Source organism: Antechinus flavipes, chromosome 3, assembly GCF_016432865.1.
Source record: "Antechinus flavipes isolate AdamAnt ecotype Samford, QLD, Australia chromosome 3, AdamAnt_v2, whole genome shotgun sequence".
Taxonomy (NCBI): Eukaryota; Metazoa; Chordata; class Mammalia; order Dasyuromorphia; family Dasyuridae; genus Antechinus; species Antechinus flavipes.
This window is the reverse complement of record NC_067400.1, coordinates 133,416,260-133,488,348: the sequence shown is the minus strand read 5'-3', so window position 1 is coordinate 133,488,348 and position 72,089 is coordinate 133,416,260.

The following is a 72,089-nucleotide window of genomic DNA, read 5'->3' as shown; positions in this document are numbered from 1 at the left end:
GCTATTAAATGATTAAGAGAGGATTCTAACTCAAGTCTTGAGTCCAGTCAGGTCCAGGGCTATATTCATTTCAGTCTTTGTTTTTCCTTTTTTTGCTTCCGTTACTAAATTCAGCAAAAGAAGCAACAAAATAGTAAGAAATGAAACATTTTTGGACCATTTTTAAATTTTAACTTAATTGTAGGTCCTGTGAAATCCTTGTCCAATGACCAGTGATTTTCTTAAGTTATTAGAAGAATAGATTCACAGCATACACACACAAATAAATATAGAAGGCAAAAAGAAGTAATAGCTAAATGGAAAGATTGCTCACAATAAGTAGGCTAGGTGATTTAAATACAAAATATGAAAAGGAATGATAATAGAATTGTAAAATAGATATAGGCTATGAAGAGTTTTAAAAGCCAAGTAGAAGAGATTTGTTTGTTCCCCTTGTCTCCAAGACAACTGAGTTTAATTGACTTGCCCCTGTCACAGAGCTAACAAGTATCAAGTGTTTGTGGCCAGATTTGATTCTAGCTCTCCTAATTCCAGGTCTGGTGCTCTATCCATTGTACTGCCTAGCTGGCCACCAAGTAGAAGAATTTATATAAATTCTAGTTGAAAGATATGGAAGCAATAGGGAACTTTGGCTATGGACAGGGGGTGAAATAGACAGACCAATACTTTAGGATAATTACATTTTACTTTAATCTGTATAGACTTTTAGGATCCTCTAGCTTTATCGGTTTGGTTTAATTTTTTCTTAAAAGTGTTCTCTGAACTAAAATGAATGTTTTCTATCCTTCCTCATATTCCTCTGAAGAACTCTTTAATTTTTTTTTATTCCTATCACATTTTAACCTATATCTCCCTGTTTATATCTTTTTTTAAATATCTTTTTACCCATGGTATAGCTCCCAAGTAGAATCCAAACTCCTTGAAGGTGGGTACTTTATTTGTTATCTGTTGTCCAAATGCCTCACATGATAAATAATATGCAGTAAATATTTAATAAATATCCGTTGAATTGAATTGAAATATAGAATATGATAAAATTGAAGATGACATGGTAGAAAATAAATAATAAAGAATGACCATGGAACCTACAGATTGAGTTTTGTGAAATTTATTAAAAATATAGAATTGAAGATAAGGAGAGAGTAAGAGCTGAATAAGAGTGTGGGAAATAATTTCCATAGAAAATGCCATTAATTCAATGAGGGATTATATATTTACCAAGAAAAAAAGACTTTGAAGAAAGGAGAGACTGTGACAGAGAGACAGAGAGATTATTTAGGAAAAAAAAATCATGTTGAATAATATTTTGTGAAATTAAAATAGCAGTAGAAGATTTTCAGGAAATTGGGAACACCTGGCTAATGTTGCTCCTCTAATAGTGATCACAAACAACTTTCTTTTGTATGTTTCCCAAGAAGTAGGTGCCTGGGTACCTACAAATAACTTCCCTAAAAGAAAAAAAAACAACATACCAGGCAACCAACTTCTATCTAGCTTCTAGGAAATAGAGAATTCAAGCAACTTTAGAGACTTATTAAAGAGAACTAAATGTCACCTTATTGTTATAAATGTGTTGAATAATATTTTTTATTGAAAATAGTGTATTTTGCAAAAGAACATTGTTTAAAATGCACTGTTGTACATTTAACATCATTGATGGTTTTAAGCCCCTCTCTCCATTAACCATCATCAAAGAAATGGAGATCTTCTTGAAAAGTTGCCGTTGCACTTTGGCACAACTGTAATCTAACCACTTAAGGTTCAATTCTACTGCAGGTTATTGAAAAAGAATTCTCAGAGGCTTTGTTCCATGCCCCTCATATGCTTCTTAAGGCAAGATCTGGCAAGTCTTACTCTATGGTATGTTGCATTTTGTATGTGTTTATTCATTGCCAAGGACGAAAAATGGAAAAGATGTGTTCCATCCGCTTTGGATGTCTGAAAGAACAAAGCCAGTTTGTCTCATCTTGTTAGGGCTGGCTAAGGAAGCCTGACTTTGTTGATTCTTTAAGCTTATGTCAGCTAATCTTTTGTGATTAAAGTGATTGTTTGGAGGAAAATTGCAGGGAAAGCAGAAGTCAAGGCATGTTTGAAACACTCTTAGAAGAAAATGCTTGTAAGCATAGGGGAAAAAAAAGTAAATTGAAACAGTGTCAGAATAGCTATGAAAAGCTTAGCAATTTTAAACAAGTTTTTAAAAGAAACACATTCCTCTCTTAGAAATTTATGAATTGGAATGAAGACTTGGCAATTTTGTGATCATTGTAATTTGATCAGTGCAAACAGTCAACCTGATAATTCAGACCAAAAAATAGAAGAATCATTTTTAGATGTGACTCCTCAGACTTTTTCCATTATCAAATAGATTAGAAAAGTTGTTAAGTCTATCCTGTAAGTCATTGATTTTTATGTAACCCTAGAAAAGCCCCTTTATACTTTTAGGTCTCAATAAAATGGAATAGAAATACCTGTTTTATCTAACTCACAGGGTTGTTGAAGAAGAAGCACTTTAAAAAACATTTTGAATCCTAAAATAACAAACCAAAAAAACCCTAGACCTTAGTTTATATATGTAAAGAACAAAAAACTTCTTCTGTTAGTGAAGATGGGAAACTTTTCTGCAGCTTAAAGAATTATCTTAGAGAAGTAGCTGGAGAATTCAGTTGGGTATACAAATTTATCTAACCCTATAAAGAAATGGGAAGAGGAAGAGGGAAGAGAATTACTTGAGGACAAAGAGAGATTAAGTGGCTGGCTATAGTCTCACAACATTTTAAAACTAAAGCATTATGTAAAATTTAAGGTACTAAGTAAATGTGAAATAGTGGGAAAAGGAGGAGGAAGACAAAGGGGAGGAAGTAGAAGAAAATGTGGAGAAAAGGGGAAAGAGAAAGAGAAGTGCTAATAGTATTGGTACTAGTAGTGGTAATTATAAAGCAACAAGTAGTAGTTAGCAGAACTGTAGGTATAAATACATATTTTTAAATTCTGTAATTGATCTTGTGGTGTAGTAGTTCAGAAGACCTTCTGGTTTTTTTGGTCTAATATTTCTCCTTAGGATAGATTACCACTTCTATAGCCATCTCTCTTACTTTTGTCAGATATACTCTCCTTTTTGCCCTTACCTATTTTTTAAAGAATTCCTATATATCTGGCATATTTGCTATGCCTGAAATCTTTTAAGGTACAAACTTTGATCCTCTGCTTATGGCCTCAGAGGCTGTTAATTAACTAGATGTGAATTAGTAGAACCTTATCCCTCCTTATAAAACACTTGAAACTCTCCATAAACTTCCCTAATCTGCCTTGAGTTTAGATTTAAAATTGAGGAAGGGAATAAGAATTTATTAAGCATTTACTATGTGCCAGATGCTATACTGGATGTTTTATTAAACAAAACAAAGCAAAACCCTAATCTGAATTTCACAACTCTGGGAGTTAGGTAATATTAATGTTTTTATTTTATAGTTGAGGAAACTCAGATAATCAGAGGATAAATGACTTGTCCAGATTCACAACAGAATGTTATCTAAAATTAAGTGCCTATGGTCAAATTTGAACTTGGGTTTTTCTGAATGCAGGCCCAGGATTCTGACTATTGCTATCTAGCTTTCACTGATAGGCAGACCTGACAATCATACTTATCAACTTGGTGAGATTTTCATGACCTAAAGATCATTGTGCCTAAGGCTTTCCGGTAAGGTTTCTTCTTGTTTCTCTTCCCTGCCCTTTCTTTTTTCCATTGTAGGGATCAGTCCCAGCAGTAAGATAAGACACTTTGTGGACTACAGTTTTGGAGATGTTAATTATGAAAATGATTTGGGGTGAAGGATATTCCCCTTTAAATATCCTCCTTTTTTTGTTCCTGCTTCTACCTCTGTGATCTTTTCAGCTCTCTCCAGTTAAGCCAACCCTTATTTAGGCTAAAAGAATTATTTTTGTCTGGTTCATCTGCTTCTTCAGTAAAGCTCCTTTAAGTCTTAGCAACAGATCTCAAACTGTGGTTTAATTATATGAATAATTGATCTCAGAGATAACAAAATAAAGAGAATTAAACTTTAACATGTTAGAAACTCATTTACTAAAAATCAAATCAAGTCAAGCTTTTTTATGAATTCTATATATTTTTCCTACCCATAGAATAGAAACTCCTTGAGGCTGAATATTGTTTACTTTTTTTTCTTTGCTTACAGGGTGCATGACACACATCAGGTACTTAATAAAGGTTTGCTGATTGTTCAGTATAGTATGATTCATGTCACTCCTCAAGAGGATCTGGGTGTTGAATTATGCCTAGTGTAAAGGTGGTAGATTAGGCAGTGCAAGACAGTAGTGGGTAAATATCAGGATGATTTAAGTTTAAGTAATGCTTCTGACATATAAGAGATACGACCTTATTTAACTGTTCAGTGGTTCAAATAACTTTAAGGTTGCAAAATGGAGGAAAGTTGTTTATCAGCATCTGATAACATCTTATACTTTTGTTACTCAAAATGTTTAAAAATATTGTGTTTGTATTCATGTAATATTAAAACAGTGTGCATGCATGCATGTGGCACACACATTTACATGCATACAAACATATTTATTTTGACTGAATTTACCCAAACATTTGAATATTAATAAGAATAAGGGAAAGTCTGAATTTTTTAAACGAATCTTACTATTACTATGAGTTTAAAAAAATAAGATGATTAAAGTAATATATTTTTATACAATTATTAGAATAAATTGAATGGTTCATTAAATCTATTAAGAATGAATTGAAAAAGAGTTGAAAGTTTTACACATTGCCACAGTCTACAAGATTATACAGTCAATCAATATTTGGGGACCAAAAAGATAATTACATTTCTTTAAGCCATAAACAGATTTTTGCTATTAAATAAACTTTATTGTATAGCCTTCAATCAATAAACCAAAATGATCATGCCAACATTTATTACACTTCTTTCTTCTTCTAACTGACATGATTGGATATGCCATTTTAATAACTAGTTGCAAATCAATTAAAATTGAACCCCGGGGTAAAAAAGAGTTCTGAACATGAATTTGAGTCTGACTAATACTTCTTATGCTTACTACCTGTCTGACCTGCACTAGTCTGTAACATCTAAAGATCTGTGTATCCTCAGGACCTAGTTCAACACCCTTTTCCTTTATAAAGCCTTCTTTATCCCCCTACAAAAGTAATACTTTTTTTCTTTAGAAATTTAATAGCCCCTTTTTTATGCCTGTCTTAGGCATTTGTATTTTTTATATGTCTTACTAGATTTCTTTGTTCTGCAAGAACTGTTTTATCTATTTTTTTTCTTTATCAGTTTCTAACTGTGATTTATATTTCTTAGCTGCTTATAAATGCTAGATGCATTTGGAGAGTTTACTTTAAAATAGCAATTCAATTAACAGCAATATTATCTTAAATCTCTTGGTTTAGGCTTTCCCCATATCCTAACCATAAATCTCAGAATTGTCAATCCAAAAAATAAAGTTGAAAGATCTTCTAGTTTGTGAAAAATGTCAGAGAGATGAGGAAATTAGGAACTCAAACTCTAAGATTATGTTGCTTTCAATTAATGATTATTTTTTTTAATAAAGGTGGGGAACTTCCAATGTGGAAACTTCCAGCAAGCAGCTCTACTATTTGTCCTGAACTGATGTCTTTTTGGAGTTGCCTAGGGCACTGAGTGGTTAAATGATTATCTTTTTTAATGCCTGCCAAAGGCCAGAGTTAAACCCAAGTCTTCCTAATTATAATGACAACCCTCCATCTGCCATACAATTTAATCTCTTATCTCAGGTAAATAATAACTCATAATAACTGATATGATACAGTGTCCAGCAGAAGGTAGTCAAAGATTGTCAGAAAAGCAAATGTTAAGTACACCTGGAATGTAAAAATATAAAATAACAAAATATCAATTTAGCAAAGTTTTATTTTTTTCTTTTTAGCTGATTGGTTGGTGTTTTTTTGGCAAGGTGGCAGAGGGAGGACAAAAAGAAGAATTGTTGGCTTTCTTGGCCAGAAATATGTTTATCAAAACTTAACTAAGAAAATGGGAAATATTTTCAGATTAAATAAGAGGAGCAAGGTCAAGGAGACTATCATTAAATAATAATAATAATAATGAATGCTTAATGTTTTTTACAAGGTATGAAAATTAAAATGTCAACAAACATTACTGATATAGTACTCAGGAGGATAACAGCATCAGTAGGAAAAAAGTACAAAGAGCCTGGGAGCCAGCAAACCTCTTGAGAAAAGCTTGATTTATTTGTGACATGTTTGCAAAGTAGCCAAATCAAAACAGATCAAGGGAAATCTTTTATGGAACATCCTGAATCCAGATAAGTTTTTAATTAACCAAATGAATGTGCCAATGGCACTAATTCCTTAACAATGAGGATAGGAGTGGATTAACCCTAAAACTTACTGTAGCTACATATTTAATTAAACATCTGTAACCTACATAGAGTGAAACTAATGCATAGGAAGTGGTTTGATTTTTTTTTTTTTTAATAGCAATAAATTAATAAGACAAAGCAGATATAAAGGTAAAAGAAAAACTGTCAACTTCATCTCTTGTGATAATTCAGGTTGACAAAGATATGACAAAAATGGAACTTTGAAGGATTTCACTTGACTTGGCAGTGGAATTTTGATAACATTATGTGTGACACAACATTACTGAAATGTACTTTGAAAGCAAAAGTGAATATAGAGTATGGCAGTGGTAGCGGAGAATTCTCTATCATAAAACATTTCAGATCCATTCATACATTTTTCACATATTTCTGTTAATCATTAATGAGATCTTGGTTAAAGCAAAGTTCCTACCTCAGCTCATCCTTCTATAGTTCGTTGCACAGAACTATGTGATTCATGTTATATAAAGACTAATTTAAATTTAAGGTTATGTTTAAGGTTGGTTGGAAATAAAAGCCTTCAAGAAATTATAACTTCGGGATTCCAAGGTCTCCAAGAAACATCACAGTAAGACTTTAGTGGAAGAAAATATCATATAAAGGTGGATATGTAGCACACCTGAAAAATGTCAGACAATTAATGTATAGGTTTTTTCCCCCTTCATTTAATTCAAAAGAAATAAGAGAAAGAAGATTGACATCATTTCATGTTACTAATTTATGATAGGGGATAAACATTAGCTGGATAACTGAGAAGTTTGAATGAAGTAAATTTTCATGGAGGAGTGATTAGGTTGAGATAGGAAGAATAATAATCTGGAAATTCATTTGAAAATATGAGAATAGGATAATTTCAAATGAAATGATCCCTTAAGAGCTGGAAGGTTTCTCCTCATTTTAAGTCCTCAAGAAAAGTCAGGTATGTTAACTGTAGAAGGTAGATAGAAGTAGAACTAAATGGTCCCTGAGTTACCTTACAACTAACTTTAAGGTTATATAACCATTTATAGAATGAAAATTATTATATATATAAAAGCTGTATTACATAACATTACTTGATTAATAATACAAAAATCTCTTTTTATTTTTTTAAATAGACCTGTGACTTAATTAGTGTCCCAGTTTTTCCACATCCCCTTCAATGTTTGTCATATGTTTTCCTGCCATCTTTGGCTAATTTTTTTAATGCTATGTACTTCAATTTATTATTATCATGCCTTATATTAAAAAAAAAGATTATAACTGGATGGCAGCTTTAGGAAATGCTATAATAATGCTTTAATCAAATTTTCAATATTGAAGAATTCATTTTCATACCAATTGTGAGATAGAATTTGTGTTTATGAAAAATACTCATATATACACACAGATAGAAAAACAGATAATTCTACATATATCTATGATGTTGTATATCACATATACATAATAACATGTGGTGATAGCTAATATTTATATAGTGCTTTAAGATATACAAAATATTTTACATACTTTAAATAAATAAATACTTTTTGCCAAAGAGAATGATCATTGTGAATTCTTCACGTGACCAAATACCAAGGTGTCTGTCATCATCTGGGTCTACACCATCCACATCAATAACACAAAAATCATTTTATCAGAAGGTTGGCCACATAGTAATTATATATTTTGACCAAAAAAATCTCACAAGGCCTGTGTAGAAAGCCATGGAGTTATTGATTCTGTTAAATATTAATTGCTATAGTTCCTCCACATTAAAATATGTGAAAAATATTACATCTCAAATTGGGCAAACAAAAACTAATTAAGATAAAGATTTTTCCCTCATACATATAAAAGTACATAAATAAGTATGACAAGAGGCAAATTTATGACATATATAAAGTAGAGGGGAAGATAAACTGCTATGAAACTGTAGAGAACTGCAGATATTGGGGAACTCTGAGAAAAGCCTACTTGAAGAAAAGATACTTACAGCAGGGTGTTAATCACTCAGTGTGATTGATGACATAATGGTTCTCTAGTCTGCATATACTTAGTACTTAGTATGGTGATGTAATGGTTCTACAGTTGGCATATACTCAGTATGCTGTAATAATGTAATAGGGTATTTAAGGGCTGAGAGAACTGGGGACATGGCCCGTCAAAGTGAATAGACTGTGAAGGAGACAGACTGTGGCAGACACAGACTGTGAAAGAGACTTTAGACTCTATTCCTGACTATCCTCGTGATGACAATTCTGCTGAGACAAAGGCCCGTTGGGAGGACTTCCAGAAAGCTAGCCTGGACATTACATTTAGTCTATCTATCTATCTATCTATCTATCTATGTATATTGCCTATATATTATGAATATAAAAGTAAAGCACATGTTTTGTGAGGAAAATCCCTGTATCAATGTAAATCATTAAAGATAAGTAACAATTCTGCATTTTATAGGCATAGAAAATTTCCTTGACACTTAGAAGTTAAGTACCTTGTTTATGTGTCAGAGATGGAAACTGAAAACAATCTTTTCTGTGCAGAAGGGATTTTTTCTATATTAAATGCCTCACTGGCTTTTGCAACATAAGTGTGACATACACGGGGATTATAAAGTTTTTTCAACCTTTCTGTTATCACAAACTCTTTTCTTTGGACTATCCAGAATAATCACATTGAAATGACCATTGAGGAAGAACTTATTCTCATTATATGTGGCAGCAGTTGTCTTTAAATCAGATGACAATAAGACTGCATCTCCCTGCAGCTGTCAACCAGTGTAGAATTAATCAGTAATATAAGGAACCCATGAGAGTTTTTTATCCTTATTGTCAAAAAATCCTTTAATAAAACTGACACTGACCTGATATTTACCATAATATGAGAACATTTCTTGTGGTTTAAATTGACTATTAAGAATAATGATCTCAAAAAAAAATTAAAAAAATAAAACAAATAAAGAATAATGATCTCATTTATCAGTGCAGAATAATTATTTTGATTATATATATGTATATATATATACCAGAATAACTGAAATATTATTTAAGAAAAATGAGTTTCTAAAGTCATCCAAAACAAATTAATACCTAAAGCCATCCATTACAGATTGTTTTATATCACTTCATTTTCAATTAAATCTTCTTTACTAATGTTATATATTATATCTGTATACAAGCTGGAGATACTGTTATGACTTTTTTTTAAAATAGCTTTTTATTTTCAAAATATATGGAAAGATAGATTTCAGCATTTATCATTGCAAAACCTTTCTCTTTCCCTTATCCCCATTTCTTCCTTTAGACAGCAAGTAATCCAATATATGGTGAACAAGTACAATTCCTTTATAAAGATTTCCACATTTATCATGCGACACAAGAAAAATCAAAACAAAAAGAAAAAAATGAGAAAGAAAACAAAAAGCAAACAACAAAAGTGGTGAAAATACTATACTGTGATCCACACTCAGTCCTGGCAATTTTTGGATGCAAATGTTTCTCTCCATCACAAATCTATTGGAATAGGCCTGAATCACCTCATTGTTGAAAAGAGCGAGGTCCATCAGAATTGATCATCATATAATCTTGTTGTTGTATACAGTGTTCTCTTGATTTTGCTCACTTCACTCAGCATCAGTTCATGTAAGTCTCTCTAGATCTTTTGAAATCATCCTGTTGATTTTTCTTATAGAACAAAAACAGTCTATAACATTCATATCCCATAACTTATTCAGCCATTCTCAAACTGATGGGCATCCATTCAGTTTCTAGTTCCTTGAAACTACAAAAAAGATTGCTACAAATAGTTTTGTACATGTAGGTCCTTTTCCCTTTTTTTGTGATCTCTTTGGGATATAGGCCCAGTAGAAACATTGGTGGATCAAAGGGTATGCATAGTTTGATAGTCCTTTGGGCATAATTCCAAATTGCTCTCCAGAATAGTTGGATCAGTTCACAATTCCACCAGAAATATATTAATATTCCAGTTTTCCCACATCCCCTGAAACATTTATCATTATCCTTTCCTATAATCTTAGATAATCTGAGAGACACCTCAGAGTTGTCTTAATTTGTATTTCTCTGATCAATAGTGATTTAGAACTTTTTTTAATATGACTAGAAATGGGTTTTAATTTCTTCATCCGAAAATTGTTCATATCCTTTGACCATTTACAATTGACAAAAGACTTATATTATAAATTTGAGTCAGTTCTCTATTTTTAGAATCAGAAATCTTGGATGTCAATTTCCCCCCCACACACTTTTCTGCTTCCCCTCTAACATTGTCTGCATTGATTTTATTTGTACAAAAATTTTTAAATTAAATATAATCAAAATGATCCATTTTTCATTTTTTTGTTCTTCTTTGGCCAGAAATGCCTTCCTTCTCCACAAATCTGAGAGTTAAACTTTGTTCTTCTAATAGTTTATAGTCTTACTCTTTATGTCTAAATAATGAACCTATTTTGATTTTGTCTTGATATAAGATATCAGGTGTGGGTCAATGCCTAGTTTCTGTCAATTTTTCCAGAAATTTTTATCAAATAGTGAGTTCTTTTCCCAGAAAGTGGGGGGCCTTTAGGTTTGTCAAACACTAAATTACTATAGTTATTGATTATTGTGATTATTAAGACTTTTTGATCAATTAAATGGTTTCTTTCAATTTATATATTTAATATAGAGTTTAAAGAAAACACAATCATCTCAAGTATGTGAATATTAAAAGGTACTATTCTCTGAAACTGAAGGAATTTTCAAACAATATTTTATAAATTATATATATGTATACATGTATTGCTAGTGAGTGTGTGTGTATACCACCCCACCCCCAGAATACCTACTTCCTTGGAGGATTACTTTGTTACAAAGATACTGTTCAGACATAGAATATTAAATATAAAAGTATTTAAGAAATTAATTAATTCACCATGCCATGACATTTCTGGGGGAAATTTGTATTACAATTATGATCCAAGCATGTATAATAGGTAACCCCCCCAAAAAGCATATCCTACTTCAAAAAAAATTACAACTTTCAAATAAAACTGACAACTATTAATAAAAGTTATATTAATAAATGTTTATTTTTTAAAAAAACCTAAAAGAACATAAACATTGTCATATAGGAGTGAGAATACTTGCATTCTAGATGAAGCTTTATAATTGACTATCTTTTTATATCAGGACTAAGGTTTTCTTTGTTTGTTTACTTGTTCATTCACTGGCCGTGTAAGTGTGGGTGTGGGTATGTGTGAATGTTCTCTTTGGATCTTTTGCTGAATTGTAAGGAAAAAAACAGAGTAGAACACAGTAATATGTAATTAACTGATAGACAATGAGGAGGCTTTGGTCTCAAAGTTTTCTTTTTTATGTTAAACCAACTTAATAATAACCCTAATGGAAGAGGATGGAATCAGAAAAAAGACAAAATAAAGAAAGGGATATGTCTATAAAGCAAGAATTAGTATTTGTTGAGACTGTATGATATTTATATAGGTTTTTTGAAATGTCCTAAAGATGCTTTTGTCTAATCTACACTTTCTCCTCTTTTATCTTTCATTTTATTTTTCATTTAACAAGCATTTATTTTCCCTCCCATTTACATAATTTACATAACAATTGTGCATAATCTATCAAAATAAATTCCTATATTGTGCATGTCCCAAAGTTTATGTCTCATTATTATGTCTCATCTATATATACATGCACTTACCCATATATAAATACACATCTAAAATAATATTAGTATGGCTGATATATAATGCCGATTTCTCTCTTGATTAAATTTTTAAGTTTGACTTTGTCTAAGATCAATGATTACTATCCATACTTTTTATTTTCTATATATTTTACTCCTGATCCTTGTTATAGTGTTTGGGTATATCCCTTCTTTCCTACTCTGCTACCTCTTCTGCTTTATTCTGCTCCTTAAGCTACCTTACTATTATTTAACCTCCTCCCACCCATGGATCAATCCCTTATTTTCTTCTGCCACCCTTTGCTTCCCTTTCAGCCCATCCCTACCAGCTTATGTCTTTATAAATTTTGGAGAATGTTTCATTTATTTTTAAAGTTCATTAACCCCACTTTTAGAATTTCTACATCTAAATGCTTTGAAATCTATTCTCTCCAAATCTAGTATACATGTTAAATTATATCCTACTTGCTTACACACACACACACACACACACACACACACACACACACACACTAACTTCCATGAATCCTTCCATCTTTCCTGGGTTTTCTCATTTGGTTACTTCTTAATACAGCACTATTTCCTCCCTTCTCCAACTAAAATGCATGTATATAAAATTGCACAAACACATACCTTTATGTATGCTTTTAATTTTGAAATAAACAAAAACACATGCACATGCTTCGAAAGTCCAGTTATAAGCATACATTATCACCTCAACAAGTCTTACTTACACAATAGAAAAATAGTACTTCACCACTTTACCCCCATAAAATTCACATATAGTCAATGAGAAGTCCAAGTCATGATTTTATTTTTTTATTATTTTGAATGAAACTAAATAATTCTTGTAAATCCTTTAGTTTGGCAGAATCTCTTGGAATCTCTTGGAAACCAGTTCTAAGTTTTTAATTGTATAATCAATGTTCTGCAGGAAATGAGCACTGAACTTTGAGTTAAAATTGGAGTTAAAATTTAACCTGTTCTAACATTTCTTACTTTTTTTCTTATCTTAACTAAAATAAGATACTTAACTTCTCTCAGTTAAATAAAGGCTTTTGTAAAGTATAGAGGTGGAGGCAATGATATGTGTAATCTTGCCAACTTCAAATCCAAATTTTTTATCCTATCAGAGTACTATCTCTCTGTGGTGTAAAAATAATAGCAGCTGAACTAGCCTAGACCCTTCCTCATAAATTATATGTGATCAGCTGAATATCATATGGATGAGAGATAACATTGTACAATATATTTAAAAAATTTTTTTGAGAGAAACTAAGATTTCTGATTAATATCTCTGATACATCTTAACCATGTGGTTTGGGGTAAATCAGTTAAACTTACTATACCTGAGACAAAACTCTTAGACCAAAAGTTGCATAATAATTACAATCTGCATTGGTAAAGTGTATTAGTTTACCACAAGAGACCTATTGCAATTACAATCATCAAGCATTTCAACAATAATAATAACAATTCAGTTACTTTGCAATAGTTCCATTCTAATGACTTATAATGGCATGGAAGAGACTTTGAATTCTGGAAGTCTACTGAAGAAAGAAAGAAAAAATTTAGAGGTTCTACCAATCTGAAATATATTTGTATATTGACCTTATTGATAAGCTATGCCTAGCTTCAAAGTACTAAGTTAGCTAAATATGGTGAACACATTAGAATTTAGCTGATTTAGACAAAGCAATCTGTGAGACATAAAAGAAAGAGCTCCCATATAATGATGATGGCAGAGTTGTGGGAAAGGGATGAGAAGGTATTAAGAATCTTAAAACATTAGACTAGCCCTAAACATTAATTTAGTTATTGATATTCTAAATATTTACCATGTTCTACAATAATCAGTAAGTCAACATACTTCTAAAGAAATTGGAAAATACTCATCCTGACATTCTCTTTTCAAACAAAACCAGAAAATAGTGAAATTAAGGATGTCTCCCAGGAGATTTAAGGAGCAGGAATTGGTGAAAACAGTTTTATCATGAACTTCAAACAAATAAGTGATATGATGTTGTGGGGAAACTTGGTCATCTATTTTATATAATATTTATGCGTATTATATATAATATGCGTGACTTAATTTGCATAAAAGGTCATCATGAAGGTTATTAATACATATGATTCTATATCTATTGCAGAGAATGGTGAAGAAATTCTTTATAACATCCTACAAAATAAAGATACAATTAATACTTACTGACTTCATTTTAAAAACATGCATAGGCAAAACTATTATAAAATATGATTCAGAACTAATAAAAATGTTAAAAGCCAAAAGTTTATACAATACGAAGGAAACTTTCATATACATAATCATAAACATTTTGTTTAAGAAAATAGAAGTTAGCATATATACAAGTTTTACAAAATAACAATAAAAACCAAATTGACTTTTTTTTAATAAGAATCCAAGATAACTCCTATTGACTATCATCTCTAAGAATCCAGCATCCAGGCAGCATCCAGCCACACATGACATATTTATACACAGTAGCTAAACAAAGGCAGGGGAGGTGTAGTCCAAACTCTGGTGAATGGGAATCTCCAGGCAGAAACCATCAACTCAGCTCTGACAGGTCAGGGGGTAGGATGATAAATTCTAACAAAATGGAAGTTTAGAAAATGTCTGACTACAGACACAAAGTCTAGAGTTCCCCTTTCTGAATATGCACATTGACAATTTATAACCTTAGAGCAAATAGCCCTGAGTTATATCAGTCTTCATGAACCTGAGGGGGTGTGCTTTGCAGGTAAGGAGATTGAAGCAGAACAATTAAGGAAACCAAGGCAGGACCAATTAGGGAAACGGAGTCAGGACAATTAAAGAGAACTGTGGCACTACAGAATGTAGCACTCAAAGATGAGTGGCAGAATTTTTTTTTTTCTTTTTACAAAAAATGATTTAATCAGTTCCAGATAAGGAATGGATAAAGGAAATGCACTGACTTTCCCAGTTAGCCATTTGGGATGCATAGTAATTACTACAATAAAGAAATCAAAAAGGGAAATGATTTAAATAAGGTCACATATGCAGTCAGATTCAGAGGCAATATTTGAACACATTTCAGAGACAGTGTTCTTACCATTGTGCCTTACTGACTTGCAACTTCAACTAAATATGAGTATCAGCCATCTAAACACTTGATAAAAGAATGGTTATACACCAAGGAAAAATTATGACAGAATTATTGTATTCCTTTTTATCTCTTTTTTCAGAAACAACATGTAGATAAATACATAAAAAAGACAACAGTTACCTCAGTACAGTTTTTAATATGAAATTCACTTTGAAAATTATGAGGCAGTTTCTGTCAAATAAAACTCATTTTTGATTTGCTTTGTCAGCATTAGGACTCCTAAAAAATTGTCTCTTTTAGAAAATCCTCACCAGCCGAAGAGTCAGGAGAAAAATTCATGATTTTTTACAAGATACAAAATCTTATTAGAATAAATATGCTTCCAATCAATGTCAGTTGATAAGCTGATTCCATTCTGTACTTAAATTATATGTTTCAAATATATTTGGTTCTCTATAAATAAAATCATTGTTCATTAACAGATTGGAAACTTGATCCAAACTAGATCCAAAAATATGCTGAAATACTGTATATACCAAACTCCATAAAGTGAATATTAACAATAAATAAAATGTTGTGTTCAGGCAAAGAGGAAAAGTACAGCTATAGAGTCAGAAAACATGCATATGTCTCCTTCTGTGTTTTTGAACTTAGGTGTATAGTAATTTTGTTGTTAGGCGAGTGACTTTAACTCTCTGAGCCCCATTCTCCGCAAATGATATTTGGTAGACTGTAAATTTCAATGTACTATATAAAATTGAAGTATTATCATTATCATATTTATCATCATGATCAACAGCAACAGAAGTGGTAGTAACAGTAGTGTGATTCTTGAAAAGGCTAATTTAGCTAATCAGTTTCCATTACTAATTAAACATAAAACCAATCTTCTTATTTTGAATACATGACATCAAAATATAAAATTAGTTCCTTAAGATATCAGTAATATTTTTCAAGAAAGTTTTAAGAAAATTAATGGTGCTTGGCATCAAAGGGATATATATATATATATATATATATATATATATATATATATATATATAAACATATCAGTCAAAAGTTTTATTTGTTTTAGAAGCATCCACTATAAGCATAAGGAAGAGCTTAAATTATCTGGACCCTTATTCAATATTCTTCTGGGAAACACCTATCAACTGTCTGGGTGATTCTAAGGTTGTGATACTTCTAGAAAGAATATCCAAATTCACATCCATAGACGTACACACAGAGAGACACACAGACACACACACTTTATTTAGCAAAGATTAAAGATCTCTACTTTGAGTGAATGTTCCAAATAATCAAAGCTTACCTGCTTGAATCACTTCTATTTCTTCCTTTATTTGTTTTTTAATAATTCAGGAAAGAATTTTTTCAAGACCTTTGATTCTCCTTTTATAAAGCTTTATTCCCCCACACACTGGATGATTTTTTTCTCCTTCCTTTTGTTGTGTGAGAAATGAGGGGTGAGAGATCCCCAGGCTAATGTGGCAGGTTTTTTGTGAAAGAATTAACAGTCCCAATCTGTAGGTGAGGATATTGGCAAAAAATGGGTTTATTATACTGAGAAGCAACTTTTCAGTGGGCTTTTCTGATTAGGAATTAGCAATAGAAGGTTTTTAGTAAAGATAGGTTTACTCTGAGAAACAACTTTCTCAGTGGGCCAGATCCTGAAAGAATTAAGAAAGGTTTGGGGTACAGCTTTTGATTATATTAGGTTTCTATGGCCTGGGGTAGGGAGCTAATTTTCAATTTAATAAAGAGTGGTGATTGTTTCCCAGACCAAAGTGATTATAGATCAATTGAGAGTGAGAGATTCTGAAAGGAACCAAATAGTTTTCCCAAGGGAGATTCAGGAGGGGATCATTTTTAGGAATTTCCCCAGGCCAGGTGGCCCATCCCTCACAAAGATCAGGGAGACAGAGTCCTTATTGCATTATTTTGAACATTCTGAATATTTTATTATTTTTCTACCCTGCATTTCCACTTCTCAATTTGGCTCTTAGCACATGTTATCTTGTATAAAACCCTTCTCCCCACCTAAATTTTAAATTCCTCAATGATCAGGATTTTCTCTTATACCTTTTTCTATTTCAAAGCATCTAATATAATGTCTAAATATATTAGGTAGAAAAGAAATGATAGTGTTCAAAGGAACTATACAAATCCTTGGCTTCTTAAACAGAATCCCGTCAATATATTTCCCTCTTACTTTGGAAGCTCAGATTTGTCACTGCAAATATTAATCATTGTACTAAGGCATTATGTATTTATTTTTCCTAAGAGATATTGAAGTGTATGAATCTCTTTTTTCTAGAGTGAATGACCTTATACTTCTATCTCTTCAGAATTTCACTTGCTTTGTTTTAATAATTTACATTGTTAGGTAACAGATTCCATTTCTTTCTACTATCAGAGTTCCTTCAAATGTATTGTCATTTGACCCATCAAATAAATTGTTGGCCTTTGACCAATTATTGTAGTGGAGGATAAAGAAAGAAATATTTTTTGCCATTTTGTATAATATAAAAGTAAATAAAAATATGACCACTGAGCTGAGTTAATCCTATAAGTAAAATACATGAATTGAGTTGAGCTTTAATATATAGTCTTTGCAAACCATTATGTAATGGTTTGCAACCATTAGCAACTCTTTGGTGCTAATTTTCTTATAGATATGGGTATACATATGCATTTCTCTCTCTCTCTCTCTCTCTCTCTCTCTCTCTCTCTCTCTCTCTCTCTGCATATATATATATATATATATATATATATATATATATATAATATATATATATATATATATATGCCATGACATGCAAAGGATTTAAATGAGGGAGGGCTGTGCAAGGTCAGCTGCCTCACTTTCCCTTCAACAATCATCTGGGTCCAATGGCCAGATATAGATCAAGAGGACTGGAGATGGCCCTGAAAGAAATGAGAGACTTTGGCCTTTTCAAACTAAGATCTTCAACAAGTCTCAGTTTGACTGTGGTTGTATCCATTCAGTGACTAAGGCTAGGCAGTAATGGAAGCAAAGAACTTCCTCTTTCAGCTAGTCCAGAAAAACATAAATAATAAATAAGTGAATGAATGAATCTGGTAGGAGAAGACCAAAAGAAGACCTTTTGGATTCTGACCAAAGCAGAAATGACTGGTATTTACATTTAATCTGAGTCAATCAAGACCCAAACAATGACTAAAAGAGGATTGACCTAGGACCTAATGGTGCAAATAGAATTAGAATCAGACTGATTTTGGTTTAAGACCTAGTCCTCAAGAGAGAAATCTACCCAGTAACCCCAAAATATTATAGAAGGGTACAGAGGTGCAAAAGAAAAAAAGTTTTTTTAAGAGCTGTAGTAAGAGTATCTGTAGGTAAGAGTATGATATCCTATGTAGACAGAGGGAGGGAAAGAATTAAAGGATGGAAAAAGGGAGGGAAGGAAGAAAGGAAAGAAGGAATGAAAAAAGGAAGGAAAGAAGGGAGGGTGTGGGACAGTATCATTCACGAAAACAATCAGAGAATTATTGTGCCACAGTTTTCTTTTATTGTTCTGCCTCAGTTTCCCTAAATTGTTGTGCCTCAGTTCCTTGAATTGTTCTGCCTCAATACCTGTGGTGGTGACCCCTTCCTGTTCATTAGGACTGAGATAATTAGGGCTCTGAAGATCTGACCACTTTGGCATTCCAAAAGATAAAACTCCAGATGTCCTATCTCAGACACCTAATTTACATCCTTTACTGTCTCTACTTGAATACCTCCTTCACTCCCAGTTTGTAAGAATTTATGGTCCTCACTCCACAACCTGTCAGAACCATATTTATGGTCTGTTCCTGGAATTCCTACTCACCAGTGCTTACTCTACCCTCCTTCCCCCGTCTTTGTATCTCCTAATCACTAGAGCCCCATAAAAATCATTGGAATCTCACATTTGATGCTGAATTCATTGAGATAAAAGTCCAGTTCAGCCCTGGGGGCAAAATGGATTCTGCTTTGCTCCCAGACAATCTCTCCTTCTCAGAAATTCAAATAAAATATTAAAAACTCTCTGATCTCTATCTTGCCTCAGTTTCTCCAGCATTACAGAATCTCAGAAGAAGAAAAAAGAAAAAATTATAGTCTCGGGGAAAAAGGACATCTTCCATTTGACAAGATGTTTGTTGGTAAAGAAGTGCAAAACATAAACTGCAAGATTAAAGAGGTTCCCCCAATGCAGAAGCCCTCAAAGGTCCAACCCCCAAGTCTGATTTTTTCTCCAATTGTTTGGGGAAGTACAGGTTTACATTCTAATCCAGAAAACAAAAGAATCCAAGTCAATAATAATAAACTCCTCAGAAAAGTGAATTCAAAGTCATCATCATCTTTAAAAGAAATAATCAAATGCTAATTAAGAGGTGATGGGAAAACTGGAGGGGGCAAATACTTGCAACTTTTAGCTATAGCTCTATTTATTATTATAAAGTTTCAAGTCACAATTAAAGTTATTTTCCCATGAGAGTGTCTTCACTCAATTAATTCTTCACAATCCCTCTGCTTTTATTTATTTTTTGAAGATTTCTCATACCATTCTTGATACATTTACTCAACCAGCTTATTCTCAGTCTCCAATCCCTTTGAATTTGGCTTGTCTTCTTACTCTGCTGGGGTCCACACTTGTCTAACTGAACCTTCCTCTCCACGTTCCTCAATCTTTACAAATTAGGGTTCTGTAAACCCAACTTCTATCTGGGACCATCTACTACCCCAACCATTTGTGTCCCCAGGAATTAAAGTAAAAATGTCTATCACTAAAGTCAGCAATAACAAAAATGTAAAACAAAAGACAGATTGCAAACTTCCTACACACATTCTCAAGAACCATGTACCCACCCAGTGGCATGTTACAGGATGGTTTGAATCCACAGTCCCCTCAGTGGGAAAAGTAACTGATCTTTTAGTCTGAGTGTGGTAAGTCCAGCTTTTCTCCTTGGTCCTTTTAGTGATATCTGACTTCAGCAAGATTTGGAAAGGTCCCTTCCAGGAAAGAGGACATTTTTCTTCTTTCCATGTCTGGATTAGTACCCAATCCCCAGGCTGAAATTTTTGTATAGGAAATCCTAATAGTGGAGTCTGAGCAAATCAACTCTTTTTTTTTGGAACACAGTCAAATGTTTTGCCAGAGAACATACATCTAATGCAATTGAGCTATTTCTTGATCTTCTGGTTGATTCTTTCTATTTTTCCAGAGGAAAGAGGGTTCCAAAGAGTATGAAACTCCTAGGTAATATCCAAGGCCTTTGCTAGGGGCTGGAGAACATTAGAGGTAAAATGAATACAATGGTCCAAGTCTATACTCTTCACTATCCCATATCTGGGAATAATTTCTTCCAATAAGATCTTACTAATAGCCCAAGCAATAGTTTGAGTCACTGGGCAGACCTCTATCCATGAAATAAAATGGTCTATTACAACAAGCAGGTGCCTGAGATTGATGCAGTTAGTGGCAGTGCAGAGAGTTGAGGTGTGAGAATCCCCTTTTGGTAGCACAGGTTCAACATGAAGGAATTCACAAACCCAAAATATTAGACCCGGCATAAAGGAAGTTTATTGGCACTGCAGAAATCAGCTTTGCTAGGAGACTGACTTCCTCAGTGGAAAGGCCCTGGCAGAGAAATAAAGGTCCTAGCAGAGAAATGCTGGCAAGAGATAAACAGAGGTGTTAACAGTGAGAAGAGAGTGTCTCTTCACTGTGTAATGCCGAAGAAAGTGAGCAAGACAGATATTAGAGACCAATTCAATAGTTTATTAAATGGAGAGAAATACTGGGACCAATGGATGCATGTTTGATCCCAGGGCTGGACGAGACTATCATCTCATATTGTCTAACCCCGAGTATCGGGACAGCAAGATTTTTATAGAATAACAAGAACAATGACATAGTGGGGGAGGCATCTAGATGGGGATAACCTAATGGTGGGGGAGGCCCCAAGGATGACACAATGGAGGGGGTTACTGATATTCTAATGACATCTAAATAGATAAACCTTTATCTTGTCAAACATTAAGAAGGAATGTCTATAACCTAAAGATATAAAACCTTTATCTCATCAAACATTAAGAAGGAAAGGTTATAACCTGAGGCAGAATAAACTAAATAGGACAATTGGGGAAACTAGGTCAGGACATCAAAATGGAACTTTGGTATAACAACAGTGGACAGGGGTCCTGTAGGCAGTTGTGCCACTTTGGACCTCTGCAAATTATGAGTTTAAAATTTTCCTTTTTTATAAGAGATCAATTGAATGAAATTCCTTCAGTGTTGTCACTGCCCCTAGGCCTAGATTTCTAATTGAATGAGACCATTTAAAATTGAGCTAAGTAGGAGTGGTCCTGGACTCAACTCAATAAAAGGTGCAGCTAATCCCACCAAGATAACAGAATGAAACTACTTTATCTTGATTCTCTAAGGTGGGCCTCTCTCTCCCAGAGAAGAGTTTCTCAAGAGTTCTTCCATGGCTTCCCCCCCAAAATCAGAGGACAGTTTCAGGGTTCTCCCCATCAAGGTGATCTATCAAAGGCAGCTCAGAAAAGTCCGATCTGTATGCTCTGAAAAGTTCTAATTCCAGGAGACTTCCCTCTGCTAGTACCTGATACAGAGCAAACATATTTGTCCTTTAGACAAATAAACCAATCAAACACTAGGTGACATGCAAGGGTATACAGGCCAGAAAATATGAACCAGGTCAAGACTGCATTGGACAGGTTTTGGATGGCCCAATGGTTGTCCTGCTGTAAAATCTGCCTTATTCAGCATTTCTCAGTCTTCAGGGAGATACCATTTACCTTTACAATCCTCCTGGGCTCCTCTCAGGCAAGGCGTTTCTCTTCTTCTGACCAAGGTATAACAGCTAGACTTGGAGGAAAAGAGGGGATCAAGACAAAAATATGGTCAGCCTGTTCAGGCTCCTCATTCCCTGCCCTTCTTGCTTCCTCATCTGCAAGATGGGTTTCCTCTAGCTTCAAAGGACTGAACAGGTTGATGCCCATTCATACGTACAATAGCAATGATCTAAGGCAGTAAAAGGTTTTTCAAGACTTGTACTAGAAATATAGTGTAGTCTAATTCCTTATCCTTACTGTGCAACATCTCCAAGGCATACTTAGAATCAGTATAAATATTCCCTTCCTTCTTTTCCAATAACTTCAGGGCATGATTGAGCACATAAAGTTTACTCCTCTCACTAATTAAGTGCCCCAGTATTTTACTTCTCTTTTCAGAAATTGTAGCTTTCTTTTTGAAATTCTGAGCTTCTTCCTTTTTATGTAGTTTAGCAATTCAATGGAGGCCTCATTGATCTTTCTCTCTTTTTTTTTTTCTCCAGTGATCAATAAATCATCAACATATTGCAAGATCTAGATACCCAGGGAAGTTCTAAATTTCCCCAAAATAGTTTCTAGTACTTATCCAAACAGATTAGGGGATCCTGTATATCCCCCGTGATGGAACATATTACTTATACGGTTGTTTTCTTCTAGTATCTGGATCTTCCCATTCAAAGGCAAAAATATCCTTGCCTTGGGGATCTAGTGGACAAGCCCAGAAGGCATCTTGTAAGTCTACAACACTGAACCACTTATTAGTTTCAAAAATTTTTTCCGTTTATCATATATTCCATTAATATATATATTATATATTATTATATATGGATCTGATACTACTGGATGAAAAGAAAGGAATTTTATTAATTTCTTTCAAATCTTGCATTCCAACATATTCTAATTCTAAAACATCAGAGCTACAATAAAATTCTCTTTTACTCGCCAAAATTAACAGAATTTCTTTGGACAATATGGAATTACAGGATAATTGCTTTAGAGAGGCTCTAGTATCTATCAAGAAAATCAATTCCTCTTTGTCTGATCCCACCCTTAAATTTATCAAGGACTTTGGATTGGTTCTTTCAGTGAGCCCCTGACACTTCTTCTCTTTTTCTATGAGGGAATAAATCTTTTGTTCCCTCTTCCTATGGACAATCCTTCTGCATATGTCCTTGTAGTCGCACAATTGAAACAAGTTAGTGCAGTTCGAGCTAGGTTGCCCACTCCCCTTCCTTTTTCTGACTCTACTGCTGGCTGGGATGCAGGGCAAAAAACTCTCCTTCCCCTGCCTCTACCACATTGCCCTTGATTTTTCATTACAAACTCAGCAATCGTCTGCACCACCTGAAGCATAATTTTAGTCTGCTCTGCCTGTTATGTGTGGGACTGTAACATAATTTCTCTTTCTTCCTCTCAGTCCCTCTGGCTACATATATCTTCTGGGGCATTCCTAATAATTCATTCAAGGGCTTGGTCTGCCACCCCTCTTGCTTCTGGAGCTTTTTGTTCACATCTGGGCATGAACTGGTGACAAAGTAAGCCCTAAGCAGACTTTACATTGTGATATCATTTTCTTCTAACCCTGAATACTTCCTCATACTTTCCTTGAGTCTATTTAAAAAGGCTGAGGGGATCTTTTCCTTTTCTTGCTTAATTTCTGTTACTTGGTTCATTATTTTGACTTTGAGGGATTACATTTTCACTACCCTGAACAATCATCTGTCTTGGGTCCCTCATACTTTCTCTATGAGCTGGATTGTTATGATCTCAATTGGGATCCTGAAGGGAGAATTTTTTTTGTCCCCTGGGGTTTCCTTGTGCAACCAGATAGGCATTATCCCTAGCCCTCATTGCAGCTCTCCTAGTCTGCCCCTGCTCTTCTCCAGTGAAGAGAATCCCTAAAATTGACATAAATTCTGGGGTAGATGTTAGGGCCTAGGAATTGATCAAACTGTTCTGCTAATTTGGATCAATATTTTAAAAGGACTTTTAACTCTCTCTCTCTCCCTTTCTTTCTTTCTTTCTTTTTTTTTTTTTTTAAGTTTCTCACCTCGACACTTCTCAGGGTGCATTTACAAACCCGATTCCTCCCTAGGAGAGTAGGACCTCACTAAGTGGAAAAAAGCTAGTCTAAGCGGAGAATAGAAAGTTTTCGTGATCTTTTAACACTTGCTTAATTTCCCATGAAGAGGGTTAATGGTTTTAAATCAGTTGAGCTTCCCTCTTCCACTCCTTCTAATTGAGGTGGGTGAGGTCCAGGAGCCTTGAGGAGGGTAAGGCCAAAGCCTTAGAAGTGGCAGGCTGGGGGGCATAGGGAGGAAGGCAATGCCAAAAAGGTGTCCCAAGGATAACATTTCTCTGGGTCCTCTCCTTCCTTCCTCAAAACAGATTGTTCCACAGTTGGCAACCATAGGGCTGAATATTCACTCTCCTTAGAATTTATAAGCTCCCTTGAATTTACATACTGATCAATTTTTGGCACATCTAAATCTCAGAAGATCCCTATCTTGGCCAGAAGACATTTCCTCCAAGTGGGCACCTGTTCAAACAAAACAACAATATTTAATCATTTTCTTTTTGTCCTTCCCTGTACATTTTAATACTTTCTCCTCTTCTTAAGCTTATTATCCAGAGGGTGTCTTCTGGAGGTTGTTCCTTTCCCATAGTTCAGTTTTCTTGTCCTCTCTCATGGAGGACTCACCTGATTTTATCAAAGGAAAATAAGAAAATCCTTATGGACTAAATTGCCTGGGATTTATCCATTATCAAAGAAAAAAGGGAGCCTTCAAATTGCCTAAATTCTTTCAATTCCATCCCAGTCACCCTAATACCTCACCAGTTCTTGGCAGAATCTCTCCTCCTTTCACAAGTTCTTGGTTTCTGGGATGTGCAACTGATAATAAACTTTTCTCCACTAGTTGTGCCATAGTTCTCTTTTATTGTCCTGACTCAGTTTACTAATTGTCCTTGATGCGGGAAAGATTCCTTTCTTTCTGATTCCCAATCCCCTCTAGTTAATGTAATTACCCTTTAACTCACAAATCCTGGTCCCTTTGTATTCCAATAGAAGATCTGGGCCTGTCCTAGCTCCCAATAGGATCTGAGCCAACTCAGAGTTACACCCAAAAAGCCCCTCTAGCTAAATCTCCCATTATAAAAGGCCACACTGGGACCCCAATTTTGCAGAGGTCCCAAACATGCTAGCCATGTCTGGACTTTCTGTCTGCTGGACCCTCTGTCCGGTGTCCTTATTTCTACCTTCCCCTACACTTTAACCTTGCTTCCAAACCCAATATATAAACCTCTTTTATCAATCTAGCTGTTCGGGCCCATAAATGCTTGTATTGGGAACTTGTGCCGCGACTAGACCTCATTTACCATCATATCCTTGTGCCGAATCCAAGGGGGTTGCAGGGGAGCTCCGTTTGACTCCCTGTACCCCAAACCTGCCACTATACCTCAACTAAACCCTAATTTCATTTAGGTACCCCAAATCTAGATCTCATCATCCTGACTTAGTTTCCCTAAATTGTCCTGCCTCATATACCCTGAATTGTTCTGCCTCAGTTTATAATTGTTCTGGTCAGCCACCCCACCTCCTAATCATGATGATCCAGAGAAGGAGAAAAACTGTCTATTTTAAGCATCGTCAGAATGTTGGATGCCTCTCCCCATTCTGTAATTCCAATTAGCTATCCCCCATGCCTCCTCTCATCCTATCAGAACCCGATTGTTAGTCCTGTGTTCCAGCTCTCAGCACCCTGACTAGGCCGCTGCCTCAGTCTACCTGCTGTGTCTATGTGTGTGTGTGTGTGTGTATATATATATATATATATATCATTGAGAACGCACATTGTTTGCTGGATTCTTGGAGATGATAGTCTCATTCAGCCCTGGGACCGTCCCAGTAAATCTCTCCCTTTCAAATAAAATAATAAATACTCTCTAATCTCTATCTTGCCTCAGTTTCTCCAGCATTACACACTGGCTTCTCTCCTGGGCCTAATTAGTCCTCTATCTTTGTTAGCCCACTTCCATTTTTTCATTCTTAGAGTGTCACTTTTTGGGACTTTACCTAATTGGAGTGGGAATTCCTGAGCTGAGTCCAAGGACCATCAGAGAATTCTCTGGCAGGTGCCTGACCAAGGATTCTGTACAGGAGAGACTCCTCATGAACAGGAAATATCCCAGAATGAGGCCCAAACTGTGTGTCACAATATCATCCACAAAAACAATCAGAGACTCTCAAAGTAAGAAAAAGCAAAAAGGGATTTATTACAATCTCATGATAAAGGGCATCTTTCATTTGACAAGGTGTTTGTCAATAAGAAGTGCAAAGCATAAACAGTGAAACACAAAATTAAAAAGGTTTCAGAATGCAGAAGCCCTTGAAGCCCTCACCCCACCAAGTCTGACCTTTTCTCCAATCTTTTGTACAGATTTACATTCTGAATGTGGAAATCTAACTGAGAAACAAAAGAATACCAGTCAATAATAAAAAACTCCAGTAAGAGAATTCAAAGTCATCATCACCTTTAAAAAACTACTTGCATGCTAATTAAGAGGTGGTGGGAAATTAGGAGGAGTCAAATACCTGCAATTTTTAGCTATAGCTCTATTTGTTTTTATAAAGTCTCAAGTCACAATTAAAGCTATTTTCCTGTGAAAGTAGCTTTACTCCATTAATTCCTCATGGAAAAATGGAAGAAAACGAGGAAGAAAGGGAGGAAGGAAGGAAGGGAGGAAGGGAGGGAAAAAGGAAGAAAGAAAGGGAGGGAGGAAGGGAAAAAGGAAGGGAAGGAGGAAGGAAGAAAGGGAAAAAGGAAGGAAGGGAGGGAGGTAGGAAGAAAGGAAGGAAGGAAGTCTTCCAACTAAACCTAACCTGGCCAGTTTTACTCACATAGCTTGTTGACCACTGACATTTTCATTGTGGCACTTAAAAATTCTGGCAAACTGTTGATTGTAACTTCCTCTCATGATCCTTAAATTCCTTTACTTCCTAATGTTGTGGTTCAAAAAGGATCTCAAAAGGTTCAAGGTCTCAGACTGGTGTCACAAAATCTCAAAACAATTTGTAGGCTTGAACCCTTCTCCAAGACAAGGGAAAAAAGTTTATTGTAACTGTAATGCCAATTGAAACAGGTTAAGTTCCAAAATAATTTAGCAAAGAACCAGGAGCAGGGAGACAAATTTATCCAGTTCTACATGTCATTGATATGCTAATTTTATGACCCAGAGATAGAACTGAGTAATAACCAAGAATTTGGTTATAACTGACCAGCAGATTATGTTTGTGATCGTCAGCCATGTTTGTAGGACTATCCTAAGGCCAAGAAAATTTTAGAAAAATTGATAGACAGATTGTTACAACAATAGCACTCTAAAGTTAGGGAATTTTAGGATTATTGCCATAATTCCCCTAAAAACTGTACTCTATCACAACCAACTCTTTTATTCTTAAGGAGATAGATTTATATATACACATATGCATATGCATACATACATATGCAATATATGTATGTGCATATGCATAGCAATATAGTTTTGCTATAAAATTCAATAGGTTCTATGCACTAAAAGAATGCCTCCTAATCAAGATAGACATTTACCTCAATAGGAAACATCTGGGAGATTAGCCAGCCAAGAATTTCCCAGATGACTATCATCATGCTCCCTTAGGGGGAAAAAGGCATAAATAGAATGTTCTAGGACTTAAAGAAATTTCATAGGTATTGTGTTTCCAGAAGTATGGTGATAAATCCTGATGAAATATATTTCATAGTAGTTATATTATTATAGGAAAAAGTTTTAAAGATGACCGAGTCTTGAACAATTTGAAAAGTGAAGAAAAATATAAAGAAAAAACATCATTTTTAAAAAAAAATATTACATATGGTCTCAGTGACAAACTATCATCAAATATATTCAGTCCCCTAAGGCAAAAATATTTCAACTTTATATTATATAGAATAAAAATAAATTGGAAAAATTATAACAAAATCAAACATAGTGATAGTCTTTTCTTTTTGTTTCACTGAAGAACATCAATATTAACATAAAAATATGTAATATGCAAGTTCCTGAGTTGTAGAATAGGTTAAAAAATGAGGTATGACTGGCAAAATCAATTTGATTAAGCTATCACTAATACAGGATTGATGTGGGGTCTCCTTTGTCACTGCCATGATGTTTGTTCTGCTGTAAAAAGAGAAAGATTGAATGTACAATTTATATAAATGGGGATCAATGGTTTAAAAGGCTTTCCTAAAACGGACATTAACAAAATCAATATTATCAAGTATTTGACTCATTACACTGGATTGTTTAAAATCAACAAGGCCAGAAGACCTTGTAACATGCCTGGCACAATAAGTTATTAATATAAGCACACAAATCTTGGTAATTTAAGCTATTTAGGAATTATCCTCCTGCAGAAACACACACACACACACACACACACACACACACACACACACACACACCCTATCTTATTATTAAAACTTTTCATAAATATTTTACCAGGAACTTTTATAATCAGTTGAGACATTTCAGAGGATCAACATTGAGCAGAAGTCATTAACCTTATTGGTCTCTTGGGAGTAGGTAATTAGTTCTCCAGCATCTGGTATTCCAAGTCACTTTAAAATAGAAAAAGACAATCTCTTTTCTAAAGATGAATTTGCAAAATATTCACAAAATCACTATGCAGGTCAAAATATTAAAATTAAATCCATTTGCTTGACATTTTCAATAGTGGAATGATTTTGGCATGTCATTATTTTAAATGTTTTCATTAAGATGTTAACACAAATTTTCATACCTGGAATACAAAGTCCTCCTGGGGCAAGTGTCAGGAAATATATCTTCTTTTTAGGATGGAGTAGACTATTGTATATCACAAAATGATGGAAGGGAAGATTGTCTTGCTTTCTCCAATCAGAATATTTAGTAACTATGTATAATAAAGTATTTATTCTTAATAACTGGTTCCTTATATTTATTTTCCAATCTTATCTCTAGAGCTGGTTATACAGATGGGGGAAAATGCCCTAAAAAATCCAGGAAAAACAAACAAACAAACAAACAGATAAATACTAAAATAGTACTTGTCACTGAAGGGGTCCATGTCATGCTGTATCACAGAAAATAGTTTATTGAACTGCTAGTAACTCCAAAGCTAACTTAAGGTAGAGTCAAATGGAGCCCAAGCCTCATAATTAAAAGACTATTGGAGCTGGAAGAAAACTTAGACAAGGCTTTGTAAAAGTCCCTTATCTTAGAAGAAAATCAAGACATATGGTTATGTTAGAAAAAGGGATAGAATTCAAGTCTTTGACTAATATGAAAATATGTTTAACATGATTGTACATGTATAGCTTTTATTGGATTGCTTGCTGTCTTGAGGGTGGGAAATGGAAAAGAGAAAGGAAGAAAAATTTGACCTCAAAATCTAACAAAAATAAATGTTGAAAACCATCTTTACATACAATTTGAAAAAAAAAATACTATTAAGTGGGGGAAAAAAATGTTCAGATCTTTGACTCTTGGTTCAGCTCTCCTTCTGCTAAACTATTTAGATTTGTAATCCCTCATTCTGTCAACACAAATCTACTGAATACTGTAACTCAAATACTGTGGTAAGTTTTGGAGAAATAAGAAAGAAAAATACCTCTACTGTCTACTGTCAAATATCTATGATTGTAATGAAATGTGTGCTACAAGAAATGATGGGCTTATGATCTTAGAAAAACTTGGCTGGACTCACATAAAATAATGAAGAACAAAGAGAATTTAAGTTTTTGGTTAGCAGAGCCAATTTTGAGTTACTAAGTCAAGTAGCTCACATTCAAACATACAAACAACTAGTATGAACAAGATACATATAGAGTGGGTGGTGGATGATAATCTTTGAAGGTGTTGTGCCACAGTTCCCTTTTATTTTCCTGACTCAGTTTCCCTAATTGTCCTTCCTCAGTTTCCTTAATTTTTCTGCATCAGTTTCCCTAAATTCTCTTGCTTTAGTTTCCCCAATTGTTCTTAAAACTTAACAGAACTCTTAAATAAACAAAACAGACAAATCACACAGAACATAGAACACAAATCACACAGACACAGTTACAACATTAAACAAAACATTTAACACACAGACTAGGGCTGTCCGGAAACCTTTGGATAGGCTGCTATTCTATTGGGAATTCTACTGGGGCCTCCAAATGTAATGCTGGAGAAACTGAGGCAAGATAGGGATCAGAGAGTTTTTAATATTTTATTTGGATTTCTAAGAGTAAGAGATTGTGCTGGGGGCATGCTACACCCAGGGCTGATGTCTAAAGCATACAGCAGCAAAGGTGAGTTCTCAGTGACATATATAAGACTCTAAGCTCAGGTAGACAAAGGCAGGAATACAGTCAGAACACTGAAAGCAGGAATCTCCAGGCAGGCACCATCAATCCAGTTCTGACAGGTTGGGGGATAGGACCATAAATTCTTACAGACTGGGAGTTAAGGAGGTATCCAGCTTAGAGCCAGAAAGTCTGGACTTAGAGGTATAAACAATGCCAATTAGGTATCTGAGATAGGACATCTGGAGTCTTATCATCTAGAATATCAGATCTCCACAGCCCTAATTATCTCAATTCTAATGGGCAGAAAAGGAGGGTTTCAACCAGAGAAACTGAGGCAGGACAATTAGGGAAACTGAATCAGGACAATAAAAGGGAACTGTGGCACAAAAAAGGAAGATATTAACATTGAAAAGACTTATGTCAAATGGTATCTAAAGAACTTATATTAAGTCTCTCACTTGATCTACCAATGACTTTTTTGTTATCAATCACATTGTTCTCCTTGATACTCTCTTCTCTCTAAATCTTTGTGACACTTCTCTAGCCTTTTCTTTCTCCTACATGTCAAACTAGTTCTTTTCAGTCTTCTTTGCTGGTTCTTCATCCAGGTAATAATCCTTAAGTGTGAGGCTCCATTCTGATCCTGTTTTTTCCCTTTATTCTATTTTACTTGGTGATCTCATTAGTTTCCTTGGACTTAAGTTATCATCTCTATGCTGATAATTCTGAGTTCTACTTTCCTAGCCCTAACTTCTCTCCTAACTTCCACTTTCAAAATTCCAGCTTATGGTGTCTACTAGGGAGCTGGAATTTTGAGAATGGAAGTTAGGAGAGAACATAATCTATAATAATCTTTAATTTAAAATTTCTAAAACTTAACTCATCATCCTTTCCCTTCTTTCTATTTTTCCCTATTAAGAAGAAACTACCATCTTCACAGTCCTCAATTCTCTCAATTTAGGAATCACCCTCAACTCTTCACTTTCACTTACCACCCACAAATCCATTCAGTTTTGAAGTCCTGTCATTTCTATCATTGCAACATATTTAGTCTCTCTAACATTGTTAATATCTCCCATTTTCCTTCTTTCTCCTCATACTGCATCCACTCTGTTATAGGCTTTGATTTCATATTTAAACTATTACAATAGACTACTGTTTGGACTCCTTGTCTTGAGTGTCTCCCCACTACATCTGATATTCCATTCAAGTATCAAAATTGGTCTTCCTAAATTCCAAATCTTATTCTATTACTGCCCTATGAAATAAATTTTAGTGGCTTCCTACCACTTCCAATATCAAAAACAAATTCCTCTAGTTATTACTTAAAGTGCCTGGCCCCCTAATACTTTTCCAGCTTTTTTTTTTTTTTAATACTTTATTCTCCCCTCCCCCATATTCTGCAAACCAGTGACTTTGGCCTCTATGTTCTTTTTAACACAAGACAATACATTTTCCAAATCCAGAAATTTTTCCCTATATGCCAACCAGCTCTGAAATTCATCTCTACCTCTTGGCTTTATTTTCCCAGTTAAAATGCCACCTTCTTCAAGAATCATTTTCTTTCCCCAAATGGTAATTTTTTTTCTTCTGTTGGTTAGATCCATTTTACTCTTTATGTGTCTTAAATATGCATAGTTCTTTGTATGTGGTCTCCTCCATTAGACAAAGGGCATCTTAAAAGCTTGGATTGTGTTTTGCTTTTCTTTGTTTTCTCAGAGCTTGCCTCAGTGCTAAGCAAATAGTAGGCACTTAATAAGTACTTATACAATGACTGAGCAGATTAGAACTGAATCTTGAAGGGAACCAGAGGAACCAGCAAGTAATGACGAGGACAAAGAGCATCCTAAATGTGGGGAATAGCCACTTGGGAAATGGAGTTTTTCTATTTGAAGAACATTAAAAAGGTCAGTGTAGCTAGATGGCAGAATATACAGAAGGGAGTAAAGTAAAAGGAGGCCAGAAAAAGTAGGCGTTTTAAAGTTATAATGGACTTTAAATGCTTCCCCGGGGGGAAAAAATGAAATTCAAGGCATTAGAATTAACTGAGTCAGTGGGTGACATATTCATTTTTAAAATGTGTTTTACAGAAATCATTTTGGTAGTTGAATAGAGGATAGAATGAGGTAAAATGACATTGAAAGGCAACTGTAATAGTGCAGGTGAAGTTGGAAGAGCCTTTTTGAAGATGGTAGCTATGTGTGTAGAGAGATAGCAGAGAAGTAAAAGGAAAGAAGAAATAAGACCTAATAAAATATCGTATATGTGTAATGAATGCAACAGAATAATTGTGATTTACAATGAGCTGGGCAAAGGGATAATGTGTTATCTTAACAATAGTGTGTATGATGGAGGAGATGGGATGATAAGTTCTGTTTTTACAATCTTGAGTTTGAGATGTCTGTAAGTCATCCAATTTGAAATGTCATAGTGTGTAAAGTCTGGGTTAGCTCCCTGTTGATGCCAGGATCAGCCAGCATCAGGAACAGCAAAAGTCCTTGTCTTTAGGGGGAGAAGTAAAGGAGATGGATGAAGCTGCCACAAACTCTCTGCCTCCCAACCTCCCTTCTCCTTGTTCTCCTCCAAAGTGACTCTGGCTTTTCTTCTTTCATCCCCTAATCCCTCCTATAGATTTCTCAATCAAAGACCAAGGGAAAAAATCATGTGGCATTAAAACAAAAACAAAAACAAACAAACAAACAAAACCTATTCCCCCATTAGGAACCTGCTCTTATCTCTACCAGCCACAGATCCACAATGTCCTTCAATAACATTTCCAGCCTCTATTCTAACAAAATCTACACAAATACCACCTACTGGGCTAGTGTTCTGCTTCCTTTCTTAGGTAAATGCATTTAATTATCAGCAGTCCTTTAAATTTCCAGCACTGGGATAAATTTCTAGGTCCAGGCAACATCGGACACTCTTTTCATTTTATAGCTTTCATCTTAAATGTGTTGAATGCTTCCAAAAAGCAAAAGCTTTCAATTCTATTTATGTAGCCTCCACCAAGTTCTGAGTGTTGTTGTTTTAAAATTTTTTTCTCTCTCTCTTAAATCAATTTATATGTATTTATTTTTATACAAAGAGTTTTCTCATGGTAAAATGTGAACTTGAGAGTGGAGATTAATTTTTGTCTTTTTTTACCACCCCACCTTCCCACTGCCATGAACAGTAGCTTCTTAATAATTATTTGCTCAAGTGAATTGAGTAGAATAGAGATTCATTCCATCTTCACTCAAGCTCCTGGTGGCTCTCCTGGGGGACTGAGAGACAATTTCATTCACTCCATTTCACACTACTATGTGAGCTTCTCCTTAGCTTTTCCACTGAAACTAAGACTCCTGAAGGCTTCTAAGAAAGCTGGCTGGGGGCCCAGGCAAGAAAACTAGATTATGAAGGAGATAATAAAGGATTTGGACTTTAACACCTAGCTATTCTTGTGGTGATTACTCTACAGAAAAGAAGGCTGCTCCAAGATCTCCAGAAAATGAAACAAGAACATTACAATTCCTTGCTGGAAAATAGAAGAAATTAAAGAAGTGTCAAATTTTACATTCTTGGGGAAAATGATCAATGCAGACAGCATCTACAGACATGAAATTAAAAGACACTTGTTCTTTTGAGGAAAAGTTATGACAAATCTGAACAATATACTAAAAAGCAGAAACATTATCTTGTCAACAAAGATCTGCATAGGCAAAGCTATGTTTTTGTTTGTTTGATTGTTTGTTTTCCAGTAGCAATGCATGTCTATGAAAGTTGGACCATAAAGAAAGCTTAGCCTCACAAAATAGAAGCATTTGTTTTGTGGTACTGAAGAAGACTTTTTAGAGTCACTTGGACTGCAAGGACATTGAATCAGTCAATATTTAAAGAAATTAAGTCAGGCTATTTACTGAAAAATCAAATACTGAAGATGAAACTTAAATATTTGCCCATATACTGAGAAGTTGAGGTTCATTTCAAAATATAATGATGTTGGGATTGATCAAAGACAAAGGGAAAAGAGGATAGCAGAGGATGAGATGGATATCTCTACTATCATGGATACAATGAACATGAACTTAGAGAGATTTGAGAGATGGTGAAAGATAGAAAAGCCTGAAGTGCTATTATCGATCAGATCATAAAGAGTTGGACAGGACTAAAGAACTGAATAGCCTCATATGTAGGAGAATTGGGAATGCTCCAAATTAAGAAATTGCTACCACACTAAGATAGAAGAGAGAAGCTTAATCTCCAATTCTTTTTGTCAAGATTTGTTTCTTTTTAAGGAACATATCAAATGAATCAAATAAATGTGGACTTTTTGGGAACTGCTTCCATTAACTCTTCCAAATTATGAGTCCATAAATATAATTTTTCCTATAATATCTAAACATATATAAAAATATAAAAACAATTAAAATTTAGAGCTAAAGTTAAAAGTTGAAAAATAGTTGAAAAATCAATAATTATGCCTTAATCTTATTAATTATATTAAAAACTAGACAAATAATAAAATTGACATTTAGGATTTAAAAGTTTATAAACCATTTTCTACATTATCTAAATGATACAATCAAAAATGTCTGAAATTTATAATCAGAATTTTTTTTTTAAATCCCAGGTATCTTTATTATTTATGTGACCTCAGGAAAGTTATTTTATTTATTTCTTCTATATATCAAATTTTTGCCTGTGAAATAAGAATATTGGAATGGATAACATCTAAGGTTCCTTCAATTTCTTAATCTATGATCTTAGGAACACTCTGAAGTGTGTTCTAAAGTTGTTATTATCTCCAGTTTATAAAAGAGAAAACAGACTTAGCTTGTCTTTGGTCATACAACTAGTCAGAGGATATTTTGACCCCAGGTCTTCTGCATGACCAAGATCTAAAAGCTTAAGTCTTATTTATTTATTTATGCCAAAATCTGCTTATCTATCTATCTATTAAAGAATTAAAATAAAAGATTAGTCAGATAGAGGAAATGGGCCATCACTATTTGCTAAAGCCTAACATTACTGTAGGATTTGTCTAGGAAATTATTGTATAATGTGAAGAAATGTCATTTATTGACAAATTAAAATGAATTATTACATAAAAAGAGTAGCATAAAGATTATTTTGTTGAAGTAAGTGAAAAATGTGTGAATTCTTTAAATATTACAAAAAATAATTTTAAACATAGTTGATAAATCATCCATACCTCTGTATACATGTCAATATTATTTTAAGATTTAATTATTAGAACTTCTTATGATTTGCATATTCAGTCCTAAAAAAAAAAAAAAAAAAGATAATACAATGAAAACTTCTCACATATGTCCTTCTAAGGGAAAAAGATAGGAACTAGCTAAACTGGAAGAGCTATCACAGGTTACAGGCTTTAATAATAATATAATTCACCCAACAAAGCTTTTTATTATCTTTTATGACATGTTTTATGATCATATATTTATACAAGATATTCCAAAAATCATAGGGCTGGTTAAAATGAAAATAACTTTAAATTGCACTAAGATTTTGGGGACATGTAAGATCAATTGTAATCACTTTACATTTCATCTTAAATCTATTTTTATTCATTTGTTCATGTAATATTGGATGGGAAATTTCATAAATTTGTGGAACTCCTAGGGAAGAAATTGTCTATGAATGCATACTTGGCAACTATATTACAACTTTTATTCTTATTTAGATGATTGTTGAGGTAATAGTGAAATTGAGTGACTTGCAGATGGCCACAAAATCAGAAAGCAATAAAGATATGATTTCAGACTAAATCTTCATAACTCTTTTAAGTCCAGTTTGAAACCCATTACATCATGTAGCCATTCATCATTCTTGTTTCTTTCTTTAAATATAAATAAAACTAGGAAAAGAAAAAAAAAACTGCCATGTGCACAGCAGAACATGAGAGAGTGTTCAAAATATAAAGCAATAAACTTCTATTTCAGAAAAAACTATATAATAAATACTATACATTGTGCTTAGAGCCTGACATCTTTTCTCTGCTTCCCTGTGAATTTTTTTTTGGTTCTCTGTTGTACACATTTTACTTTGTTCTTTTTTCCTTCTTTCTTCCCTGTCTCCCCCAAGAAGGTTGCAATTAAACATGGCTATCTATCTATCTATCTGATAAATTGATACAAATGCACATACGTGTCTTTATGTATACACACACACATATATATGTATATCAATACACACATATACATATAGACCCATATACATAAAATATATATGCATGCATGCATACATAAATATATACATGGATATCAGTAATCAAAGATATATAAACACAGATATTCATATACAACTTTGTAACACCAAATTATCCTTGATTGTCCTCTGTTTTTCTAAGGTGGGGATAATTTCTTCCTTTAAGACAAGTAGTTTCAGGTCAAAGGATATGAACAGACAATTCTCAGAGTAATAAATTGAAACTATTTATAGACATATGAAAATATGCTCCAAATCATTATTAATCAGAGAAATGCAAATTAAGACAACTCTGAGATACCACTACACACCTGTCAGCTTGGCTAGAGTACAGGGAAAGATAATGTGGAATGTTGGAGGGGATGGTGGGAAAACAGGGACACTGATACATTGTTAGTGGAATTGTGAACACATCCAGCCATTCTGAAGAGCAATTTGGAACTATGCTCAAAAAGTTATCAAACTGTGCATACCCTTTGATCCAGCAGTGTTTCTACTGGGCTTATACCCCAAAGAGATACTAAAGAAAGGAAAGGGACCTGTATGTGCCAAAATATTTGTGGCAGCCCTGTTTGTAGTGGCTAGAAGCTGGAAAATGAAAGGATGCCCATCAATTGGAGAATGGTTGAGTAAATTATGGTATATGAACGTTATGGAATAGTATTGTTCTCTAAGAAATGATCAGCAGGATGAATACAGAGAGGCTTGGAGAGACTTACATGAACTGATGCTAAATGAAATGAGCAGAACCAGGAGATCATTATATATCTCAACAACTGTTTGAGGATGTATTCTGATGGAAGTGGATCTCTTCAATAAAGAGAACTAATTCAGTTTCAATTGATCAAAGATGGACAGAAGCAGCTACACCCAAAGAAAAAACACTGGGAAATGAATATAAACTGCTTGCATTTTTGTTTTTCTTCCCGGGTTATTTATACCTTCTGAATCCAATTCTCCCTGTGCAACAAGAGAACTGTTAGGTTCTGCACACATACATTGTATCTAGGATATAACGTAACCTATTCAACATGTAAAGGACTGCTTGCCATCTGGGGGAGGGGGTGGAGGGAGGGAGGGAAAAATCGGAACAGAAGTGAATGCAAGGGATAATGCTGTAAAAAATTACCCTGGAATGGGTTCTGTCAATAAAAAGTTATTTAAAAAAAAAAAAAAAGACAAGTAGTTCCATATTTTTCTGAATCCATAAAGCCATCATTTCCTACACCAAAGCATTATTCCAACCTAATACTTTCTAATGATTTCAAATAATATAAAACAATATTGAGTGATATAGCTGATATATAGTTTCTTTATTTTTTCTCTTTTGATTAAAACTATTTTAGCTTTAATTTTAATCTGAGATCCTGATTACTACTTGTTGTTTATCAACCTAATTGATTCTACTTCTGATCTTTATTTCATATTTGTGTCCATCTTTTATTTATCACCCCTCTGTTTTACTTCTATATGTTATCTTGTCTTCCTATTACTTAACCAACCCTCTTGCACTCCAAAGATCCCTCCCTTATCCTCTCCCTCCACTTTCTCATTGCCTTCCTTTTTATATCTGAATTTAGAAGATTTTTAAATTTTTCCAAATATATATGTTGTTGCCTCTTTATCCAATTCTTATTAATCTACACCCTTTCATACCCTTATTTATCCTAATTTTTACCCTTTTATTTCTTTAAAAACTTAGAAAACTTTTTTTATTCCTTTCTAAATATGTATATATTCTTCTCTCTTTAATCCACATTTGATTTGAGTACAGTTCCTTCTAAAAATCCCTCCTTTATCCTTTTCCTGACTCATCTCCTTACCATTTTATTTCTTCCTGAATTCAGAAGACTTTTATACCCTCTTTCATTGTTTCCTCTTTATCCCATGCCCAGTGAGAATAGGGCTCCTGAACAATCAATTTAGCTTTGATTTTTTTTCTGTAGGTTTTCTGTATTGGATCTCTTTTAGGTGGTGATTAATGGATTTTTTTTTCTATTTCTATTTCTCCCTCTTGTTTTAACACATTAGAATAATTTTCTTTGACTATATCTTGACTTATTGTATCAATATTTTCTTTTTGAATGTAACTTTGAGGTAGTTATTTTTTCCTTCATATGTCTTCCAGATCAATTATTGTTATTATGAGATAGTTTACATTCTCTTCTGCTTTTTTTTATTCTTCATTTTTTTTTATTCTTTCTTGTTCTCTTACAATTTCACCAGTTTCCCATTGCCCAATTCTAATTTTCAAGAAGTTATTTTCTTTCTTAAGTTATGTATCTCTTTTTGACTTTCTTTACATAATTTTAAAGTTTTTCTTTGATTATTCTTATTCTTTTAAATTTTTATGAATCTCTTTCACTTGATTTTAAATATTTTTAGGTTATCCTGATGAATTCTTTTTGGACAGGTGACCATTTAATGTTACTCACTAAGGGTAATAGAGGCTTTTTTTTTTTTTTTGCTTCAATATTCTTCACTGAAGATGAAATTCAGTTCTCTTTATTCCTATAATAATTATCTTTGTTTGGGTTTCTTATAACCTCTTAAATTATCATCTGTTACTTAGCTTAATTAAAGTAATGTGATCTGAATGAGTAAAAAAGGAATTAATTCAATTTAATTCTTATTTGGAATATACAGCTTTATTTAGTCTTTTTCATAGCCACAAAACCAAACCTTTGCTATTTGGACAAGGTATTTTTAAAATATATGTGTATATCATGTATTTTAAGGAAAATATTCTATTCTTCATTTATATTAATTAGAACCTAGTTTTATGTAAGTAGAAATTGTGTAGCCCAAAAGCTCAGCATAGGGGTCAGGTTAACCTTTGCTGCTACAGCAAATCAAATAGCTGAAATAGATATTTAGATCCCACCAATGTCTTTTTTTTGGGGGGAGGTGGGATGCCTGTAATTTAGAATATATATTTGGGCTCTGTAAATTAGAATGTGTATAAGTATTGGTGATATATATTTTAAAGTGGTCATTTCTAGAAAATCACCTATTTCATCCTAAATGCCACTTTTTTTTTTATGCCCTAATCTCAACTCTATGTAATGTAACCTAACAAAGAATTAAGGGAAGAAACCACTTTTTTTTTTTTCTGGCTCTCCCTTTTGCCAAATAACCCAATGATTATTTTTTCTAAAACTATTTCTGTTCTAAGGGCTTGTTCTTGCAACCACAGTGTGTCCATGTTTGCATATGTAATCCCTTGGGTCCTTGGAGAAAGTGTCATCACTAGAGAATAGAAAAAAAAAAAAAAAAGCACGGAAAATCATACAGTCTCATACTGCTAAGTTAGCAATACTAAGTCAACCCAGCTATATGGTATTACAAATAGACTACAAAAATACTAATAGTCAACTAGTATTTATCAATTACCTGCTATGTGCCTAAAACATTGAACAGGTTTTCTATAAGAGTTTTATGTAACACTACTGATAGCAATAGCTTCAGATAAGAAAGTATGCATGGGTTTAAATCTAAATTAAAGGAAGAATTATCCACATTACTAAGATTTTAAATGAATATAAGTATTATAATATATAGTAATTTGTCCATATTGACCTCAATCCATTGATTTAACTACTGAACTGTTTCAGTTTGGGAACCATAACTCATCAATGAGAGGATAGTATTATAGAAACCATTAGACTTAAAAAAGAGGAAAATCTGTGTTCAAACTGATGCTTAGATAGGTACTAGCTATGTGGCATTAAGAAATCACTTTTTTAGCCTCAGTTCCTTCATCTGTAAAATCAGGATGTTGATATATGAGTGAATATTTTGCTGGCAATACTGGTTCAAATCAATATTCTCACTGTAAAGAAAATTTAAACAAAGATATTAAAGTCAAATGGCAGTATAATTAGTTACACTTTGGTGAGGCAAAGAAGAAACTGAGAATTTTGTTTTTAATGTCCTTCAACAATAAGAAATGAGTTTATATCTAAAGAGATTAAATAAAATTTCATACAGTACTAATTTCTATAGTTTAATATATTTATTTTGTAATAAAACTTTTGGATAATTGAAAAGTTATGACATCAAATTACAAAGTTAATGATACCTGGAATTATAAATATTCTGTTATGTTAGAATTATGTTAAGGACAAAAGTTAACTGGAAAATAAACTCTATCCTTGGTTCCTAGATAGCCTTTTCTCTTTTAAAGAAAATTTACCAGTAAAGGGAAACCCCTTATTTAATAAGTTTATAAAACTACTCAAGAATTCCAATGATTCAGTTTTTAAAACATTTTTGATAAAGAAATCCACATTTTTAAATGGACCAAGAAAGAAGAAGATCTGTCTATCAGCATCATGTTAGCAAATAGAAACTTTTTTTTTTGGGGGGTGATCTTGTTTTAACTATACTATTGATCTCCAATAACCAGAAAAATATGCTATTTATTCTTTCTCATATCTTCAGATTTTTTCTTCAAATGATCTTCCCATCTTCAGAGAGCATATCTATACTTATAGTCTCTTCACTACTGATAGTATAATTATGTCTAATTGATTGGTATTTCTAATTGAATTGGGGAAGTTACTTAACCTTTTAGTGCTCCCAGAAAACCCACTATAAAGCTTCTTAAATCGTGGATTGTGAACTATTGTGGCGGTCACATAATTGAATGTGGAGGTTACTAAAATTATGATTTATTATCAATAAATGTTTCATTTATATATCTATTTTATATACTTATATACCTGGGGCCACATAAACATTTCTCAGGTAAAAAGAGATCATGAATGGGAAAAATTTAAGAAAGCCAGCTCTAAGACATAGGAATGTAAGGAACTACCAAGTCTTGCCACAATGGAAGAGAATAAATGTGGAGATAGCCTATGCCCAAGGACTTCAAAGTTACTAAAAATTTACTTTTATATACCAGAGAGAACATAGAAGTCATTTAGTTTAAAACAAAATTTCAGAGAGCATCTAACCCAAGAGACAGAAGTGAATATAGGAACCTAGAGAATGAGTGGCAAAACCAAATAGGGCCAAACATAACTAAAATGACCATGCAACATAAAAGCACCTTAGGATGTTAAGAGTTAGACTGAAGTACAAAGATTCAATTCATAAATAATTGTCAAATAGAGGAATAAATCAAACAAGAAACCAGTATCAAAAATTCAGAAATACACATTAACCTGTCCCAATGGAAAAAGTAAACAACTTTTACAACAAATTCAAGCAAAGGCTCAGAGAAAAAGAATTGATTTTCCATAAGAATTAAATGAGTATCCAGAATAACATAAGTAGAAGATATTTAAAAATAAAATAAAAAATCTGGATGAAAAAGTGGATATAAATTATGTAAGAAAAGAAAATCATTAACTTTAATCAATAGTCTCCATGAAAATTGGAATAAACAAACAAAAAACTCAAAACCCAATATATTCCTGATATGGAAAGGAGAACAAAATGAAAAGACTGAAAAAAAAATACAAGATAGCTGTTATTAAAAAACAAATAACAAGGATATTAGATCAAAAAGATAACCTGAAAAATATGATTATAAAAATAGACATTTAGATGAGATTTTTTTAATGTCATAAAACTATTTAGATTTGTAACAACCAGTAGGTAAAGTAAAGATAGAATAAAACATCACCTCACTTCCTGAAAGAAGCCACAAAAGGAAAACCACAGCAATGTCATAGTCAATGTTAAAGTTTTCATATTAAAGAAAAAAACAAAGAGAACAGAAGTAGAAGGGGAATGCGATAAAAAATAGGGCAGGAGCTGTAAAAATATATATGTATATATATATATATATTGGGACAGATTGAGGGAGGTGGTTGTCAGAAGCAATACATTGATCATGAGGGAAGGGGGAAAAGGAAGGGAATCTACCGAAATCTACAATATATTGTTTATAAGAAACATATTTAAATGGGGCAGCTAGGTGGTGCAGTGAATACAGCAATAGCCCTTTAGTCAGGAGGACCTGAGTTCAAATCTGATTTGAGACAGTTAACATTTCCTAGCTGTGTGGCCCTGGGCAAGTCACTTAATCCTAATTGTCTCAGCAAAAATAAATAAATAAATAAAAAGTAACACATAAAAAGAAGTGATATATACAGATTAAAGGTAAAAAGCTGGAGCTGAATCTATTATGCTTCAGCTGAAGTAAGAAAAGCACAGGTAATGAATCTGATCTCAGATAAAGTAAAAGCAAAAATAAATCTAATTAAAAGAGATAAGGAAGGAAACTATCTTTTGCTAAAGAGTACCATAGATAATGAAGTAATATCAATACTAAATATATATGCAAATAGTATAAGCATTCAAATTCCTAGAGAAGTTAAGAGATTTGCACAAAGTATTAAACAAACAACAACAACAAAAAAAAAACCTATACTAGTGGGGATCTCAACCTTGCTCTATCAGAACTAGATAAATCAAACCACAAAGTAAATAATAAAGAAATTAAGGATGTAATAGAATTTTAGAAAAGTGAGGTATGATAGACTGTTGGAGAAAATTTGAATGAAGAAGAAAAGAATATACTTTTTTTCTTAGTGGTACATGGAACCTACACAAAATTGGCCATTCATTAGACCATAAAAATCAAATGCAGAAAGGCATAAATATTAAATGCATCTTTTTTTTTAGATCATGACACAATAAAAATTACTTGCAATAAATGATCAAGTAAAAATAGATCAAAAATCAGTTGCGAAGTAAATAATCTAATCCTAAAGATAAGTGAATTAAACAGCAGATCATAGGAACAATTGATAATTTCATTCAAGAGAATGACAATAATGAGACAACATTCCAAAACTTATGGTACGCAGCCAAAGCAGTTCTTAGGAAACGTTTTATATCTCTAAATGCTTACCTGTATAAAATAGAGAAAGAGAAGATCAATGAATTGGGCATGCAACTAAAAAAGCTGGGGGGGGGGGGCAATTAAATAACTAATTAGAAATTCTGAAAATAAAAGGGGAGATTAATAAAATTGAAAGTAAGAAAACTATTGAACTAATGAACAAAACTAAGAGATAGTTTTATGGGGAAAAAAAGGTAAATAAACCTCTAGTTAATTTCATTAAAAAAAAAGAAAAAAAAAAAAACAAATTGTTAGTATCAAAGAATGAAAAGGATGAACATTCCACCAATTAAGAGGAAATTAGAGCAATAATTAAGAGCTATTTTGCCTATGTGTATGTGAATAAGTCTGATAATCTAAGTGAAATGGGTGAATACTTACAAGATATAGATTTCCCAGATTAATAGAGGAGGAAATAATTAAATAGCCCCCTTTTAAAAAAAGAAATTGAACAAACTATTAATCAATTGTGTAAGAAAAAATCTCCAGGACCCAACCTAAATCCAGAGTAGATTTACATGTGATTCTATCAAACAATGAAAGAATACAAAATAAATTGACATAAATCATTAGCAGTTCTATATGTTGCCTAGCAGCAAAAGACACAAATAAAACTTCCATTTTAAATTAAAATAGATAATATAAAGTGTTTGGGGGGGTCTACCTGCCAATATAAAGTCAAAAATTCTATGAACACAATTATGAAACACTTTCCACACAAATAAAGTCAGATTTAATCAGTTGGAAGAATATTAAGTGCTCGTGGGTAAGCCCAAACTAACATAATAAAAATTACAATTCTACCTAAATTAATCTACTTATTCAGTGCCATAGATGTACAGACTACTGACATAATTTTTTTAAGAAAAGTATTCTTTAAACTTTAAAGAGATATAGAAAAGTGAGTTAAAGTTAACTGAAAAAAATTAATTACCTGGTTCAAGTCATCATATAAATTTCACTCCATTCACAAATAACATTTATTCTTCTGAGAAATGTATTTACTATAATCATGTGGAGAACAACTATGTGTCTTCTTGTTTCTTTTAGATTCACTGAAATAAAAAATGATTCTTTTCCTGTCAGATGCAACTATTTTTCAGACAGCTCTATGACTCAGATAATATGCTTAGACCTTGCTTCCTGAATGTGTCAATTACATATATTTCCCAAGTAACACAAACAACTCTTTTTTTCTGTTTCTGGAATGAGTTTACTGCTATTTATAAGACTTGACTAAATATTTTTTTCTTTTAATATTGCCTATTCTTTAAAAAAATTAATAATAAATATGTTTTTGACAAGCAAAAAGGCAATAGATAACCTTTCCCCAAAACTGTAAAATTTATGCTTGAAAAATTATTTTAAAATAAAGATTATCTCATCTAGTGGTTTTTAAAGCATAATTTATTCGCTAATGAGATCCCTGAGATCCTTTCAGGGGATTTTGAATGTTGAAAGTAATTTTTGTGATATTACTAAGATTGAATTCCTAACATAAAGAGTGTCATTAAATATAATGTATATCAAACAAAAACTTTTTATAGTATTTTACTAATTTTGAATGTACAGAGATTATGAGACCAAAAGGGTTAAGAACTGCAGATTTAGTACAACTTTCTTATTTTTCAGGGATGGAAACTGTTACATAGACAAAAATCCAAGTAATAAATCTGAAGGGTAAGACTTGAACCCCATTTCTTTGATTACAAACAAGGGGCTTTTTTCATAATACCACACAACCCTATAATATTATGTTCTAGAAAAGTATTTAAATAAAGTTTTAGATCACTGATAGATATATCAATGTAGTAGTAATGATAACAGTAGTAGTTGAAATTACATATTAAAATACAATAGATTTTGAACTATGGATGTTAGGAGAGGAACATTATCGAAACTTAACCTTGCATATGTACAGTGTTTTGTGTTTTGCAAAGAGTCTTAAAAATATCACATTTAATCCTCACAACAACCCTAAAAGTTAAGTGCCTTTATTATCCCTTTTTTCATAGATAAAAAAACTGAGATAGTCAAAGCTTAAATGACTTGTCCAGTATCTGAAGTTTGATATAAATTCAGCTCCTCTTGACTACATTCTCATTAGTCTATTCATTGTGTCACCTAGTATCCTATATTTTTGTATAATACATAAGGTGTGGGTTTTTTTTTATTTGTTTTCACAATATGAAATTAAATAGCATTTAATTGAATATCTCTGGATTTTAAAAATATCTTTGCAAATCTTTGCATTCAATACCTCTTTTTCACTGTATTGAAAGCATCCTCAATCATCTTATAAGTATGAATCTATATGTGCATATGTGTATACATCAACATATAAATATATATGCACATATACACATGTATATGTATGCTTATACATATATGCATGTGTATATTTGAGTATATACACATCTGTGTATGTGTGTGTATTCTTTTTATTTTACTGCCATTTATATAGTTAGTCTAGACAATAGTTTTTTTTTTTTTTGTTTTTTTTTTTTTAGGAAAAATTCCTTCTCCAAATATGAAGGAAATTTCCTCAAATAATAAGCCAATGGATTCATTGTTACAATGTAAATATAAGATCTTAAGTCGTTTCAGTATTTAACTGGCATCAAATATGGTTGCTTTTAATATGCAAATATATATTTTATCTCTCTCAGATGGAATAGTATAGAAAAGGATATTCTGTTCAGCTTTAAATAGACTATGTGGTAAAAGGAGTTGTAAAATGCTAACAGATTTTTGTTTATTTTACTAAAGAGAATAGAAATAAAATTAAAAAGCATGAATGTACATTAAAAATAATTCAAACATTAAGTTTTTTTTTTTAAGCTTTTATTTACAAAACATGCATGGGTAATTTTTCCAACATTGACCCTTGCAAAAACTTTTGTTCTAAATTTTCCCCTCCTTCTTCCTGTCCTCTACCCTAGTTGGCAGGTAGTCCATTACATGTTAAATATGTTAAAATACATGTTTAATCCAATATATGTCTACATATTTGTACAGATATCTTGCTTCACAAGAAAAATCAGATCGAGAAGGAAGAAAAAGAAAAATTGAAAAAGAAAACAAAATGCAAGCAAATGACAACAGAGAGAATGAGAATGCTATATTGTGTTCCACACTCTCCCATGGTTCTCTGGGTGTAGATGGCTCTCTTCATTACTGAACAAGTGGATCTGTTTGAATCTTCTCATTGTTGAAGAGAACCAAGTCCATCAGAAGTGATCATCGTATAGTCTTCTTGTCTTTTAATGATTTCCTGGTTCTGCTCATTTCACTTAGCATCAGTTCATGTAAGACTCTTCAGGCCTCTCTGAAAACATCCTACTGGTCATTTCTTACAGAACAATAATATTCCTTTACATTCATATACCATAATTTATTCAACCATTCTCTAATTGATGGGCATCCACTCAGTTTCCATTTTCTTGCCACTACAAAAAGGGCTGCCACAAACATTTTTGCACTTGTGGGTCCCTTTTTCTCTTTTAAGATCTTTTTGGGATATAAGTGAAGTAGTAACACTTCTGAATTAAAGGGTATGCATAGCTTGATAACTTTTTGAGCAAAGTTCCAAATTGCTCTCCAGAATGGTTGAATTCATTCACAATTCCATCAACAATGTTTCATTGTTTTCCCATATCCCTCCAATCTGTACAAAAACTTTTTAACTTAATAAATTCAAAATTATCTATTTTGTGATTAGTAATGATCTCTATTTCTTCTTTGGTCACAAATTCCTTCCTCTTCCACAAATCTGAGAGATAAACTATCCTATGTTCTTCGAATTTGTTTATATTTCATTCTTTATGTCTAGATCATGAACCCATTTCATCCTCATCTTGGTATATGGTGTTAGGTGTGGGTCTTTGCCTACTTTCTGCCATACTGGTTTCCAATTTTCCCAACAGTTTTTGTCAAATAGTGAATTTTTATCCCCAAAGCTGAGGTCTTTGGGTTTGTCAAATACTAGATTGCTATAGTCATTGACCATTTTGTTTTGTGAATTTAACCTATTCCACTGATCAACTTCTCTATTTCTTAGCCAGTACCATGTGGTTTTGATGATTGCTGCTTTATAACATAGTTTTAGATATGGTACAGCTAGGCTACCTTCATTTGCTTTTCTCTTCAGTAATTCCTTCAAAATTCTTGACCTTTTGTTCTTCAAGATGAATGTTGTTATTTTTTCTGGGTCAGTAAAACAGTTTCTTGGGAGTATGATTGGTATAGTACTAAATAAATAGATTAGTTTAGGTAGTATTGTCATCTTTATTATATTTGCTCCACCTATCCAACAGCACTTGATATTCAAACACTAGTTAAATAATTTTCACAATAAACTAGGAAAAATGCTTGAGGTAGGAATATGCTAAATAATAGAGTTAAAATAGGATTACTTAGAGTTAAAACTTAGAGGGTGTTAATTGACATTATGAGGAAGGGGGTTACTTTCATTTAAGTTTCATACAGAAACAAAATTGGCCATGTTCTGAAACCAAAAAGGAAAGAAATTTAAGTTTCACTAGAAACTAATTTTGAGACTGGTAATAGATGCTGCGTGCTAAATGTTACATGCAAAATTGATTAAATTATACAAACAACAAAAACACCAGAGAATGATCTTATATAACTAAGATTACAGTAGTTACAGGGACTTTTTGATAGGAATTTATGTCTTTAATTGTACAAAGCTACCAAAAAAATCTGTCCTATGATGGGTATATGCACCTTATATTGAAAATAAATTGAGATCATTTGGCCCCCAATGAAACAGTCCTTGGTGCAACAAAAGTAGGTAGTGAAGGATGCTGAGGGAATGTGGTACAGAATCTCCCCTCCTCCTCCTCCTGACTAGACAACTATAGGAAGAGTGCTAATTATCCCTATATTGGGTGTAGAGTGTTTAGGGAGAATTTCAATTTCTGATGTAAGAGCCTGCTGAGCCCTTTTCAGGCCTGCTAATCCACCTTTGTGGTCCACCTGGTACTCAATTTTCACCTGTGGCTCTAAGAAGCTATAGCATAAGCAGCAGTTACACATTAGTAAACTGTCTCTGCAGATGGAATGAATCAAATAGACCTCAAATCTACTGCTGAGTTATAGAATGTCTATCCCAAGCATGTAAAGACTTCCTGTGGTGGAATTGGCAAATGAAAACAATTCATTCTAAAGCCTTTAAGGCAGCTGAAGTGGGTTCTGTAATGCAGTGACAGCCTGGTCAGATATTGAAGACACCAAAGTTATCAACTGCATACTGAGTCATCAACAAATGTACTGACTTTTGTCTTGCCACCCTGGAAAAGTGAGACTTAGGACCTTGTGCAACTGTTCCTCACTTACATCCAATTCACCCAGTGATGTCATTAGTCCTCTTCAAAACAAAGGATAAACAACAGAGAATGATGATACATTTTGTAAGCAAGGGGAAAAAATAAGGTTTTGTTGAAAGAGTGAAGATACATTTTTGTTAATTTTTAAAAATAAGTATGGAGGTGCTACATCATTGAAATATTACATGAACTTTTAGATGAAATCAATTTATTATAAATGTTTACTAAACTGGTCACAGGAGATATTTTACAAAGAAGGAGTAAAGCATAATTGTTTTAAACAAAGAAACAAATAAAATCCAAAATATCAATAAAATATAATATGTAAAAAAGAAAGCAATAATTAAAGTGTCACATGAAGGAATTTCGAAACAAATTCAATAATATAGAAATGTACATTATCATATTATGATGGAATCTCATTATTGAAGGACCTCTATTATGTTTTTCTCTCAGATATATGCATACATATATACGCATGACACATATACATATATATATATATATATAATCATCATGGATCCTAAAATTATTACAACTGACATCAAATTTATTCAATACGTATGTTTTATTCACTAATGCATTCCCATTTGCAGTTATGTGACACTGCACCCGGGCCACATGATCAGCCTTTGACATTCAAGTAATACGGTATTTATTCCTTACTACCTCAATGCAGAATTTTTTAAAACAATGACAATACTTCTTTTAAGAGATTAAGTCCAAGTCTAAGAAAAAAAAGTAAACATAAATAAAGAAAAGGAAGCTTTACAAAAGTGCTTCTCATATTCTTCAGCACTGGCAAACCCCAAATTGCCTGTGACTTGTGCTTATTAAAGATTATTTTTGAGTAACTTCTGAGGATCATAGCTCACTAACTTGGTTTATACTAAAACTGCCTTCTTAATTAGAAAAAAGAAATTATGATACATCGTCTAATGTCTATGAGATGAGGGTAATTGGAATTTTTTTCCACTGCATGAGTATTTGATGCATTATGATAACAACAAACAATAGAATTTTTAATTTCTTATCTAATGTCTGCATTCTCTGCCCTGAAAATCAGAAAGCATGCAATGTTTTCTTCGAGTTATAGTCATGCAAAAAAAATGTACAATTTAAAATATCTTATGAGACAGAACATAGATCTCTTTCAGTAGAGCTAAATTGACAGCAATTTTTGTTACTAGCTGGTATAGTTTGTGACCCAGACATAAATGCAGCTTGGGAATCTTTAGGGGAGGGAGAATTAGACAGGGGTATTAAATAGAAAGAATGTTCTATCCATACTGCACAGAAGGATTATTGTATTTACAAATCTAAACATTAAGAGGGTTTCTTCATAAAGAAGCTTAATTGAATTCATACTCTTTTGTATTTCCTATATAGTTTGCTCTATCTTAAATTTTCCATGAAGTGAAGCAATGTAATACAAATATATGCTTAACAATAAAATGATATTAACAATAAGAGGGTTAAACACAGATGTCATATATATACATATATATGTATGTGTATATATATATATATATATATATATATATATATATAGTTCTCCCTTTTCATTTTTGAGATTAACAATTTGATTTTTATCTTTCCTTTTCCTAATCAAATTAACTAAAGATTTATCTATTTTGTTGTTTTTTCATAAAAACCAACTCTTACTTTTATTTATTAATTCAATAGGGTTTTTTTAGTTTCAATTTTATCGCTCTCTCCTTTTATTTTTAGAATTTCAAATTTGGTATTTGATTGGGGCTTTTTAATTTGTTCTTTTTCTAGCTTTTTTAGTTGCTAGCCCAATTTATTGATTTTCTCTTTCTCTATTTTATGCAACTAAGCCTCTAGACCTATACAATTTCCCCTTATTACTGCTTTGGCTGCATATCACAAATTTTGGTATGTTGTCTCATTATTGTCATCCTGTTGCCACAGACCCTCTTCACTGACTTTCTGGGCCTTCGCTGTTGTCCTCACCTGAAAGGTCCAGAAGCATCCAGCAATCCTGCTGATTCAGAGGTCCCACCTTGTTGATACTGGGGTCAGGGCTGGACCCGGAGAGGAGCCAGGTCTGTGCTGGCATTGCACACTGGGCTCTCACTCTCTTCCATAGACCCTTTTTCCTGATCTTCCAGATTTTCTTTGGTATCTCTAGGCTAACAGATCTAGAAGCCACCAATATTGCTGCTGATTCAGAGTTGGGCCTGGTCAGAGCTGGGCTGGAGTTTGGGTTGATGGCTGCACTGGCATGCCCTCCACTGGAATTAAATGTTGGACTCTCACCCTGACAAAATAGACATTTTCTGCTGAGCTGCTAAATTACGTTCTGCTGGAAAATATTCTACTCCATCTAGATGCTTTAGAATTTGTTTAGAGTCATTATTTAAAGGAATTTGGAACATATGAGGGAGAGATTGGGCTAATTCATGCCTTTACTCCATTATCTTGTCTCTGTCCCTGAGAAATGCCATCTTTACCATCTTTTGTGTAGGAGGAGGAAAAGGAGAAGGAGAAGAAGAAGAAGAAGTAGTAGTAGTAGTAGTAGTAGTAGTAGAAGAAGAAGAAGAAGAAAAAGAAATTGTCTATGGTTTCAGCTGATTTTGAGAAAGTAAAAACAGTCCTATACTTTAACATAGGGGCTCATTTCATGGGATTATTTTTAATTCTAGGTGTAAATCTTAAATTTCCTTTTTTGTTTGTTTACTATAACAGTTCATTCCTTATATCTATACAGATCAATTACTAAAGCTTTTAGGAGAGTTCTTGGGGCACTAGTTCTCCATTTAGGATGACTTAAACCCAGATCTTCCTGATGCCAAAATTGACCTTTTATCTACGACTTCTTCCTTCCTCTTGGGAAATCATTAGCATAGGAAACATACTAACATATTTTGACCATACTCTTTAGTATTCTATGTAGTTAAATTCCCTTTCTAATAGGACATGCTCTGTCTTCTATGTTTTCAAGACTGTTCTTTATTCCCTGGTACTTGAAATTTAAGTATTCCCTCCAGAGTCTTGCCAGAGGTCCACCTTCTAGGGAAATGCATGACCTTTGGCTAGACTGAATGGGGAACATGTCTTGATAATGTGTATGAAAGACTTAACAGGATTCAAAGAAACTAGTACCTAATTTGTTCTTAGAGAAAGCTGATATTTATATAGTCTGTATATAGTATTTAATAAAATTTGATTACATGTGTTGAGAAACATAAATCTAATTGGTATTTAGTATATACACACACATAAAAAAATCATATAAATCATCTATAAGCTCACATCACATATCATAGTCCCTTATATGTCCAGCCCCTATTCTGAAATCGAGGTCCACAGCAGCAATCATCTGATAAAAACCTCAACTTGTATATTCCATAAGCATTTTAAAATAAACATATTCAAAATGGAATTCAATATTCTTCCCCACTCCACACTCACATTCACTCCTCTTCAAATTTTATATATATATATATATATATATATATGTACATATATAGTCACTTTGACCTGATGAACAAAGAACTCCACCTTCATCCCTCCCCCAACACATACACACACACACAAACACACACACACATACTACACATCAAAATCCCCTGAGAAATCCTTCACAGTAAGACCCAGGTTCTCTTATCTCTCCTAGGGAGTTGAAAATCAACTAGCTTCCAATTCCCCAGAAGTCTTAACTCCTTTTTCCTTTCCCTCCATACCTCACTCACTAGCATAAATCAGCACCATTTTGCAAGGCCAGGATTCTCACTACATTCTCCTAATTTCTACTAGACTCATCACATTCAGAGCCATCTCTAGTGGTACTGATCTATATCTGGTCCCTGTATCGAGATGGTTCTGGAAGGCAAAATGAGGCAGGTGACCTTACATAGCCCTCCCTCACTTAAATCCAATTCACTTGCATTTCACAGCATCAATTCCCTGACATCATGGCCTTCTTCAAAAAAGAAGGACAAAAAACAACAACAGCAACAACTAGACCCAAATAAGAATAAGTTTCCCTTGTTTGGAAAAAGGTGCACAATTCCTTCGTAGCTTCAAAAGGATGTACCCAATTCTATCTGACCCGTTTCTGCCATCTTTGTTGCCTGTCATTTTATTTTGGAACTCCCACAAAGTTAGTTTGCTTTGCCTTCTTGTGGTGACTTCCATGTTTCCTTGCTTGATTTTTGGTATTAAGAATATCCCTAAATGATAATGAAGACAACTTATTTCTGTATTGAGCAATACTATGCTTTTAATCACACAGGGTGTCAAACTGAAGTCATGCTCAATTATTCAAACTCATCCAGTTATGAATATCCAACCAATTATGAAGTTTTGTATTTATTTTGTACTATTTTTCATGCTAATTTTTATATACTTAACAAGTTTACATGTTATTTTCTCTATAAAATACATGTTATTTTCCTCATAAAATAACAATATCTAACATTTAAATGTCAATTTAAGGATCACAAAAATTTTCATATCTATTATTTATTTTATCAATCCTGACACATAGAAACCTAGGTATTCTGTCAAATCTTTAACCACAAACTCTCCAGGGGGGGAAAAATACGTCTCCACTTTTCAAATTAATTTACATTATTAATCTTATTATTTTTCTTTATTGCTTTCTTAATTGTAGCTAATCAAGAAAAAATAATTCAATCCCCAGTTTTTAGTATTTGTTTCTAAGATATAAAAGTTCACATTGAAATTTTAACAATTGATTCTGAGAGCAGATTCCAGCTGACTCCAATGAAATAATGATGCTATTATTGTGTTAATTTTACAAATGAACAAAGTTGAGAATGGTTATGTGACTTATCAAGGATCACATGAGTCTGAGGAAGAATTTGAACCTATTTAATCTAGATGTCAACTTTAGTACAATAGCCTACCCATTGAGCTTCTCTCCTGTTTGAGTTATAACATTCTTGAAGTCAAATGATATTTCATAGGCAGAGACTACCATTAGCATATATTGGGCAATTAATAAATGCTCATTCAATTTTTAGTGGCATTTCTTTTTCCCTGGAGGTTGCAAGGGATCCTAGATCATTATATTTAGAGCAAAATGAATTTTTAAATATTTAACCCTTCTTAATTTCTAAATAAAGAAATTATAGCCAAGAGGAGTGAATTAATTGGCCTAGAGTAGAATAGTTCAGCAGCAAGACTGAAATTTGAATCCAGGCACTTAATTCAGTAACCTTCACACTATGAAATTCTTCTAGTTTTAAAAGATTATGTCATTTTTCCTTCCTTTAGAAAAGTAGTATTGATTTGTGGATACAGAAAATCGAATACTGTGCTAATTAACTTTTGCTGAATCATTTTCCTTTGATACAAAATCAGGTTCAATGATAGTAAAGGGGCATATGTAAAGATAAAATTGTATTGTTAAATCTATCTATCTAGCCACAAAAATAAACTTAAATAATAGATTTTTAAAGGCATATAAGTTTAGTTCTATTAAAATGTTGACAGCAGAAATATTATAGATACAACACATTTACAAGCATATTTGAATTTATCATAATTTTAAAAACAATTCCTTTTACTTTTTAAACTTATATTCAGTTTGAAATAGCAAGGAATTATTTGAAGAAGGCAAACTCTGTCATTGGAATCTTTTTATAAGCAGGCTAATAATTTCTCATACAACTATTTTTTTTTAATTTCAGAAAATGACTTAAATCTCATCATGTAGCATTTTGATAATTATCTTTTTAGACTAAAATGATTATGAGCATATATATGAATTAGTTTTGTTACTTATTACTTGGAAAATAAAAGTCAAACTCAATGTATCTCAAGATATTGAGCAAAAAGGAAAAAAAATCAACCTTTTTGCTTGAACCAGTTCTCAGGATTAAGATTACTTATAAACTCTTTTTATTTTTATGGGGTTATTATAACTTTAATACATATTATATAATAACATAGTGTATTTGTATTATATGTTATATCATATAATCATATGTATAATCATATGTATCATATAATCAATGTAATATATGTAAATAGATTTCATAAATCAAATAAATTTAATATGTACAATTTTACTCTAGATTTTTCTAGGTAACTTGAATAATTGACTGTTTGAAAAAGGAGACCCAGAAAAATGAAGTGATTTTCCTGGGTCCATAAGTGACAAATTGAATGAAGACCATTCAATGTCTCTAAATGCAGATTTATTGTTCTTTTCACTTTGCTACAATGGTCCTGAAACATAAAAATGGATCTTAGGATACAGCATTTCACTGGTATTAAAAGGTGAATGCAAAATGTTGTAGAAAAAAATGGATGAAAAGTCTGATTTCATGCCCTCCCCAAAATATTAGTTATAATGACAATAATGGTACATCACTTCTTTTCATATTTTATAACTGAGTGGGGTGGAATGTTTAACATCACAATTTTCTCAAACAACCATCTGGATCACACTGTTTAAAAAACAAATAAGCAACCCTGGGTGTTATACAATGTGTTTCAGGAGATACTGTCATAGTGTTATAATGGAGAAGGAAATGGCCAAGCATTCCAATATCTTTGCCACAAAAACTCCAAATGGAGTCACAAAGAATAGATCATGAAGAATCAGATATTCTTGAACCTCTGAACAATAAGTCATGATAGAGAGAATGAAGAATCTAGGATCTAAAAACATGGATTCCAGTTTTAGATGGGATTTCTGTTTCAGGAATGAATTAAATTGAATATTTTTTGAAGTTCTTTCACCAGTGAGATTTGGTATTTCTAAAGGTAACTTCAGACTACTTCAACTCTCACATTGTCAGGAATATTTGATTATCAGTAAGCAACCTGTTAAAGGAATTAATTGTGTTGTGACTGACTTTTCATGATTAAATTTGAGTATTTCTTTGCAAAAATATTTGAGTGATTTGCAGTTGAGGAAACTGAGGCAGATAAGGTTAAGTGACTTGTCTGGGATCACATAGCTAGCATGTATCTGAGGCCATATTTGAACTCAGGTCATGGTGAACTGAAGTTCTACTGCTCTTTCGACTGCTTCACTTAACAGTTCACGGGAATTAATAGACTAAAGAAAGAAAAGGTAGAGAAAAAAGGGCGTATGAAATAGAATTGGTAGAAAACAAAGAATGAGAAATGTCATTTGTTACAAAGCTTTTTTTTCAATTAATATAAACACAAATTAGCCTCATTAGCTTAACATATATAAAAAGGATAAAGTTTTGACCCTCAGAGCAATTGAACAAAGTTTTGTGCTTTTGAAGAACATTGAGACAGATTGATGAGAGAAATATAAAATGTCGCTCTCATCATATCAGTTATTTACTTCAAACCACTGAAATAGTACTTAAGTAAGATTCCTACTTTTTCTTTTTAGAAAATATTCTATGATGTTAGTCTGAGGTTATTCTGGCTATTTTCATTTTTATGAAACTTCTGTTTACAATCACTAGACTTCTAGAATGATCTTAAAACTTTCTCATCAGCACAGTAGACTTGTAGCCTGTTAGGTATGATTTACTTACATTTAGCATATAAAAACTTAAAAAAAGTCTTACTATCTTGAATGTCTAATAGTAAAAGGAAATAAAAATCCCTGAAAGGATTTAGAAAGGAAAAATTAAAGCCTAGAAAGCCTATCAAAAAAGAGACAAAGTTTAATTGTCAAATAATCAGCCTACTAGAAAAGAAACCTAACATCTCCATCTCTAATTTGATCTTCTTACAAACCATATAGCTAGGTATCCAACAAGGTGAAAAGAGGAATACTGACCTGATTCTAGCTGGTTATCTTTTTTTGGAATTGTTAATGATATGCAAACATAAAAAGCCCAAATTTTGAAAAAAATAATCATTAATCCCAGTCTTGAATTTTATGTAATGTTGTAAAATGATTCACCAATTTTCTATTTTGTTATAAAATATTCACAGAATGCCTTTATGAAATAAGAATAATATACTCCAATGAAACTAGTAAATGTTAATGAAGATATCTAGCTCTTCAATTCTTACTTCTCACTAAAGTGTATATTGAGGTAAGGGGAAGTACCAATCTTTTGGATCTCCTATGAAAGTTAAAAAGTAATAAATATTTCTTCCTCATTTTTGCTTATAGCCAAATCTCATGGCTGTTTTTTTTTTTTTTTTTCCTGAACCAGAATTGGTATCCATTTTTGTATACCTGTTAAATGTCACTGTAAAAAGTACAGAAAGATATACACTGTTGTGTTGTTTTTCTAAACAAAGTCTATCCTATCATAACCATAAACACAGAGAAAAGGTTTTGTTTCACATACCATCATATTGACCCAGAAAAATGAAAGACAAAAATAGTAAATGTTGGGACAGTTATGGACACATTAATGAAATGTTTCTTCCAGTTGTGAATTGATCTAATTCTCCTGGAAAATATTTTCTGATTAAACTGGAAAAGTTTTAACCAAAAGCTTTTCTAAAGTGGATATCTTTACTCAACTCAAGGATAGATCTGTCTGTCTGTCTGTCTGTCTATCTATCCAGCTATCTTACCTAACAACTATCCTCTATCTGAATTCATAGATTCAAATATAGATTTATAGATTTATATTTATATAACTAAATTTATAAATTTATTTATAAATTATAAATATGAATTTATATTTATAATTTACAAATAAAAATAAGTAGAAACATAAATAAATGTATAAACTAAAATAAAAATTATAAATTTAAAAATATATAAAAAGTTCTTGATATCAATTTCTATATTATATTAATAATTTCTATTACATATAATACTTAAATACCTATAGTAATTTTTTTATGGCAGAAAAATGAAAGGTCTTCATCTATTGGAGAATTTCTATAATAGAATATTATTATACTTTAAGGAGTGATGGATAACAGAAACAAATCTTGGGAAAATTTACACATTTTTGTGCAGAGTAAGATAGTTAAAACTAGGAAAATCTTTTAAATTATGACCACAATAATTTAAAGGAAAAGAAGTATAAAGCCTTAAAAACTTTCTACAGCATAGTTCCCATGACTGTGAAGACATAAATCACAAAAGTGGAAGCACTGCACTCACCTCTTAGGAGACCAGAAGTATAGCATAAGATAGACACTTTAAACTTGGCCATTTTAATGACCTATTTTATATATAAAAGTTAATATTTGTGATGATGTAAGGTGCTATTGAGGTAAGGGAAGTATGAAAAAAGCATAAGAAAATGATAGAGATATAGAAAAGAATGATATAAAACATTTTAAAAAGAGTTTATATATATATGTATGTAAATCTATATATACCTATATATACTTAGATGTGGGCATTTTATGGTACTCATTTCATTGATTTAAATTGTTAATAGTTGCAAATGATATTCGATATTGTTTATATATCATAACAAATCCTCATAAAGCAACTAAAAAAGAAAAAATTATAATTAACACTAATAAGTAAATAAGAATTTGCTGATCATAAGCCAAGCTCAAAAAAAAGCATTCTCAAGTACCCAGCCCTAAAAGAGTTTATATTACAATGGGAGAAATACATTTAAGTAAACAGCTAAGTACATTTAAGAAATATATAGAGTTTATCATCTCAAAGAGTAATCTGTAAAACTGTGTGAAAGGGATTGGAGATTGAGGAATATATCTAGAAAGGCCCTTTTGGAAGTCAGAATATGAGCTCACAGTTGAAGATTTCTAGGAGAGGAATAAGCTGAAGGGAAGAAGGAGATAATTCCAGGACTGGGGAAAATTCATAAAAAAAAATATTAAAATGGATCATTGTGTGTTTGTGTGAAATCCCATTATTACTGGATCATAACATAAACAAAGGGGGTTAAAGTGAAACAATAGTGGAAAAGGAAAGGTAGAAAGGGAGCAGGTTGTTTATAACTTTAATGGTAAATAGAAAAGTTCCTTTAATTCTGAAAGTAAATGATGAATCATTAGTGTTGATTAAGCTTTGAAATATAATGATCAGATTTGTACTTTTAAGAAAATTACTTTGTCATTTGAGTGGAAGAGGACTGGAATACACAAAGGTTTGATTTAGGGAGACTGACTAGCAAGTTCTTTCCATAGACCAACCCTGAGGTGATAAGTGCTTACTCTAGGATAGTGGCTAATGAATGTAGGGAATGGAATATGTAGGAGATATGTTTTAAAGCTAGCCTCAATATATGAATAAAAATATGTATGTGTAGAATGAGCATAAGAGAGAACTTGAGTAGACACTAAGATTTTAAGACTGATTGACTAGGAGGTTAGTGTTGCCCTTTAAAGTTATAGTGAGGTTTGAATTATGGTTTGAGATGTCCAAAAGACAGTTATTGATTCAAGGCTGGAACTCAAGAGAAAATTTAAGACAGGTTATAGACATGTAGAAATCTGGATATAGATGATAATTGAAACCATAAAAGCTAATAAGACTGTTCATCAGGATAAAATGGAGAAGAGAATGGAGACCAGGATAGATCTTTAAAAACCCCAATGGCAAGTGGAAATAATATGTATGATGAATGAACAAAAGATAATGAGAAGGTACAATTAATCACTTAATAGAGTTGACAGAAGGGTGTAATGTCACAATGATATTTCATCATTATCAGATTTCTTCTCATCATTTTTGATGTAGTTAAGATAGAAATGTTTTCTAGGACCAGTAATTCTTCTACAATATTTTTTTAAAATTTGTTTTAAAATATAAAATTATCAGCTCTATTTTTTTCTAAACAAATAAGAGTATTTGGACATAAGCTCATTTTCTGTAGACTCATACCTGCATTTTTGAAACCACTACAGTCGGAGACAAAATAAGTGGAGTGACATTTTCCTTATCCTATTCTCATATATTTAGTAATTGATTTTAAAAATTTATTTCATTTGCTGAGAATATTTTGGAAATTTTATATTTCATAAAGCTTGTTAGTATAGAAAGAAGGAAGGAAAGAGAGAAAGAAAGAACGGAAGAATGAAAGAAAGAAAGAACGAAAGAAAAAGAAAGAAAGAAAGAAAGAAAGAAAGGGAGGAGGGAGGAAGAGAGGGAGGAAGGGAGAAAGGAAAAGAGAGGGAAGGATGAGGAAGAGAGGGAGGGAAGAAGGAAGGAAGGAAATCTTAGAAACACACTTTATATTGAAAATCATCAGGTATCAATGAAAATTTATTAAGGAACAAGCTTAAAAAACCATTTTTATGTTTCTGGCCAGAAACAGGCTTCACTCCTCTCCAGGAAGAGGGAATGTTGAGCACAGAAGGGAGAAGCTCAAACTTGTTAACATTGGTCAGTCTCCTCTCTTCAGATAATGGATTGGTAATTTTCCTTCCAGATTACATTCTTCCTGGTACACCCACTCTATGTTTTCCTGTAAATATATATCAGCATGTCCTCTCCCTCCTTTGTCATACATTCCCATGTTCAAAAATACTTGAAAAATTCTCTTACAGAGTGGGTTGTTTAATATTCAATTAACTTATTAAGTAAACACATTAGCAATTAGGTCAAGTAAGGTCATTGACCTCAACCAGTTTGATTGAGCTGGATCAACTACTGTTTTAAACTTGTGTTTTTCTCAAAACCACAAGAAACTTTCTGATTGACTGAGAATGTCTGTACCTTCCTAACCCCCCAATTCCTCATTTGCTCAAGCTTCTGAGAGATTGAAAGTTAAATGTTTTGTGAAAATTTAATCTTCCTTAATTTCTCACATTCTGAAAACCTATTGGTTGGTGGTACTTATTATCTTACATTACCTAGGAAGCTTGCAGCATTCTGTGAAAACCTAACTTTTCAGTTTTTCTTATGGAAGGAAGGAAATATAGACTTTACTTTTAAAATGAAATTGAATATATTTTCCTATTTGAGAGATCATCATTTTTAATCAAAATGAAACAAAGAACTGTGTTACCCAATTTGCCAGTTCATTGGAGTTGCTCTACTCCAAAAAATTTTGTTGGATTTTCATTCTCAAAGAAAACGATGAAATCAGGGAGATAATATCAAGACACACACATGAGTTGGATTTAAGTGAGAGTATGCAAAAATCACTAAACTCACTTTCTCTTCTGCAGTCATCTGACTTTAGTGGCCAGTTATAAATTAGAACAACTGGAGATAGCCTGGAAGTAATGGGAAACCTTGGAATTTTTAAGCTATTTAAGGAAAAAATTAAGAGATTTTTTCATAAGTTTGATTTTAGTGCAGAATGGCTTTGAATTACATTAAGTAATGGAATCAACACAACTAGCTTGAAATAAAGGACAAATTGTATATAGTTTTCCCAATATTTAGATAAAATATGAAGATGTATATATATGTGTGTGAACATATGTATCCATAATACACATACATAACAATATGTATATACATCTCAACTATCACATTGGATAGTTCCTTTAACAATTGGGGACATCATAGCCCTTAATAATATTACAAAGAGGTTTTAAATATGACATTTGTTGTTCCTTCTTGTTCTAATTTTGATCCTGTGATTCTTATGGTACCTTCTTCAAAGTGCTGTATGGTAACTAATATTATGGTTGTTAACAAAATAAAAATGAAAAGTGACTATCTAAAATTAAAGTAGACATTTTGCTTCTTTTATCATTAGCGATTCATATCTGTTATAATTAGATAGGAACCAATTCTCAAATCTATATTTTTATATGTATTATTGTTTTTTAAAATCCATACTTTGAAAAATGACTTCTGCTGTTTTGTTTTATATAGAGATATTTCTGAAAATCACTTATAAATAGAGTTGATTGAAAAGAGAATTAAATTTTGGGATGTATTTCCTCTTGCTTCTACTACACTAAGGGCATTGTTGAGGTTTGTTGGGTTAAGGAAATTTCTTCTTCTTTCTTTTAGAATAAGGCCACTGTTACTATCTGTAGGATAAAGGAAAAAGAGATCCTAAGACATTTATGAAAGGATTCCAAAAGGGAGAATAGTGAGTTCTCTCTCACTAGAGATCTTAAAGCAAAGACCAAGTTAACCACTTGTCATAGATGTTGTAAAAGGGATTTTTGATCATCATATCCATGAGCTTAAATGATCTCCACAATCTATCAAAGATTTGTGTATATGTCTCATCTATTTTTTTCTGTATAAATTTTACCTCTAACAATAATTTATTTATATGCAGTCTTACAGAAGGAAGAAGATATTTAATTCTCTTCCTAATTTTTTTCTATATCATATGGATTAATTCCCACAATGCATAGTTTAACTTAGTATGATTTCTGTTATATAATATTTCAATAACATGGTGAATTTTAAATGGGCTTTTTAAGTAGACTAGCCTAGCAACCAAACTTTTTCCCTTTGAAAAAACTGAATTGCAAGCTCCATATAACAGATGGACATTCTTACAGAACAATTATTTTATTGAAGCTTCTCTTGAATAAGCAAATTTTTCTTCCAATTATAAATTTGAAGGATGATGTGCCATAAATATCAGGTCCTGTCCATTATAAAATAAAAATGAATTCGAGGAGGGTATTTGGCTGGCTGTTCAATCACATGTCTGGAATCATAATTATTTTAAATAAATTGACAAATTACTATTATATTTATTCTCAGCATTACCCTATAGCTAAAAGGCAATTTACTAATGCAAACAATGCCAACAAAAGATCATATGTGAATTCCTTATGTTAATATTTCTGGTGCCATATTTATAATTTCAGGGGAACGTGAAAATAGTTTATTTCTTTTATAGTTTCTTTTTAAAACTTTGAACACTACCAATGTAGAACCAAGAACACTATTGTGTCATTTTTAGGTAGCTTCATGTGGTAGGAATATAAAAGGATTTTTGCCTCAGATAATTTTTTTCTATTATTAACATTCATACTCTTCAAGTTCTAATTAATTTACTATTTTTCCCTTCTGATTTTCCTATGATATTTCTTTTTTTTTGATATTTCTTAAAAAATAAAAATAACCAGTGTCATAAGAGTTACATATTTTATATTTTTGTATTTGAATATTTTGCAGCCAGCAATGAGAAAAACTAGAAAGAATTCAATTTTTTTTCCTGGAAGGATCAGATAATTTCCTCCAGAAAGAGAACTTAAATTTAATACCAATAGTGCTAATTTGATATTAAAAATATTTAAAAATATAGAAATTTTGATGAAATAGCATTTATGTTTGTCAGTCTCATGCATTTTCCCCATTTATCAGACTTTAAAAAAATGTTCTTAATAAATCTTAATAAAAATCTTGTCCTTACCAGTTTGTGACCACAACAGGAGAGCCAAGTTGAAGAAAAAAATCAGCAATTCTTATAGCTGCAAAAGAAACTTCCTGCCTTCCTAATTCTTCTGATATTTAATGAAACTGATTTTTCTTTCTCAACTGATTATTCCTGCTCACCATGGACTAGCTGGCTGATTGATTAAAGAGTTTTTGAGTGCTTTTCATATTCTTAGGAGGAGAATGACAGTAACAATTATTTTAGGCCATTACTGATTTGATAAATTGCACTGTGATTCCTCACACCACAAATATAAGCAAGACTTAAAGCTGGAAGAAAGAAAGTCATAAAATATCTGAAAACAGTATTAGAAAAGGATATGTGTACAGATCTGTTCACAGGAGGATTTCAGTACCAGCCTAAATCCTGATCATGAGTGACGAGTGGTGAGGCATAACTCATGAGGATGGTCAAACAGGAGCCTGTTTATTCAAAAAATCCTCAGCTTTATATACCCTATCTTTACATAATCAATTTATATAACTATAGGATTATGCATATGCACTAACTATGGGATATTGTGCATATGGGACCACACAAATAACTTGCTATTGTGTGCAAATGTTTCCTTGCCAGTTTAGTATAACTTTGCTTCAAGTACAACACAGGTTGTCATGCCTCCTGATTTCCAGGAAGGCAGAGATGCCCTTCGAGGTGATGGGGAGCCAAACCTGACACTGTCTGCAGTCTTCCTTTCTGGACTAAAGGATCTTATACTTCGCCCAAGGTATCCCATTATCTGTGGCCCTCAACAAAATATGTGCAGAGGAATACTCTCCTTACTTTTATATGAATACAATATAGGTATAGAATCATATGAACGGAAAAATAATGTTCTTACGCAAATCAAATGATATTAGGCCTTATAAATCCGGATTGATCATTAACCAATAAATAATTATCAAATATCAAACACTATATAAGAAAATACATAGCCTGCTCAGAAAAAACAACAATGACAACAACAAAATCTGAAGGCAGATTTGAACTCAGGTTTTCCTGGTTCCAGATACAGGATTCTATCTAAATCATTATCTGCCTGCCTCAATGATTTTCTATTCTGATAGAGATAGGAAGTAGTCTATTGGAAAGAATAGAATGAGAATTGGAAATTGGTTTTGTTTTAACTCTTCATTAGGCAAATTGTTAAACCTCTGGGCATCTCATATTCTGTGACTATCAAATTAGATTTTCTCAAATGATTTCCTTATTAAAATATTAATTGATTGGCATTAAGCATGATCAATGAAATCTCCAAAACACTAGTTAAGGATAACTGCACTTCATTAGAAAGGGACTGAAGGTAATTGAGAAGATATACTTTTGTGTTTGCAAGCAAAATGGTCCTTTTCTGAAAGCATATGATTTTAGAATGACAATTTCACTTCTTACATGATTTTTATTTAAACCTGATATGAAGACAGATGGATGATAAATAAAATCACTTTAAGTTGAAATAATATACCCACAAAAATGTCAGTTTTATTTTTCCTCTCCAAAAATTTTCCTCTGAACTACAAGAGTGTGAAAAAATCCATTAAGATAAAGTCAGTTTACTCTATAGACCAGCATATGCCTACTGTTCTACCTTGTATCTTTAATTATATGGAATAAGTGAGGAAAGTATTTCTAAGCAGCTTCATATTCATAAATGGCTTACAACTTTAAAGATATTACTTTTAATATTTGTCATCAAACAGCATCATATTAACTATCATATAAACTATAAATTATGCACATATATTACAATATATAGAATAACAAGTGCATAATTAACTACTAATAGCTTAAGAATTTCAAACTATTAAACTTAAAATTGAACTAAGATTTTTAGACTTAAGATTGTTGGATTTACAGATACAGGAAGAAAAAGTGAGACTAATGACTTTGTGCAACTGTGCCTTAGTTAATTCCAGTTGACACATAAGTCAAGATATCCTGTAATGTGATTGGTCACTTTGAAAATAAAGGATGAACATCAAGAAATTTCATTAAACCCAGAAATATTAGAAAGTTTCATTAATTAAATACATATTTATTTATTTACTCATTCATTCATTTATTTTAATCCATAGTCTTTTGTTAAAAAGTAAAGGGCTAATTTTACAATCAGCATTAGAAAAAACACATAAATGTAAAATCTTAGATTTGTATGTGATAGCAAAAATTCTGTCATTGATAATAAGATTTAGTGTTTAATTCAAATAAAAATAATATAAGCTATCCACCATGTTTCAGCACATCCTAAGTATTTGGACTATAAATAAGAAAAAAAAAAAAAAAAAGATAAGCTTTTGTTCCAAAGTAGCTCACAATCTTTTGTTGTTGTTGTTGAGAAGAGCCATGTCCATCAGAATCCATCATCATATAATCTTGTTCTAGCCATTTGCAATGATTTCCTGGTTCTGCTCACTTCATTTAGCATCAGTTTATGTAAGTTTCTCCAGGCGTCTCTGAAATCATCCTGTTGATTGTTTTTTTATTGAATAATAATATTCCATAATATTCGTATGCCATAGCTTATTCAGCCAATTCTCCAACTGCTGGGCATCCACTCAGTATTTAGTTTCTTACCACTACAAAAAGGGCTGCCATAAATATTTTTGCACATGTGGGTCCCTTTATGATCTCTTTGAGATACAAGCCCAGTAGAAATACTGCTGGATCAAAGGGTATGCACACTTTCATAACTCTTGGGACATAGATACTAATTGTTCTACTGAATGGTTGAATCAGTTCACAGCTCCACCAACAATGTAGTAGTGTCCCAGTTTCCTTCTAACATTCATTATCTTTTTCTGTCATCTTAGTTAATTTCAGAGTTGTGTAGAAGTATCTCAGAGTTGTCTTAATTTGCATTTCTCTGATAAATAGTGATTTAGAGCACTTTTTAATATGACTAGAAATGTTTCCAATTTCTTTATCTGAAAATTGTTTGTTCATATTTTTTAACCATTTATCAATTGGAGAAAGGGTTAAATTCTTAAAAATTTGAGTCAATTTTCTATATATTTTAGAAATGAGGCCTTTATCAGAATCTGCAATTGTAAAAATTTTTCTTAGTTTATTGCTTTCCTTCTAATCTTGTCTGCATTGGTTTTGTTTGTACAAAAATTTTTTAACTTAATATAAACAAAATTATCTATTTTGTATTCAATAATGTACTCCAGTTCTTCTTTGGCCACAAATTCCTTTCTTCTCCACAGATCTGAGAATTAAACTATTCTTTGTTCTTTATGTCTAAATCATGAACCCATTTTGATCTTATCTTGGTATAGAGAGTTAGGTATGAGTTAATCCTATTCTGCCATACTAATTTAAAATTTTGTCAGCAGTTTTTATCAAATAGTGAGTTCATATTCCAAAAGCTGGGGTATGGGGGTTTGTCAAACACTAAATCACTACAGTCTTTGACTATTTTATCCTGTATATCTAACCTATTCTATTTCTTAGCCAGTATCAAATAGCTTTGATGATTGCTGCTTTATTTTTTCCAAAGGTCTATCATATCTAACTTTTCTAAAATTCTATTTATTTCTTTAACTTCTTTCTTATTTATTTTGTGGTCCCTATTTCTGATAGAGCAAGGTTGAAATATCCCTTATTACTATAGTTTTGCTGTCTATTTCTTCTTGCACCTCTCTAAACTTCTCCTCTAGGAATTTGGATACCATATCACTTGGTGCACATGTTTAATATTGACATTCATTATGTATAGTATCCTTTAGCAAGGTATAGTTTCCTTTCTTATCTCTTTTAATTTGATCTATTTTTGCTTTTGCTCAAGTTTGCTAGTCCTGTTTTTTTTTTTTTTTTTTTTTTTAATTTCAGCTGAAACGATAGATTCTGCTTCAACTTTTGATTTTTACTCTGGATGTATCACTCTGATTTAAATGTGTTTCTTGAAAACAATATATTGTAATATTTTGGTTTTTTATGGGAAAATTCCTCCCCTTCACATTCACAGTTAAAATTACTAATTCTATATTTCCTGCCACCTTATTTTCCCTAAGCTGCACTTTTCTCTTTCCTTTCCCCTTTTTCCTCTTCCCAAGTAGTTTGATTCTGACCACCACTTCCTTCAAACAGCCATACCCTTTTACAATCTCTTCTCCCTTTCTTATACCTTTCCCCTACTATTTCTGTTTTCCCTTATATTAGCCTTTTATTTTCCCCTTTACCCTCCTACTTCCCTCCAGTGTCATCCAAGTTTCTCTGTGAAGCTAAATATGTCTGATATTCTCTTTTTGACCCAAATCTGATGACAGTAAGATTCACACAATGTTCATTCCCCTTCCTTCTTTCCCTCATATGTAACAGGTCTTATATGCCTCTTCATGAGATGTAATTTACCTCATTTTACTGCCATGTCTCTCTTCTTCCAGTACAATCCTCTTTCCATTTCTAGTTTCTTTTTTATATTATCACAATAAAATAAAATTATACCTTCACCCTCTATATATGCCCATAACAGAGATGCAGTTCTCAAGAGTGCTTTCCTTTTTGCCTTTTGTTGCTTCTCTGATTTCTGTATTTGGAGATTGAATTTTCTTCTCATCTCTGGACATTTCACAATAAACAAATGAAATTCACCTATATCATTGAATGTACATCTTCTATCCTGAATATCTTGTTGTAAAGGAAATAATGAGTAGGATGCTCTCAGAAAAACTTGAAAAATCCTCCATGAGCTCATACGAAGTGAGATGTACTATGTTCAAAGTAACAATATTATGGTGGCATGATCAACTATGAATGACTTTGCTGTTCTCAGCAACACTTCTGCTATTCATACGCAAAGAAAGAAATCTGAATATACATTAAAACTTTTTTCCCCTTAAAGACATCAAAGAGGTGGCACATATATCTATGTTTCTTTTTTGGTAACATTTTATAAAAAATATAAAATATAAAACAAATATATAAATACAAAATACAATATTAAAAAGAAAAAAATGATATTGGAAAATATGTGTAAGGACACCAAATGGTACAAGACATAGATGTAGGATATTCTATGGAATCCAAACCAAATAGAACTATTGATGAAAACTACAAGTTAGGTAGAAAATATATTTATAAAGACAATATGTGGAAAGAACTTAGAGCTCTACTATATCATTTTCCTGTGGGAGGAGAAGAGGAGGCTGAAACAGTTGAAAAAATGTCAAATATCCAAAACACTTATTATGATGATGAGATTTCAGGTGATCAAGTTATCCTTGGTGCAACAACGTGATGTTCCTTGAATTCAAATCAACTCAAAGTGCTGATTGAAAGTAGAAAGTAAAAATCCATTTCTTCTTTATACACTATTTTGAAAATCTAATCTCAAAAGGCATAGGAAGGACAATCTTTCCCAAAATATGTTTCTAAGTAGATTGATTGTCACAAGGCCAAAACGATTGAAAAGGAAATACACACACACACACACACACACACACACACACACACACACGAAAATTGTTATAGTAATTCTTTTTGTAACAAAGTAGTGTCAATCAATTGTTGTTCAGTCATTCAGTTGTGTCAGAGTCTTTGTGAATCAATCTGGGATTTTCTTGGTAAAGATACTGAAGTAATTTGCTGTTTCTTTCACCAACCCAATTTATAGAAGAGGACTGAGACAAACAGGATTAAGTGACTTGCACGGGGTCACATCATTAGTGAGTGTCTGAAGCCCCATGTGAACTCTGGAAAATGAATCTTCCTTACTTCAGGCCTGGGATTCTTTCCACTGAATGACCAAATTGCCCATTAATTGGGTGATGGATGAAAAAGTTGTTATATATGATTGTAATGGAATATCATTGTATTATAATAAAAAAATTAAGGAAGAACTTCAGGAAAACCTGAGAAGTATTAAATATACTAATTCAATGTAATTTAATAAAACTAGGAGAACAACATACATAGTAAAAACAATAATAACCTAGGAATGTTGTGACAATAATCAATTGTGAAAGACTTAACTCCTCTGATCAATAAAATGATTCCAAAAAATTCCTGAGTCATGATGAAGAATACTATATACTTTGACAGAACTGATGCACTCTGAATGCAAATTGAAGCATGTTATTTTTTTCATTTTTTATTATTGCTTTTTAAAAAGATATACTGTGAGTATTTTTGCATGACTTCATAAATATAAGTTTTATATTACTTGTCATTTGATAAACGGAGGAAGCTTGAAGGAGAATGAATCTAGTGCTTAAAATAAAATTGAAAAAACAAACAAATACATAAATACATAAATGTATGTGAGTATCACAGAAAATTTCCAAAACATCGATGTCTGAGGGTCATTTAGAAGAATAATCTTGAGCAAATATATGAAACAAATAAATTTGTTCTTTGACAGACTTCCATTTTCCTACATCCCTTTTTAGCACATTTTCCTTCATTCATCCAGGGTCCTAGATTGTACTTAGCTGTCTAGCAGATTCTTTTTAAAAATTATTTTTAAGTAGAGCAGCAAGAGTTCATGACTAGGCATGATTTATTTTTCTCCTCATTAAAACTTATTTGTCTATCCAAATCTCATCAAAATTTATTTGACCTATGGCAAATTTTCTAAGGTACTCTTTATGTGGTATAGTAAGCAGTAATAAAGTAAATTAATTAGAAATTGTTAGTATGTTTTCTAAATGATTTATTGCTTAATTAAATCAGTAAAATATCAAAGGAGACGGAAATAAGTACTGGTTTCTAACCTGTAGAAAGCTGGAGCTGAACAAAACTGGTTAGAAACAGGTAAATCATGAATGAAACAGTGGTTTAATTAATTCTGAAGTGAGGACATTAGGTTTGCAAACTGAAGTCCTTCTGAGGAGAGTCTGACATATTAGTGCTGAGTCAGATTTATATGCCTAAAAGCCACAAAAAGGGGGAATTCAACACAGTCATCATTAGGTCTTGAATAAATAGTTCCCTCAGTAGATCTACAAATGCAGACATTTTGGGGACGAACAGGTATTCTTGAGTGCTATGGGAATAGTTCTTAAGATATTAGAATCCTTAAACCTTGTGATTATCTCAGGTTGTAAATTTGTTGAGGTTTGGGATTGTTCAGTGGAGGTACAGAAATAGAGTTATCATTGTGGAAATACAAATCCAGCTTCTGGTTGCATTCACTCAGCAATTACAAGCATAGTAATTGTTAAAAAGTCAGAAATTTTTATTTATCACTTCCTGCTATAGCATGTCAGCTATTTCTGGGTCTAAGGTCCATGAGAAATTATTGATTAATAGGAAAACCATAAATACCTCAAAGAACACCTGATGCTAGTCAAAAAATATATTTTGCCAGAGATGCAGTCATTGAGAGTGCAGAGGATTGTTGTCATGCCCCATTCAGGGCACAGCTTGCTTGCTAGGCCTTAGGTCTGGGAAACAGAATATCTCCCAATATTTTGACAATTCTCACAATATTTCTTTGAGTTAGGTATTACTGTCTATGTATTACCACTATGGAACTGAGGCAGAGACTAAGTGGCCTAGATCACACAATTAGCAACAATAGCTAACATTTATGTAATAATTATTATATATCAAGCACTATGCTAACCACTTTACAGTTTTTATGACACTTGATTCTCACAATAATTCTGAGAGTGCTTTATTATTGTCATTTTAATCCTTATTTTATGTTAAGGAAAATAAGATAAACAGAAGTTAAGTGTCTTGCTTTGGCTCACACAGCAAGTATTTAAGTTTATTTTTGAACTTACTGCTTTCTGGCTTCAGAACAAGTACTGTGCAACCTCCTAGCCTCAGTTAAGCACAAAGACTATCACTAATAAGAGACAAATATTAATTTACAGGGCTTTTAGGTTTCTCATATTGTACTATTTGGGGCAAACATTATTGTGTGTATAATTTCAGGAGAAACATTAAAAATGAGAGTTATAGTCTATATTTTTTTATAATTTGATGAATTGTGTACTTCCCTTTCCTATGTCATCTTGAATACTGCTTTCTTTGCCTACTTAAGTTTTTTGTTACTATAATGTAATAGTATTTAAAATTATAATGTAATAAAAAAATGGTTGTATCCTAGAATAGAAGAGATTTTATTTACAAATATGAAGATTCTTTCAAATTCTACAAGCCCTTAATGGGACAATGTCTTTTGGAATAAATGTCATGGGGAAGTAGTGTGCTATAGGCTTATAGAAGGGCCATTTAGTAATTTGTAAGGATCTTGTGGTCACATTACTTTTAAAAAACATTTATTAATATAATCTATGTTTGTTGTATTTTTATTTCTACTATTATATATTTCCCAGTTACATTTTAGTTTGGAATTTTATAGGCAGTACGCAAGATAGACTAATCTTGACAACTTTACTGTAAAGATTCAAGGACTTAGCTTGGAATCAGGAATACTTACATTTAGTTCCTATCTCTGACCCACACAAGATGTCTATGGGCAAATAACTTAATCGATTAGTGCTCTAACATTGTAGGTTAAAGAGGGAAGAGTTTCAGATCTATATCTGTAGAGAAAATTTCCATAGTAAGAATTTTTCAGATCTATTAAATACAGGTTTAGGACTCCTTCTCAGCTCACCCTTCTCCACCCCAAAATGTGTATATAAATAACATTTTTTAAAGCTTATACATCAGATACTTGTTTTAGTGATTCTCAAAATACATCCCTAATAGTTCATATGTATGTAACAAATTGATGTGATATATTATAAGTTACTATTTAATAAACACCCTAAACACTAGTATTTATACAATTCTATGGCCCAGATAATATATTAAGAACTTTAAAATTATCAACTCATTTGATGCTCACAACAATCTGGGGAGGTAGGTGCTATTCTTATCCCCATTTTACAGATGAGGAAATTAAGGCAAATAGAGATTAAATGAATAGCCTATGTTTACACATTTATAATTGTAAAAGGTCTTCCTAAATATAGCCCTAATATCCTAGCCACTGTACTACTGTTCCTAATGATAATAATAATAATAATAATAATAATAATAATGATAATAATAATACATGAATTTTATTTTTAAAATCAAGGTTTGA